Below are 61,534 nucleotides of genomic sequence, written 5' to 3' on the forward strand. Positions count from 1 at the left end.
ACATAGCCACATCTGTCTGTGGGAGCAAAACAAGGCTTTTCTTGAAAGAAAAATTAAACCACCATATACCCGGGTTTTTAATTTCTTTGCAAGATGAAATTATGTCTTCTTGATCAGATTTTGACATATTTTTCTAGGGATTTAAATTAGGTTAATAAATATGTAACCATTAAGAAGGTTAAATTCTACTCATCTTGGCTGCCGTTAAGCCAAAGTCAGGGCAGTTTTCTGTACTTGCTTCAAAACTCAAGCCCAAGACAAAGTAAAATATGTTCTCAAATATCTACTAATGCACACATGAAATATATGTGTATTTTAAAAAATAACCTAGTAGAAAGTACTTTAAATTTCACAGCCACTGCTAATGCAGGCAGCTAATCCTATTTACATTCATATTAGCCTTGGTATCTTTTTCCATAAGATTTACCTATTTGTATGCTTGCATGAGTTAAAACTGCCTTTTGCATGATATCAGTACTTTTGTAATTTAAATCTATAAAAAGGCAATTTCTTTTAAATATACTTCCTAACAGTGGGTGAAAGATGCACCAAAGTTATTTGAGAGCTGTACACCTCAGTAAACATGTGCACTGAACTCCGGGCAAGGTGCAGTATGTGGGGATTAATCTCACACTATAGGAGTGGAACGGAAAATAAAATCAAGGCTGGGAAAGAAATAGTCTTTCAAAAGGGCCAGTTTGCATTGTTATTCAAGGACACTATGTTTCAAAAATTGGTATTTAGACAAGTAAAACTTTCTCCCCTTCTGAAAGTGTTGAGGACCATGCATGTACATCATGGTGATTTTTAACAGCCAAAATAGCTTCATGATAAGCAAGTTTTACAATTTAATGTTGGTGTTGGCTGATAAACAGAATACGGTTGACCGTTTGGAGGACAGGATACATATTAAGATGTCGACTGTGACTCCCCCTGGAACATAGGAAGCCGTGTAAGCATTTGCAGTTGCCTATTTCCTTCAGATAATTCCTATGAAATGTTTACCCCCACCACCTCCGGGTGATATAAATGAGATGCAAATAGGTTAATGTGTAATCTTGCCCTACGGAAGTAGGGTCTTCCCTATATGTAGGACATATACATCAACACACTTCTTTTTTGAGAAGGCCTGGGATTTTCCTCACAAAAAACCACAGTGTGTGAACTCAGAGGGGAGGGACTTCCAGATGCATGCCCTCACTTGCGGCCACACTGAGCATGTTCTCCCAAGAGAACTAGCCCTTGGGTTTACTGCCTCTGACTCAGGCCAGGGCACATTTCCCAGGTCACAGGCTTGGGCCTAAAGGAACCTATTTCAAACTTCAATTTCATACTGAAAGTGACCTCACAAGGAAGCCAGGACAATAGTGTTCAAACTGGGCATCAGAGCAGCGGAACTGGACAGGCTTGGTACCTGGGATCTACTTAGAACTAGGCCCCGGATTCAGATGCATCTTGGGAAGGGAATGTCCTCCCATTTAATCTCTAAGCTTTGCCCTCTTCTCCTTCCTTGCGCTGTAATGTCTACACACCACCAAGAATCAAATGGAAGTGGGGCATTTTGCTTACTACCCAGATAATTACACAAAGCCTCCACCACTGGTTCATGGCCACTGCAGATCACTTGTGCACACACACACACACACACACACACACACACACAAACACATACTCCCAAAATCCAACACTCTGAAAGGAGCCATGATAAATGTTTCATGAGGGAACTTTCACAAGCCATCAGACTCAACAGAGTTTTCAAATTAACTCCCTTTCTGCCCAAGGGGATCGCTCTGAAAGAGATTTCTCCAGCTTGGAACCTCTGCAAGAAAATTCCGAATTTGAAACAGAATGCAAATAATGCATTTTGACTCCCTAATCAACAAATGGGATCAACTTGAATTGATTAAGAACCTTTGAAATTAGCTGTCTTTAATTCTCTCCATGACCTGCTGCTGGTACTCTGAAGATAGGAGGTAGATGTGTGTGTGTGTGTGTGTGTGTGTGTGTGTGTGTGTGTGTGTGTGGTTTGGTGTAGAGGTTGGGAAGTTTGTTCTCATTTTCTTTCGGAGCTTGTATAATGGTCTCTAAAAAAAAAAAAAGCACACTTTTTTTATTTTAATGGTGACACAACTCTAAGAAAGAAAGCATTCACCTGGTGCAATTATATGGCTTTTCGTGAAGTACATTTCCCACAGTTAGTTGGCTGCATGAAACCTGAACAACTTTAGTGAAAAAAAAACCATAAAATCTGAAATGAATGTATAAGTAATATGCAACTGTCTAGACAGTATAGGTCACTTGCAAAGAGAGCAGGTCGGGAAAAAATTGTCCATCAGTCAGACAACCATAACTGATTCTGATGCTAAATAACGGTAGAGATATTCAGTATTCTCTCTATGCGAAAGGCTTCGCTGAGCATTCACTCTTCCCAAGCCAATGGTCTTCTACTTATCTAGTGCTTTATGCAGCCTTTGGAAAATGCACTTGCTATTTAAACATTAAAATTAATGCCCAAAGAACAGCAGTTGAGCAAGGGGGTAACGCTGACCTGTGCGATTGGCCTTTGGTAAAGCAAAAATAGCCCTCCTAGATCAAAATAGGAGCTTTCCATACCCACAGAATCTTAAGCAGATGTAGTTATGGAAACTTTAGGAGAGCAAAGGCCCAAACACGCCCACACATACACATTTCATGGAATATTTTTATTCGCCAGTAATAACATGTAACAGCAGCTTCAGGTATTTAAATCTTGTACTCTTGGTGTTTTTGAATTATAATAACCTGTATACACAGCAAAATAAGAATCAAACGTGTGAGATAATTATCCCAGCCTTTAGCACCACAAAAAGGTGACGATTCTCTGAGCTGCCACGGAGCAGGACCATCTCTGTTGTCGCTGATGACCTCCCAAACTATGAGCTTGAACAAGGTTCACCAGTGTGCGTCCAAGGCTGGGGATGGCCACCAGTTAGCTCTCCAGGCTGACAGCCCCACCTGCTCTTTAAGAGAGGAACCCAAGGCCATGCGACCGTGAAAGGCCCGATGCCCGTGGAGGAAGTGCCCCTGCTCACCTTGCCAGCAAGAGCACTGGGGGACAGACCAGGGGCTGCCTTGCTCTGAGCTGAGCAACCACACTCTCCAAACTGGCCAGACCCTCAGGGGAGACACTGATAACAATTTTAAAAAAATACGAAGAGTAACCATCTCCATTCATTAAGAGCTTACTAAGTGTCAGGCTTGAATATGGAGGCATTGTCTCATTTAATGCTCACAAAAATCCTGCGGGGTTGCTATGATTTATTATCCTTATTTGACATTTGACGAACTTGAAGCTCAGAAAGGTCAAATAACTAGCCTGAAGCCAAACAGCTAGTTAAGTGGCTGGGGCACAAGTTTGATTTCAGTTTCCTTTAAAGCTAAGCTCACACTCAACCCCTCTAGCTGCCCCCTCCCACAAGGCACAGCAGGCACAGGGCTCAGGGCCTACGGCCCAAGAATGCTTCACTTCTTGCAATAAGCAAGATACGTACTTGACTGTTGGCATGAAGACAAATAATCCAGACTTGATTATATTTCTGTTCTCCCAAAGCAGAAGAAAAACATAATTTGAATTTATTGGAGGACAGGGCCATCAAGACAGAAGTCCTTAAGATCTACAAAACTCATATAGCAGCCCTGCACGTACTAGATCCTAGAGTTCTTTTGTAGTCTATCTTCTCAGAGGGAAGTTGAGGCTTGGGGAGTGTAAGGGATATATCCTAGGTCGTCCAGCAAGTGAACACTTAAACCTGGACCCTTGATTCTCCCATGTTACTTGTGAGCCACTTCCATACCAAACCAGGGAGTCAGAAACCCAAAGCTGCTTCTTTTTGTTCCTTCTTGTCATTCCCACTCTAAAGTAGATGAGGTGGCCATCTAAAATGGTACTTGATCAACTTTTGTTTTTTGCTGTTCAACACCTCACAAGTCCATGTCTTCATGATTTCCAAATGACGTAAATAGAAAAGCACAAGAGAGAAATACATTGAATCTAGGTGTTTCCTCCCCTGAGTTGCCACTTTTTATAATTAAATATAACCCTGTACATGAAAGGGAAGTTAAAAAAGTATAGAGGTGAAAAAGATTCATATAAGAAAATATTTAGTAGACTGGGTGCTTAAAACTGAAAAGTGAAAACAATTTCCTTTAAAGACATTCCACTGTCTGCTAGGAACACCCAGCTCAAGAGTCTGCATGTTGGTGTTAAATTTGCTGATGGTGCCCTTGCTGAGGCCTGCACTCACAGTGGTGGCCGCTGGTCCCTGCTACCCGAGACCTGTCTCTCCTTCTGACAAATAGAAAACTCCACCAGGTCTCCACCAGGTCTGCCCCATGACCATTTCATCCTCTCATCCCCTCCTTCTGGGCTGCCAGTGTTACTTATTTTTAATGCCTTTGATTCATTTCCCTCGTTTTGACCAGGCAAATAGCACACATCTGCTGCCACCAGGAGGTGTCAATAGTTAGTCCTGCTCAGTCTGTGTGCCCCAAACCCACGGTAGGGTTGATTCTGCAAGGCCTATATCTCAAGTTTCAATTTCAAAGTATTATGCTGTGTTCTTGGCATTAAAGATTCATAGGTTGAATTAAAGATTTATTTTAGGGGGTACATTATTATAAGGCAAATCACGTTCATTTCATTTTAAACATATTGGCTATTACGATTTCATCTTTTTTGCTAAAAGCTCAATTATATCAATATCACTCGAGACCCTCCAAACATTAAGCTAAAAGCCAGACTTCTCAGCAGCCAAATGCCTATTGCCCTTTAAGGATTAACTTTTTTACGAATGAATCCCATCCCTCCAATGCAGAGTTATCTCCCTAATAAAAAACTGATCGAGTTACAACTCTGCTTAAAAATCTCTCTTGGCTTCCTGTTGCTTATGGAATGAAGTTTCAACTCCCTCCTCTATCTTACGAAGCCTTCCACACGCTGAGCCCAGCTTGCCTTCTACAATTCCTGCTGCACCTCCTATTCTCCTTCACACCAGAGATCAGGCCCTGGGCACAGGAGGATCCCTTGCCCTACACCTTTCATTGAAGACCTAGGTTAAACGACACTCGGTGTCCTTCATCCTAGGGCAGAGGGCTCACTTGAGTCTGTGTGCCTCTGTCATTCAACTTACCTGGCCATATTCTAAAATATCTTTATGTCCATGTCTCCCTCCAGACTGAGTCCCCAAAGACAGGAACTGAGAATTATTCCTATTTGTGACCCAAAGGGTTCAGCAAAGTTCCAAATACACTCCATAAAGACTGTAAGTGAATGAAAAAAATGATGAGTAAATGAATGACTCCACCAGTCCAAGAACTCACACACATACAGTCAACAGTGCAAAACAACAGAATCAATAACATCAACCTTTTGATTCTTATATTTGATGTGTATAGAAAAAATTGACTATTATAAGGAATAGTGAAATAGAAGCCTAGGGACGCTTCTAATACAGGCTGTCGTGACAGTAAGTGCTCAAGAAATAATCCAGGTGGTCCAAGCCTTTGACTGAGACCAGAACTTCTGACATGGATGTGTTGGGTGGAGGGCAGGTGTTTGGGAGAGGGGGAAAAATGTCTCTCAACATTTTTAAATGGGTGACAACTACCTGGGCTTGTATGACGGCATAAAAGAAGCCATTCTAGGAAGAAAGGGCCACAGTCTTTCAGTTCTTAGGGATGAAGAAAGGGACAAGGACAAGAACAAGGACCTCTGGAGGAGGGGTAGACTGATAGAAGGAAAAATTTCTAGAAAAACTAAAACATGGCTCTCCTGACTCAGAAGCAACTGAGAAGCAATGGGAGTGGGTACTTTGCAAGGGCAAAGGCACTTTTACTTGAGGGGATTCAGATAATTCCCAAAGTTTCCTAAGTGCTGTTTTCAACTGTGAGACAAAAAGGGCAAGGATAAAACGTGTTGAAAGTGGACAGGCCCTCCTGTATCCTCATGTTCCTGAGACAGAACTTCTACTCCATGACACTGCTGGTCCCCAAAGGAGAAGGGGTGGCCTGCCTGGTTGGTGGAGCTCTGGGAGGGCCGTTCCTGGCTCCTTCGCAGGTCTGCCTGCTGCAGAGTGTCTCCGCTTGCACCTGTATCCACAGGGTAAGTAGGTCTGCCCCGGGCCTGGCATCTCCCGAGGCATCTCCTGGAGGCAGGTTGGAAAGCCATCTTTATTTCTCTAAACTAATGAGGTTCTTCCGATGGGGGGCAGTGCTCCCACTGGCAGTTGACCAAGGAAGTGTCTGCTTTACAGTGGGGCCATCCTGATACCTTGTCTTGGAGGTGGCGTGAGAAACTGCATGTGGAAACCTAATTACCAGATCACAGATTCCAGCCACATTTTCAAAGTGAGTGATGCCTGCAATGAAGATAATGTTTTGATCTTCATCTGTGTAATTCTTGTAGCTATTTCATGATGAATTCTGAACTTAAAAGGAAAGGGTTTCAATTAGCCACTTGTGAAAGCCCAACACGTCGGGTGCCAGCATTCTTTTAGCTCTGAACTGAATGATGGGTCCTTGGATCCCTGCAAGAACCCAGGGGAAGGTTTCTTTCTGCAGCTGACATTTCTGATTTAAGGAAGTCTGCCCCAACTCATCTCATTTGAAACCTCCATTTACCATTGCAGAAGAGAACCCCGAGTCCCACATAAGCTCTGGAGGTGTGAGCTAAAACCAAAGTGCCACTCGTAACCTCAGCAGCAGCGATGATACCAGAACTACCAGAATGAAACTTACTATTGGGGTGAACCATGAGCCAAACGGAGCCCGGCTGTTCATTGCACTCAACTCGAAATAAGCAAAGTTTTACTGAAGATAAATAGAAAGATGCTAAAGCATTATTCAAAAAGAACTGAACTTAAATACTGTCTCAAAAAAAAATCAATTACTGCATTGAAACAAAATCAAATCTTCAAAATACTTTCTGAATTGAACTGAAAGTTCATTCTGATCAAGTATTAAATACATACGAGATGATCATTTTTCCCACCATTGGATACTTTTTCAGCAAATTCAACCGTGATTACTGCTTCCCTCTCATTCTTTTATTTCCCTGAAATTAAATCACATTCCCTTTTGGTCACCACCTTTCACTTCTGTTTCATCTTTAATAGCATATATGCGTAAATGACCACAAAACTAGCCCAAAGATTTTATCTATGTTGGGATAATATTTCATGTTTTCTCAAAAAAGAAATTTTGAGATTCATGGTCGAAGCACATATGGTGATGGAATTTCCTCTTCTTAAGAAGCTTGAAAGAATTTTTGAAGGATGATCTTTTAATAGATTTCAAATAGATGAAACATGTCCCATTGCCATCCAGGTAGTTAGCCTGTGGGGCTTCTGGTTCTGACTTGCACACTGTTTAAACCAGACAGTGGAGTCCTATTTAAATAAGGAGCTGGAGAGTCAGACAGCTTTTTAGATGGTTGTCCATTTGCTCATTCATTCATTCAACAAATACTCAGTGCACCCCCACTCTGTGATAGGCCCAGAGTGAATCAGGGCAATTAGCACTGAATAAATAATAGACCTCCTTGGAGTTCACAGATTTGTAGAGGAAATAGAAACATCAGGGGATAAATCACCATAGGATAAGGACTCCAGAGAGGTAACCAGGAACTCTGGGAACTTTTTATGTTTTCTGATTAATGGTGGTGACCATATATTTATCCATAGATGAAGCACTTATCTCCAGATAATTTGAATTCAAGGAAATAAGCTTACGTGACTATTTAACTGCATCTTGTCATGCAGAAGGTACTTTGGAATATCACAAGGTCCTCTGAACTGTGGCAGCTCTGCAGTGTCAGCAGGCTGGGCTGTGGTTAGAAATGACATGGAATTTTAGTTGTAGCCAACCAATTGTGCACTTACTTTGGGCCAGGCACTAGTCAAAGCACTTTACTTTACCTTCAGAACTACCCTATAAGGTAGGTACTGTCGTAATCCCCATTCATAAATGATCCACCTGAAGCACAGAGAGGATGAGTAACTTGTCCGAGACACAGGTCTGTAAATGAGAGGCATGTATTTTTATTTACTCAATGGACTACAACCTAGAGGCAGGCACCTCTTGAACTTATTCCCTATTGCTGGTTTTCTCTTTCTTTCTCTCATGAAAATGATGTGCAATATTTACAAAAGTAAACAAACAATAAAACATAATTGTGCTTCAAGGGCTTTGGGGTTCTAAGTGTTAAAAATACATCTTTTTTTTTAAAAAGTCAATCATTTGAAATCTAATAGGTAAAAGTTTACAACCATAAAAACATTATGTAAAACATGTAAAAGTAATAACCTAATTTTTCTTTCAGTTAGACAAACCAATTTGAAATAAATTCAGTCAAATCCATGTCCCTAAATTCATTTAAGAAATATGGACATAAAATCATGGCAAAATTACAGGTTATTCAAGAAAAAAAATAAGGAGAACAGGACCTGCCCTCACTTTTCAAAGATGAAAGAAGAAAGATTTATTGAACTCCAGTGAAATAAAGATCTGAACATTCATTCTGCCTGAGGGGCTGTACCTTAGTCATCATGCCTCAAACTCTCACAACTAGAGACACTCCTTTGAATTAAAACATCGTCATCAGAAGGTGTCCATACCCTACATGCTTCCAAAGGGGAGGGGAAACTCCTTATATTGGCATCTTGTGATAAGTTGCTATGCTTCATTTATCAAATTAGTCAACTACAACCTTGGAAAACATTCAGCAGAAATATAAAAGAACAGGACTCAGGAAAACTAAATTTTAATTAATAATGAATCTTCATGGCTTTCATGTCCTTTTCAGAACGCATTTCTTACTGATCTGTGAGAACTCTTTATACATATTATCAAAAATCTGCTATTTTTGCCCCTTAGCATTCCTTCTGCCTCTTCTGGTAAGAGAATCACTCTGCATTATGAAAATTGCATTCCAAGAATTTTGTATGGCATTGACCTACCCCTTTCCCTACCACTAGGGTAGCACATAATTCATGCCTGGCTGGAAAAAAATCAGTGGATAACCCACTAGAATCTAGAAACAAAAGAGAAAGAAATGTTCCTCTGGCCACGGAGATTATTCAGCGATGGACCTGTGACCTAAACTGGGTCAAAATCCTCCAAAACCTTTTCTGCTGGAATGCAGAGGGTGAGGTCTTGATAATATGGGTGAATGTGGAACCACTGTTTTGGTATGTGGAACCATCATAAGATTGTATATCAATGATACTTTACTAAAAAATTTTTTAAAAATATTCTGCTGGTGCCATCCAAAAAGCAGCACTTTTCCCTCGGAAGGGTTTGGGGGTGCTGTTAATCTGGTGGGATTGGAGGGACTGGGATATAGGCACAAACACGGCTTCCTAATGAAGAGAGCTTCAGGCAACTCCCACCTGGGGCTTTCCGGTTCCAGAAGCCAGCAAATCTCCCTGTATGCTTCAGCAACTTTGAGCCAGTTCCTTTCACTTTAGGTGAAAAGCAGCCTTACAAAATCACATACTGACGGTAGTAACAGTTAATCTGTCACACATATGGCAAGTGTTTTCCCCAATGTTTGTCTTTTAATTTTGTTTAAGGTTTCTGTCCTATGAAGGTTTTTCATTTTTAAGGGGTCAATCCTTCCCCTCTTTATTTTTGTTGGTATACAACAAAAAGCCTCTTCAAAATTCTTCTCTGATCAAAGTTAATAAAGATGTATCTATTTTTTTCCAGTACTTGTATGGTTTTGTTTTTACACCTAACCTTTACTCCATAGTCAATCTGTTGTATTGTAAGGTGTGTAATAGGTAGCCCATTTTATTTCTAGGTTAACAAGTGACCCATCATTTGGTGAATAATCTGATCTTTTTTCCAATTAGTTTAATGCTACCTTTACTTTGCCCCAGTCCATATCATGCTTGGATTTTTGTCTGGGCCCTATTATATTGTATCTAGACCTCTTTCATCCTATGCCAGTTCTGCACCAACTTCAGTAAATGAATTCCTGTATCTGGCAGAAGAAAGTTCACCTTCGTTATTTTTCTTTTTCTGGCTATTTTACACATTGATACTTCCAGATGTGTTTTAGAATTTTTTTTAAATTTCATTGAAGACTTGCTAGGATTTTCTTAGGACTAGATATGTGTATAAATCTGGAGAAAAGTGGCATCTTTATTATATTAAGTTAACCCATGCAAAGAAGAGATGGATTCTTAAATTATTAAAGTTATTTTTATGTCCCTTAATAACTTTCCTTACATTGGTCCTGGGCATTTTGTGTTTTTGTTAATTTTTTGAATGAGATTGTTTACACCACTGTATTTTCTAAATACTGTTTTACTGTTATTTAGAAAAGCTATTCATTTTACATTTAGAATAGCGAACCCTCTTGGTTCTAACAATTTCTCAATATTTCTTGGGTTTTTTGCAAAACTAGCAATATTTTTGCCACCCCATTTCTATTACAAAAACACTATTTCTTATTTTCACTAATTACACTGGTGAGCCCTTACAGAACCTTATTAAAGCATGTCACCCATAATAGGACGTACTGGTCTCATTTCCAACTGTAATGGTTCTAGTGGGTTTAGGGAGTAAACAGGTATTGACTATTGATTTGAGATTATATGTATGATAAAACTGCCATACTTAAATTAAGGAAGTATTCTGTGCCAGTTTTACTATTTTCTCTCTTTTTCTTGCCTTTTATTTATTTTTTGCTGAGGTAAAAACTTACTTGTAAAATGCACAGATATTACTCACCTTAGTTTGATGAGTTTTGAGAAATGCTTCCAGCCATATAAGTCACACTCTTAACAAAAGAAGACCATTTCCATCATTCCAGAGCATTCCTTCTTATCCTTGCCAATCCCCATCCACACCCCGAGTCTGAGGCAAGCATTGCTCAGATTTCTGTCACTATAGTTTAGTTTTCTTTATTTAGATATAATTTATACACCATAAAACACACCCTTTTAAAGTATATACAGTTCAATGTATTTATTCTATTCACAAAGTTTTATAATCAACATCATTATCTTATTTCCAGAGTATTTTCATCACCCCAAAAAGGAACCATATACCCATCAGCAGTCACTCCCCGTGCTCCCTCTTCTTCCCAGCCCCTGACAGCTAGCAATCTATTTTCTGTCTCTACAGATTTGCCTATTCTGCTCACTTCATAGAAATGGAAACATACAATATGCGGCATTTTGCATCTAGATTTCAGTTAACATAATGTTTTTAAGGTCTGCCCATATTGTTTCATATACTGGTACTTTATTTCTTTCTATAGCTAAATAATATTTCATTTGATGGCTATACCACATTTTTTCCACCCACTCATCAGTTGATGGATATTAGGGTTGTTTCCACTATTTTGCTATTATGAATAATACTGCTATGAACACTCATGTACAAGGTTTTGTGTAAACATATGTTTTCAGTTTTCTTGATTCTATACCTTGGACCATACATTAGTTTTGCCTGTTATAAAACTTGATATATATGGAATAATTTCTTGGGCCTGACTTCTTTTGCTCAGCACAATGTTTTTGAGATTCATTCATGTAGGTTGTTCCTTTTTATTGCTGAGTAGTATTTAACTCTATGACTATATCACCATTTGTTTATATAGTCGTCCATGGGAGGGCATTGAGGCTGTTTTCAATTTGGGGCTGTTTGAGTAAAGCTGCTCTGAGCACTCTTGTACACATCTTATGAAACTAGGTTTTCATCTCCTTTAAGAGCTAGGAGTTGAATTGCTGGGTATCAAAATAGGTGTATGTTTAGCTTTACAAGAAAATTTCAGAGTTTTCCAAGTGCTTGTTACATTTTAAATTCCTAGCAGTGGTGTATTCAAATTCTGGTCATTCCATATTCTCCTTCACATTTGTTATTGCCAGTCTTTTAAAATTTTTGCTGTTTTATTGGGTGTGAAGTAGTATCTCATTATGGTTTTAATTAGTATTTTTGATAATGATAATGATGTAGAATGTTTCTTTGTGTACTTATTGACCATTTGCACATTTTAAAACTTGTCTTTTTAGCAATGAGTTATAAAAGTTCTTCATATGTTCTAGATACAAGTTCTTTGCCACATATATTTTTATGATTATTTCCTCTGTAGTTTGTTTTTTTCTTTTTCTTAATGGTGTGATTTGATGAGCAGGAATTTTTAATTTTGATAAAATCTGATTTATCATTGTTTTAAATTTTATGGTTATTTCTTGCAGAGTACTTTCTAAGTATTTACCCAAGGTCTTAAAAATGCCTCCTATTTTTTTCTTGGGGGAACTTTATAGTTTTAGCTTTTGCAATTAGGTCTATGATCTATCCCAAGTTAATTTTTGTATATGGTGTGAGGTAAGGATCAAGGTCCATTTTTTTCCACCTGGATATTCAGTTCTTTCAGTATTACTTGTTCAAGGTTTTCCTTTATTGAATCATTTTGGTTCTTTAGTCAAAAGTCAGTTGCCTATGTAAGTATGAATTTAGTTCTGGAATCTCTATTGTGTTTCATTGATCAGTCTATATTCTTTCACTAATCCCATAATATATTGAATACTGTACCATTATAGTAAGTCTTGAAATCAGGTAGTATGAGTTTCCAAATTTGTTCTTATTTTTTAGGTTGTTTTGACTATTTTCATTTCCACATAAATTTTATAATCTGCTTATTAATCTAGACCAAAAAAGCCAGCTAGAATTATTCCTGTGATTGTATTTCATTTAGAGATCAAGTTGAGGAGAATTGACATTTTAACATTATTGATTGCTCAAATCTGTGGACATATTACATCTCTCCATTTATTTAGGTCTAACTCAGTTCCTCTCAGCAATACATTAGGGTTTTCAGTATGGTGGTCTTGCAGAATTATATTAAATTCATTCTTGAGTATATATTTTTATGTTATTGAAATTTTTCACATCTTATTTTCCAAATTTTCACTTCCAGTAGGTAGCAATACAATTGATTTTTATATATTTACCTTATATCCTGGAACCTTGCTAACTTCACTTATTAATTTGACACTTCTTTCTGTAGTTACCTTAGGATCTTCTATGCACAGGAGGGATATCTGTGAATAAAAATAGTTTCATTTCCTCTTTTCTAATCTGTGCTTTTTAAAAAAATTTTGTTTCCTTCCCTAATTGTACTGGCTAAAATCTCCAGCACAATGTTGAATAGAAGAGGTGGAACAGTGTTTTTTATCTTGTACTCAAAATCCTAGGGAAAAGTGTTTAGTATTTCACTAAGAAGTACGGTGCTGGTGATAGGATTCTCAACAATGCCTTTATCAGGCTGAGAAAGTCTTCTTTTATTCCTAGTTTCTGAGAGATTTTTTCAAAATAATAAATAAGTACTGACTTTTGTCAGGTGTTTATTGCCTCTATAAATTGGATATATGGTTTTTCTCACTCTGTTAATGTATGAATTGCATCAGTTTTTGAATGATAAATCAATTTGCATTCCTGGAATAACCTCACATGGTCTTAGTATATTATCCTTTTTATGTATTGATGGATTTAGATATTTCTCTGCAATTATTTAATTTTGTGATTTCATTGACTTTATAGATCAAGACTCGGAGTTTATAGGTCAAAATCTTACCCTGTTTTACTATCAGGGCTATGCTGCCCTAATAAAATGAATTCAAAAATATTCCTTATCTATTTTCTGATAGATTTTGTATGATATTGGTATTATTTCTTCCTTAACTATTTGATAGGGTTCACCAATAAGGCCATCTGGGTCTGAAATTTTCTGTGTAAAAAGGTTTTTATTTTTCTAATTTATTTTATTTAACAGATAAAGGGCTATTCAAATATTCTGTTTCTACTTGTGGGTTTTTGTAGTTTGTGTTTTACAATGAATGTGTTCATCTCATCTCATCAAATTGTTGATTTATTAGCATGAAGTTGTTATAACATGTCCTTATACTTTTAATAATGTGTATAGATAATATCTTTAGTGATGATCCCTCTTTTTTCATTCTTAATAATGATAACTTGTGCTTCTTTTCTTGATCAGTCTAGCTATAAAGTTGTCAATTTCACTGAACTATTCAATTTTTAACTTGAATTGCTTTTTTTGTTAACTTTTCTTTTTTCTATTTCATTGGTTTTTTGGCTGTTATCTTTATTATTTACTTCTGCCTGCTTTGTTAATTAACTAGTCCTTCTATCGCTTTTTAAGATAGAAGCCTAGAACATTAATTTATAACCTTATTTTCAGATATATAAGCTTGCAGAGCTATGAAATTTCTTTTTAAGCACTTTTTTAAGTGCATCCCACCAATCTGACATGCTATACTTTCATTATCACTCAGTTTGTACTGTCGTCTAGTTTGTCTTATAATTTTTTATTTCAGCCAAGGGTGTTTTGGAAACTATTGCTTACTTCCAAATATTTGGAAGTTTTTGAGATATCATTTGTTACTTTTATTGGCATCTCTAGATATTATAATATTATTCTTAATTTATAGTTTTCTATGAATTAATATTTTACTGCTTCATGTCTAATCTAAGAACCTTAACACAGTATCATCTATTTTCCCTCTTCCTTTCCTTTGGATTATTGTTCTGAATTTTACTTGTGCATGTGATTAAGACCTAATACATTGCTATTGTTTCTGGTGAATTATATTTTTTAAAAATTAAGAAACAAGAAAACTTCTTTTACATTTACTCACCTATTTATTATTTCCAGAAACTGCATTCCTTTATGGAGATCATCTTTAATTTTTTTATGCAGTTCCAAGGGCACATTTTCCTTCGTGGAGATCTTCCTTTAGCATTTCTCTATCAATTCTGATAACAGATTCTCTCAACTTTTGTGTTTTGAAAATGTCTTTATTTTATTTTCATTTTTAAACACTGTACTCTTTGCTAATATAGAATTCTAGGAGATTTTTTTCTTTCAGCCTTTAAAGATGTTGTTCTTCCTCTTTCAAATTTCATTGTTAATGACAAGAAATTAGCAGTCATTTCTATCTTTCTTCCCCAAACGCAATGTTTCTTTTTCTCTTACTACTTTTATGATTTTGTCCTTGTCATTAATTTTTAGAAATTTGACTATGATATGCCCACATATGGTTTTCTTTGAATTTATCTGGGATTTGTTGAACTTCTTGTATCTGTAGATTAACACTTTACATCAAAACTTGAAAAAATTATGGTTCCAAACTCTTACCTCCCTCTTAAGACTCCAATCACAGGTATATGTGAAAATCATTTGATGTTTTAATAACTCACAGTTGACTAAATCTCTGCTTATCTTTCTAATCTTTTTTTCTCTATTTATTTTAGTTTGTCTAATTTAGTGTGCCATGTCTTCAAGCTCAACTATGTATTCTTTTGCAACAGGAAATCTGCTGCTAATCCAAATCCATTATATTTTTAAATTTCAGACATAGCATTTTCCAGTTTTAAGAGTTATCATTGGGTTCTTTTTTTTTTTTAAATGTCTATTTCTCGATTGAGGTTTCCCATCTGGTCACTTATTATGCCCATGTATTTCTTTAACTGTTTAGCCATAATTATAGCAGCTGCTTCAAATGCTAATCACATCTTTGTCATTTCTGTAATTTCTATTAATATTTTTTTGTGGTTATTGATTGCATTTTCCATTGCACTCCTAGCAATTTTTTATCACATGCTGGACATTGCAAATGCTACATTGTTGAGAGTCTGGACTTTTCTGTATTTCTTTAAATAATTTTGTGTTTAGTGCTGGCAGTCATTTAATTTGCTGTCAACTTGATACTTTAGAGCAAGGGAGATCAAACTATCCCTCCTAGATCAAATCTGGCCCCACCATCCATATAAATAAAATTGAATTGGAATGTAGCCACTGTCATTTATATGCTATCTGTAGTTGCTTTCACACACCAGCAGAACTGAATAGTTGTGACAGAGACTACATGGCCTGCAAAACCTAACATATTTCCTATCTGGGTCTTTTATTATGAAGATTTACAGTCACCCTATTCCCAAGACACAACGTCTCTGGGATCTTAATTGAATACCTTGGATGTTCAACAAGGTTTCTCCACTCTGTATAGTCATAACCCCTCTGTGTCTCAACACTGTGAAACTTCCAAGATCTTTATTTGGTCCACACACACCCTGATTGTTCTTCTCTGCCTCTTGGGTACCCCCAAAGACATTGGAGTCCCTGTGCGGATTTCTGGAGACCTTCTATATACATATATCTCTTTTCCAGTGATCTGCCTCCCACAAATTCCAATGACCTAACCAGCCCCAAATTCTAATTTCTGTCTCCTCGTATCCTAAGACCTTAGCGCTCTGTTCGGGTCCCCCCTCCAGGTGCTATGATCCAGAAAGTACTTCCAGTTAGAAAGCCAGTGCAGATGTGGGGCTCTCCTCCTGTGTCTCCTTTCTCTCGGGGGTCACAGTCCTGGACTCTCTCCTGCCCAACATCTGAAAGCAGTTGCTACATACATTGTTCAGTCTTAAAATTGTTTACAGTGCCATGACTGGTCCAGTGTCAGCACTCTGACATGGATGAAAACAAAAAAAATTTGTGTGATGTTTGAATAAAAAATGGATGTTGAATTTTATCAGGGGCCTTGTAGATAGCTTTTGGGCAGATCATATGTCATTCATCCAGTTATTTATGCTCTTTTGAAAGTTCATCCCCAAACCTCAACTTTGAGAAAATATTTACATGAAAGTAAATTCATCAGGAAAGTAAATTTCTTTGGCCTGGTTCAGCATCCAGTCAGCTATTCGCATCTGTCCCCATCTCTAGGCTTCTAGTCCTACCCAGCCTTGACTCTCAAAAGCTGAGCCTGAGAATACAGCCCTCCTCGTCCTGGTCTTTAGTCACCACAGACTGGCCCTCCGAGGCCCTCCTCCTACCTTACTCTGATTCCTCATTTTTGCAGCTTATGGAATTCAGACTTCTCACCAAGGCAAAAACTTGTTGAACTATCTTGCTTTCTGATCCCAGTCTTCTGGATTCATGTGTTCCTAAGTCTATCCAGGCCTCAGAGGAATAAACTTCTTAGGTCTACTTGGAATTTTAGTCATAGCCTCTGTTTCTTCTGATTATCCAGATAGAAAAATAAAAAGAAAGTGACAGTAATTTGGGAGAGTGACAGAAAAATTATCAACAGGTGGCTTAATTTTTCATTTCAAGTTTAACATCCCCCTGCAAAATGTATACATATACTCTTCAGTCAAAAAATGGAGAAAGGTAGCATAATGATGAAAGGCTATAAAAGAGTTATGACAATAATTTTTTAAAATAAGTATAGTAAAAGTAATGGTATAGACGCTGGTGATACTCCTCCTGTAATATCACCAACTGAGCATGTAAAGTATTCTTTACCCACTCAGTATAAAGTCCTCTAGAATCAGCTTGCTTAACAATATTTTGTCTCACTTCTCTAATTTATCTTCCCTCCTCAGAATTATTAACTTCTGATCACTTCGCCCAAGATGGCCTCTTAGTGATAAATATTTTCCACTCATGTGGCACTGAACTACTTGTCATGAATTTGTCATCTCCGGGTAATCTCTGATTCTGCATGTAATGCAGTTCCTAGTAGACCTAAGTTTTAAATGTTCAAAATTTCAAACTCATCATTCGAAGTTATGAACACAGCAAATTGTCGGGTAGGATTTAGAATTGGTGTTTGAAAATAATTTTCCTTTTTTTCAGGGATGTCTAATTTGAAGGTTGTTTTAGTCAATAGTAGTTAAGTTGGACAGTGTATATATGAGACAGATACCTACCCATTGTTTCTGGCAAAAGTCCTGAATCTGCACAATAACCAAAATGGAGACACTTCACACAGAAGTGCTCAGTGTTTTATTGGTAATGTATGTGGTGTTTTTGCTCCTGGAAAGTCATAAACCTCTGTTCTCTGGCAATGTGTTTAGACTGTATTTGCCTGAAAATAACCTTTGGTTCTTGGGGAAAGTGTTTGTGTTCTAACCTAAACATTGATCACAAGACATTGCAAATTGTAGAGATGACCCAATCTCCCTTTCATCTTGCAAGCCAAGAGATTGTGATAAGAAATTGCATGAGTTTGGTACAGAACTGCTTCTATTGGACTCTTAGGGTCCCAAACATGGTGTCATTTAAGACCAAATGACTCTGAGTTTGGGAGAAGTCCTGCAGACATCTGGGTTTGTCTTGTCCAGACAATGAGGGCTTAATGGTACGCTAATGGAGAGCAGCTCTTTCCCTGCAAGAGGAGAGGTGTTCCTATTATTGACCAGGCTGAAGCAGGAATAAAAGTTGGTCTTAAACTAAAGGAGATATTTCTTCCTCTTTCAGAAGCTAAGAAAAGTTGGGTCCAGAACCAGAGGAAAGAGCGTGATTAGAGATTACAGGAATGGGGACAAACTAGCTTAGACAAGCTGAGATAGGCCAAGGGAAAAGATGGGGCCTCAAAATAAGGTCAGGTCAGAGCCGTCGGTTGAAGAGGAGACACTTGGGGTATTAGCAGGGTGAACAACCTGTCCAGATTTACAAAAGACTGTCCCAGTTTTAAAACTGAAAGTTCCTGGGCACTCTTAGTCCTGGGCAAATTGGGATGCCTGGTCAACCTAGGTATTAATCATATGTTACTCTCTGTTTTATGGTATTGATATATCTTCAAAAACTCAGTAAAACCTGATTGGTAGTCCCAGCTCTGTCCTAGCTCTGTTTGGGGGAATAGAGGGAAGGGCATGTATCCGTGTGTGAAGAGAAAGCTGTGGCAACCTGCCCAAAATGACATTCATAACCTGGTAGGAGGCAGCCAGCTCCAACTATGAGTGTTAACCAGGACTGGTTAGGGGAACTCACAAATGGTCTTCAGAGAGCCCAGGAGAAAGATGGGAAGGTGTTAGGGATGGGATCAAGCTTCGACTTCCTGTAGAGGCTTAGAGGAGTATTTGAGTATTAAAAAGAAGTTCTGACCTTGAAGCAGGTAAACTTGAGGGCATCTGAGTTACACATATTTCTAGACATCTTACACCAGATGGAAAAACACACGCAAACTTCAAAATTGACTTTCCATTCATTTCTTTGGTACCAAATATACTAGAGACATTTTTCATTCCTAGTGTCAGGTGCTCCAGTGTAGAATTGCCTATACCTTAAGCTCTTCTTCAGTGGAAAGAGCTGGACAATAGTCTTAAGCCCCAGCTCTACCACTTCCTGGTTTTAACACCTTAGGAAAAATCCCTAAGTCTTCAAAGCAACATTTCCCCATATCTTCCAGTCTGTTAGAATTACTCAGCACAATTAAATGAGATAATTTATATCAAGCAGAACCACATTATGAAATTCATGGGCCCTTGGCACTTTCCTTTCATGGGTACCTTCCTCCATAAAAAGGAATTAAAGGACTAGTGTAATCCAGGTGGGATTCATTATTATTATTATATTAATTTTTAATTTTATTATGTGAATTTCTTAACATATTCCTATTTCATTATTATATTCATTGTTTTCTTCTGATTTTAAAAGAAATTAAAAGTAAAACATATCAATGGGCTCTAAGCACCGTGACCTCTGTGGCTCCCCCGACAGCCCTGATGTCAAGCATCCACACGGGGTGAGCACATAGTAGGTGCACCACAGTTTCTATCCTCTTTCTCTTCCAGTGCATGTCAAAAGAAAATTTTTCGAAAACTTCAAGTGGCAAATTAAAATTCAAGAAATAAAGTCAAAGGAAAATGCTCCCCAAGCCAGTGGATATCTGTAACAGCAGGTTTCACTTATAGTGAATATCACTTTACTGCTTTTAACAAACTTCAAAGAAAATGTTGTAAGGCCATTCATTCTACATGTCTGTTTCACATCAGTCACAATTATATCCCAGCTTCACTTCTCTCCCCTTGTTATACCTCATAAATTGTGTAACTAGAATGTATGTATAGTGTATGGATTACATTAGGAATTGTCAGAAGTAGCCCGATAGTAAGCGTTTGTAGTCACCCCCTCACCCCTTTCTGGCATATCTGACTTGCTCTGAAGGTATGTTAACACACTGCACCCCAGTAATGGGATGAATACACAGCTCAGGGAAAGGGACCCTACATCCTTAATATCCCTATAGAGAACCGAAATCACCATTGCCATGTTTAAACAACAGTGTTACCGTTCTATGACAAATATGTTCATTTACTTGTTGAATGGTGATACAGAAATGAAACCAAAAATCAGATTTCTAGTGAAAATGTGTGTGGTACATGGGAAAAATGTGGGTTTCCAGAGCATGCTAGTGGAGCCCCAGAAATGTCGTTCTGGCAGGAGTAAACTGCTGTTATCCTATAAGAAGTGTAACTTCTCTGGGATTCCCAACTTCGGTGTCCTCTGCTCTTTCATTCAAGGGGGAGTCCCCTGGGTGTCAGCAGCCTCCCTTCGCATAAGGAAACAACTGCAGAGATGACATGGCAACCTGGGACCTCTCTGGCAATCATTTGTAGGGGAACAGAATGCCCTCCCCCACCCCCATCTTTTGGTCCTTTCCCCTTACATTGTAAAGAATCAAGGAAGTGACTCATCAACGGCAAGCAAATTTTTCTGTTTGAAGGATGCAGTAAAAAAAAGTCATATGGTCAAAGAATACAGATTCCTTGTTCTAAATGAAAGAGCTTTAATAGATGTATATTTATCACTCCTGTTGCATTTATAAGATCATTGAAATTCAAGACTGTCTCATTTATCTAGCAGTGTTAGAGAGGGGGCTGCTTCCCACATGTGGCTTTTCTTGATAACCCAAGCTTTATACCCTTTGAAGCACCAGCACTTGTTAAAATTGAATCTTTTTTTTCTTTTGATAGAAAAATTTCTAAAATGTCACACATGTTTTCCAGCTTTTTTAAACAGACTTTCCTGAAATGTAAGTTAGCCTTTCTTGAGGGTCATCCTCTGGAGTTCTGCTAATGCATGAAAGGACTCTGACGTTAAATAGGCGTGATTCACAGGAAACGCCAATGCTGCCGCATTGACCATGAAACTATGGGCACTTATCAATCCCTGAGTGCTGCCATCTTCTCATCCGTAGAGATAGGATAAGACCTGCCATCTCTAAGAGATGCTGGGAGCATTACGTGACCTGCTGCATATTTAAAGTGTTCCGAATGGTGCTTGGGAGTATTAAGCATTTTTTTGTGGTATCATTAATATACAATCACATGAGCAACATTATGTTTACTAGACTCCCCCCATTATCAAGTCCCCACCACAAACCCCATTACAGTCACTGTCCATCAGTGTAGTAAGATGCTGTAGAGTCACTACTTGTCTTCTCTGTGCTATACTGCCTTTCCTCTGCCCCCCACTACATTATGTGTGCTAATCGTAATGCCCCTTTTTCCCCTTCTCCTTCTCTTTCCACCCACACTCCCCAGTCCCTTTCCCTTTGGTAACTGTTAATCCATTCTTGGGTTCTGTGATTCTGCTGCTGTTTTGTTCCTTCAGTTTTTACTTTGTTCTTATACTCCACAGATGAGTGAAATCATTTGGTACTTGTCTTTCTCCACCTGGCTTATTTCACTGAGCATAATACCCTCTAGCTCCACCCATGGTGTTGCAAATGGTAGGATTTGTTTTCTTCTTATGGCTGAATAATATTTCATTATGTGCATATACCTCATCTTCTTTATCCATTCATCTGCTGATGGACACTTAGGTTGCTTCCATTTCTTGGCTATTGTAAACTGTAAATAGTGCTGCAATAAACAAAGGGGTGTATATGTCTTTTTTTTTTCTTTTTGAAACTAGTATTAAGCATTTTAAAAAAGTGTAGTAAAAAGCAGTTGTATAATGAAGTAAATAAAATGAATAAGCAAAATAAAAATATACTAAAACTATAATTAATTGAAAGAGCATTGCTAGGATAGAGAGACCTTCAAAGGCTTTTTAGTAAGCCTGGTTACTTCTGCATTCTCTAAACAGCCTCAGAGCTCCTTATCGTTTCTTCATGGTTTCCTTACTTTTCTTTTTATAATCCCACTCCCTGGGGTCAGAGCCTACTGCAGATGACACCTCATCTAGTATTTTGCTTCTAACATCCTACAAGATGGGAAACCACACGAGCAAGTTGGATAGAAGTCTTTCTAAGGAATAAATGAGTTCTAAGTTCATGGCTTCAGTTTTTTCTGAGAGGGGAACCTGTATGGCCTTTAATGCATTATAGTAGTCAGGATGGGCCAGGTTTTGCTGAAGGAACAAACAACTGCAAAGTTTCAGGGGGTTTATCACACCAAAAGTGTGTTTCTCATTCATTTTATGTGTTCCCTTGGGCTGCAGGACAGCTCTCCTCAGCGTGGCTATTCAGGGACCCAGCTGACAGAGGCGCCATCTCAACTTGTGCTTCCATAGGCCCCAGGTAGAGGAAGGGGAGTGGTGAATTCCTCAGTAAGTAATCACATCACATCTTTATGCTCACATTTCATTGATGAAACACAAATAACATGGCCACACTTAACTTCTAGAGGGCAGATCATGCGATTCTATTATGGGCTGCCTGTGGTGGTGAAGGAAAACTAGGTTATCTCATATGCGGCTTTGAGTTTATATATTTTGGCTAATAATAATCCCAGTTTATGTTTACTGAGTGCTTTTACTATGTGCCATGTGCTGTGTGAGGTGCTTTACATGGGATACCTATGCTCCTCTTCATACACATGAAAAAATTAATTAAGACACAAACTAGCTAAGTCACATGTCCACAATCATAAAGATAGTAATAACATGGCTATACTGATACTCAAAGTTGGTCTATCTGGCACAGAGAAGACAAGTAATGACTCTATAGCATCTTACTACGCTGATAGACAGTGACTGAAATGGAGCGGGTGACGATTTGACAATATGGGTGAATGTTAAAACCACAATGTTGTTTATGTGAAACCTTCATAAAATTGTACATCAACGATACCTTAATAAAAAAAATTAGGGCTGTCTGACACCAAAGCCCTTGTTCTTAACCAACTTTTTCTGAATCTCAAATATATTCTAGATCATTGAGGTCAATAAATAACCTTGAAATGTATGACTTTTATTATTGTTTTACCTGTGAAATTTACCGACCAAAGATTCCTTTGTTCATTTTTTCTCCACTGCCTGTCTACAAGAGGGACTGTTTTTAGTTTAACAAATATACTCTGATCATTTATTACATGCTTAGAATGAGGGATTCCAGGGCAGTGTAAATGAACACCACAGTTCTTGACCTCTGGGATTCTATAATCCTTTAAGGGAAATATACTGAATAAAATAAAACAATTAAAAGGAGATATAAAATATTAAAAAGTTCTATAAAAATAAGGGAATTAGCAGAACAGATTATGTATTATGTGCTACAAACAGTTCTATTTGGTGTTATCAATATTGGGTTATAGGAAGAAGGATCTTTAAGGACTGGCCAGATTTGAATAACAAAGGCATGAATCCTAAAATAAGCAGAGGATTATGAAAAATGAGGAGACTGACCTTATGTAAATGGGAAATGTGCATTGGGAGGAGAAGAGAGAGCTAAACTAGCTGGAAAAAACAGAAGCAAGTTATGAATGATCTTGAATATCAGGGAAAAACCTGAGCCGTATCTCATAGGCAATGAGAAAAAGAATGTGCTATTTCTTCCTTTTCCTAAATGTTGTTAAAATGTAGAACATTTCAAGTGAAGTTGAAATTTCCTTTGCTACAAGCCCTTCCTGGACACAACCACCTCTTCTCCCAAGAAGAAATACTTTCATGATTTAATGGGTAATATTCCAGTTTTCATATTTTTCTTTCTACTGGTATGCAAGTTATGCATTCTATTTCTATCCCTTATGGCTACCCTTACATAAATAGTTACACCTTCATTAAAGTTCAGAATTAATCAATATGACTTTCCTCCTTCTAAATAATGTATGCTTTATCTCTGACCTGCTTTCCCATTTTCCATGGTTTTATTACTTGGAAATTTATTTATACCTTATTTTTAAACACTCATAAAGGAGACATTTTTAATTATTACTATTGAGGGTTTATTTAGCTTTATCAATACATTTATCCATTTTTTAAATGTTTCTTACATCTCATTTCTTTTCATAGTAATTTTCCTATTCACCAAAGTAAATCTTTACATATTATTTGACAAAGTGCTACTTGCCCAAATAGTCTTTTGATGTCTGAAATCGACTTTATTTTACTTTCACTCTGGGTTGATAATTTTTGTGTCAGCAACTTAAATGCATTATTCCTGGGCATTTATAGTTGCATCTATAACACTATAGCTGGATTCTACCAGCTATTGCTCTTTTAAGAAGTGTGCTGTCAGTCTAATTGTCATTTACATATAGGAAATTTGTTCTTTCACCTGGTTGTTTTTAAAGCTGATACCCTGCAGTTCAACTACTGTGTTTAAAAGTTGGTTTGTTTTTAATTATACTGCATGGGACCTGGCATACTTCTTTAATTTGAAGACTCATGTCTTAGATAATAGAAATTCTTGACTACAATCTCCTTGCCTCTAATTCTGTTTTTTTTTTTTCCACTTGGAACTCTTAATAAAGATAGATAGGACTTTCTCATTTGATCAATTTTCATGTTTCCTTCCTCTTTATATTTTATGTTGTACCCTGGGTGATTTCCTGTGATCTGTCTTCCAGTTCCCTTATTCTCTCATCTACCATACCTACTTTACAATCCATCTGCTATATTAGGTTTCATTTAAATTATTATAGTTTTCATTTTTAGAATTTCCCCCCAAATCTGCCCATTTTCAAATACTTTATTCTTGGTTTGTGATTACCATTCCTTTCTCCATGTCTTGAAATGTCTTAAAATATTTAATTTTAAGTAATTTTAGACTGTTATTCTATTATTCCTAGTACTTGAGTTGCAAATTCTCCCATTTGTTTCTTCTATTGGCTCCACTCTGTTGTGGTTGGCTTCCTTCTGTGTTTTTTCTCTTTTTCTTTCTGTGAACTCTTCCTCATGGAGATGAGATGGAAAGGGAGAGTCCATGAAAGTTTCATGAATAATATAGCATATGTCGCTCATAGGAGCAATGAGTAACACAGGCCTTATACCACTTGTGGCACAAATTTCCATTTCTTTTGGTTGATTCTAATTAGTCTAATGGTCCAGGAAAATTGCAAGCGTACCTGTGATTCTCTAGGCTAGGATGGCTTTTGTAGATACTAGAGCACTGAGTCAGAGGATACTAGATAAGTTTCTCAGGACCCCGGGCGCTATGCAGGTAGCCTAGTTCCTGCTCCAGAGCTTCAAAGCTTCGGCTGCTAAAGCCTCCCTCTCCTCCTGATTCACATGTTAGCATTTTTAGTTCACTTTCCTCTTATCACTGTAACTTTGAGTATTTGTTTCTGACACTTGTGGATTTTCTTTTCTTGATTTCGAGTTTGAAGCTGTATTAAAAATTGGGGAGGGGATATATTTTCACCAGCATTTATATATGTGTGAAGTGGGAGGGTTGTTTGGTTGTTGTTTGGGGGTGTTTTGTAATTGTTCTTTTTACATCAACTAAAGTGTTATTGAGCTACAGCCATGGAAAGAGAATTTTAAATTAAAAATGCAAAGGACTTGACAACTGGTTACAGGGAATTGACCTAGTTTGCACCCCAATTGCCCCCAAAAAGGAGCTTTGAGACAAGGACATGAGAACAAGTAATTAATATGGGTGTTGAAGGAAACGCATTATAGGAAGGAGAAGTTATCAGGTAAGGGAAAGTAGCCAATAAACTGTGTTAGCAATCCAATTACTATACTGGCAACTGTAACTTAGTCCCCCTGAAGAAACTGGGAGTTCAGTTATCCTACTTGAGGGGTGAGGAAGCTGTGATATTTATACAAACTTACTGTATATCCTCTTTAGAGATAATCCACCAACTTTTCTAAGCTTGCCCACATGGATGGGTTTAGTTATATATTGATGAGCAATAAATTATCCCAAAACTTAGTGGCTTAATACAACAATAAATATTATTCTCTCATATTATTTGTGAGGTCAGAAATTTTAGAGTAGCTTATCTGGTTGGTTCTGACTTGAGTTTCCATATGAGGTTGCAGTTAAGAAATCAGCAGGGCTGTAGTTATCTGTACCCTTGACTAGGGCTGTAGGTTCTGCTTCTAAGGTGACCCATTCACATGGTTGGCCAGTCAGGCTAGATTTTGACAGGAAGCCTCAATTTCTCACCACATAGACCTCTCTAAGACCACTTGAGCGTCCTTGTGAGAAGACATATGGCTTATCCCAACGTGAGTGATCCAAGAGAGAGTGCAGCCACAGTGCCTTTTATGACTTAATCTTGAGAGTCATGCTGTCATTTCCACCACACCCTGCTTGACAGAAGCAAGTCAGTCATGAAGTCTGACCCACCTTCAAGAGGGGAGGAGGGAGGAGGGTCAAAAAGTCTGTGAATAAATTTTGAAGCCATCACAGCCAGCAAAGCAGGCTTTGGCAGCCAGAAACGGTCCTCAGGCAAAGAAATGCAGATGACAGACAGGCAGGCAGGCTGAAGTGACAAGAGCAAAGGGAAATGGGAGGGGCAACAATAGTGCCCTCTACGGGAATAAATAAAGCAAAGGCCAGCCCATTGCCAAGGCAGGGGAAATAGACTTGACCCTTTAATGGGAGGAGCTGCAAAGACATTGCTTAACAGTCGATCTGCCACAGTCACTAAGAAAGAAAAACACTGCCAACTGGATTACAATATCTCATTGATTATAAGATGCATCCCAGTTTCAGAGACACAAATATAAGGAAGGACACCTTAGAATCAATAAACATAGTAGTTGCCCAAAGAATGTCAGAGTTTCACATAAACTACTGTTGCAAAAACAAGCATCTTTAACTTTTATTTTCCATCTTATAGAGATGTCATTAAATATTAAGCATAAGCAGTCATATGATGTGGAGTTTGGGCTTTACTCCTTACTGGGCCATACATATCTCAGAACTTGAACAAGCCATTTTATTTCTCTGAGCCTCAATTTTCACATCTACAAGATGGGGACAATATACAGCTTTGACTCTCTTACAGATCAATTAAAAATGAATTCAAAATAGTTTTTAAGTTAAAATATTATCAAGATGTAACATCTACATATGAATGTGTAGAAGCAGCTAAAAAACTCACAGGTAGCATGAAAGAAAATGGCCATTTGCAGCTTAGAAGCTCAAGAAAATCAAAGTTACTAATTCTTATGCTTCTAGTTAAACAGGAATGACTCCTGAATTTTGAAGAAGTATCTCTGCATAAAGAAAAAATGGGAGATGGCAGTTGGGGACTTGAGGGTAATCCTATACAAGCAGATCCTTCACGTAAATGAGTTGAAAAAAAAAAAAACCAATTGGTCATTTTCTAACTGGTACAATAAGCCCAGATACAGGAGAGCCACATACTTCATTGGCTGGAGCTCGCAAACCTGGTTATTGTTAACACATGGACCTTTCCTAATGGTGTCTGCACAAACCAAACCAGAGACAGAACTTGGGGTTTTCAGCCAGAAAAACCCTGACTGCCACTTGGGGAGCTGAAAACTGCCAGTATAAAGAAATGATACACACCTGAGCAGGTCTGATATATATTCCTTTCTGCAGAGGGCAGTGGAATGCATTCCTGGGCCATTCATCATGTTGCTAAAATTAGATCCTGCTTAGAAGGAATGATATATTACTGATTACATAATAAAGATAGCTGTATTTCTCATGAGAAACAGAAGCGAGAGATATATTTAGGCATAGGGCGAATATATCGTTGATATGAAAAATGGATTCATTAAGTATTTAATCTCTATACCATTCCTGTGAAATAAATGCACACATACATCACACATGTTTTAAAGTGACTTGATAATTAATATTGTTACACTTGAGAGAAATCCTGGCTCTCCATCGAGAAGTCATGTCATGAGTCGGAGAAGGCAGGCCGAGGCATGCCGTCCATTGAAGTCTTCACGGAGCGGCTTGGCTGCCCTTAAAAAGCCAAGTGAACCATTCCATATGCACAGAGGGTGCGTTGTGGATTTGCACTGAAATTTCACTTTATTTTGGTGAAGCCCAGAGGGAATCACTGGGGCTTTCCTCAAGTAGGTGCATCATACATCTCTAAGGGTCACGGAGTTGGCAGCTGGAAAGATCCCATAGACCAAAAGGCCTGTGTTGACTGTAAAGCCTTCCTTCCCCCCTCTTTACAAATAAACCTGCTTTCTGCACATCTCATTCTATTTCCCTTGTTCAAGCTCCTTCCCATAAAGGACAAATAGCACATTTTATAAAAGCTATAGCCACAAAGGAGGCATTTCCAGACATCCAGGTGATGATGTTCCAACCTAAAACAGACATGAGTGTGTTTGGTTGACATGAGTGTGTTTGGTTGTTTAAACAAACACAGATTTGTAGCACTTCAGGTGTCAAAGATCTTTAAAAACAAATCTGGGTAGAATGAAAGAACAAAATAATTCTAAGACTAATAGCTTTGAATAGTAGACTGGTATAACTAAAGATTATTCTAAAGAGATTATGGTTAGGAGTGAAGCACTAACAGACTAGAAGGAGGTTAAAAGCTCATTAGTTGTATGTTTATGTTGTAGGAAAAAGGCATAGGTTTTGAAGTCAGATGGACCTGAGTTCTGGTCCAGGTTCTGACATCTACTAGCTATGTGATTTTTCAGCATGTAATTTCACTCTTTTGAGCTCCTCTTCCTCATCTATAATAGAAAAATCAAAGTTCTCCAGCCACACTGTTCTGAAGGCTGACTGTATGCCCAGCACCTAGCATGATGCCTGGGGTCATCAGGGATCAACCAACATTAGTTTCCTTCCATCCTCTAGGCTCTTGAGTCTACCTGAGCATAGAATGGTAATGCCAGAAACATGTTCCCTCTCTCGATGATGAAAAATTTGTTCCCTTCTACTTTATCAGGCTAGAGGTCAAGTTAAAATTTTAAAGAGTTTACTGGAGCAGTCACAGGGAAAGTTCTTGAAATAGGATAGGCTAGTCTCTGCTACAGTTAAAAAAGAACAATGCTCTTTGACTTAACACAATAAATATTTATGCATCTTTCATACTTTCTGTCCACTGTAGGTCAGCAAGTGGCTGTACTCAATTTAGTCCCTCAGGGACTCAAAGATCCACCACCTATTGATGTCAACATGAGGCTGGTGGTTCATTGTCACAGGGGAAAAAACAACAACAAAAAATAGTGCAGTAGCTCTTAATTGTCTCCACGAGAAAGTGATATAGGAACTTCCTTTCACATTTCCAAGGGGCAGAGAAGTACAGTCAGCCCAGATGCCCGGAGGAGAGGAGATTCAGGAAGTTGAAGACCCTCTGCCAGAAGCAAAGTGATGAATTGAATGCCCCCCTCACAACCAAGTCCACGGAGGCTTCCGGGACCCCACCTGCAGCTGCTGTAGCTCTGACCCCCTGCTTCCTTCCCCGGTGAAGGCAGCTCTGCACTGTGGCCAACCGGACCAGGAGCTCATCCAATCCCATTCCTTCTTCGGGTTCCTGCGTGGGAGTGGCACTCTGAAGTTTCCATCATTAACTCATCTAAACACCGTTCTCAAGTCACGTCTGAATTGCCAAACTTTTGGACACTTCATGGCAATATGATCACAATTATTATTTTTGTCACACCTAATTTTCATCTCAGATCAAATTAAACTACCTGTAGAGCTGATGTTTATACCATTTTCGCTTCCTTCCCAGAAATGCTCAATCTGTATCTCCCTGATTTGCTCCTCATCTATGGTTGACTGATTGCATTAATGGTCCCGATTTTTCACCCCTTCCCTGTATTCAGGTCCCTTGCCATGTGACTTTTCATGGCCTCTTGCTAGAAAGGATGACCTTTCTCCACGAATTCCAAGGTCTTGTTAAGGAGCCCATATTCAAGAAGACAAATGTCAGCAGCAGGAGTGGCCAGGCTGTGATGATTCGGAGGGAGACCCCACTGTGATTCTGGCTGGTTCAACCTGTTTGAAGCAAGACTCAGCTGATGGTTTGGGGCATGGGGAACAAAGACCTGACTTCACAAAGAGGTCGGCAGGAGAGGCATCAGGTAGAGACAAGCAGGTAAAGTTTGGGCTGAGGGTCCAGAAGTGCAGCTGAAGAACCATCAGGATATCAAAGACCAGGATGAAGGAGAGGAGCACCTCTCAGCTCATTGCATACTGTACTGAAGATAGTAAACTAGTTCCAGAAATCACTGACAGGTACAGACAGGGGATCTGCACTCTCTCTGAGGTGCAGTCAGAGATGAATGAGAATCAGGTACCTCTTCCTGGCAGGCTGGGGACAGCAGGGGCTGACAGCTGCTCCCTGGTCATTCACTTTTCCCAAGAAAGGACTACTAGCTGCCTTCTAAGCCAGTGGTTTTCATCCTTGGCCATCAGATCACTTAGTACACTTTAAAAACTACTAATGCCTGGGCTCACTCCCCAAGATCTTGATTTGACTGGTCCTGGTAGGATGTATCATTATTAATAATATGCAGCCTGAGTTGAACACCACATAACCACCCTGTCTGTCCCCCAACCCTCTCTCCAAGTACACTGGTTTTTCTAATCACAGCTTAGCTAAGCACCCTGCATATAAGTTTTAAAGAAAAAATTAATATTCACACACATGTATACAAAGATAAGAACACCTTTTTTTAGAATAACTTTTTAATCTACTGATTGCACACACAGGTTATTTAGAACTGTGAGGTGACCAAATATAGGCATTGTCCATAGCCACATAACACTTTCATACCCTTTTCAGTAATGATCTGAGTCCTTCAAAACACAAGGAGTTTGCTGTAAGCCTTCAGAGTACTATAGACTAAAGAAATTCCTTCAAAATTCATTTTACAGTAGACCATAGCAACTTAAAAAAGACAAAATATTAGCGTATCAATATTTTAAATATCTGTTCTCACAGAACCCTGGAACTTGAGGGTTCTTAACACAAAGTATTATGTACTAAAGAAAAAATGAATGAGGTTGACAGGATATACCACTAACGGGGGTTCTTTTGGATCTGGGGTCAGGGCAGGCCTCGTGGAGAAGGTGTACTTGATTTCAGGCCTGAATGAAGAGAAGGCAGCAGTTAAGTGACCATTTTGGGGAAAAAATTTCCAGGCAGAGGGAATTCTGAGCAAGAAAGCTCTGGAGAGGATGCTTGCTCGATCAATGAAGAAAGGACATAGTGTGGCTACTTGGGATATGCTCGCCATAGTTTGTCATCCAAAATATTGAGCACCCTAACCACCCGAAGGGCAAAAGTGAATACCACAAAATAAACAAGGAAAAAGAACTGTATGTATTTTTAAGCACCATAAACAAACACAGCCGATGTTATACACAGTATTCTGGACATGATATTATGCTCTTTTGTATTTATAAAGAACAGAGACTGGCATGGCCCTAGTCCATTTTCTCAATGAGTGATATGAAATAATCTTTTATTGATCTCCTTTTAAATTTTGTTATCACTGTACATGATCTCAGAAGATCAAGTAGAGAACTTATTACACAAGTCAAAGAAATATATAAATATGAGAGAAAATATAATTATATGCCCAAATTAAAATGTCTGCTCATTCTGTTCACTCTAAAGCATTTGTAAGTGTAAACATTGTACATAAATGTTAAATAAATATATTAATATAATCTTCCTCTGGGACTTTTAAGACAAGAATCTCAGTAGACAAAGAGTTATAATTTCATGTTTAATTCTCTCTGGTCCACATTTTCCAGCCTCAAACAGTTACCAGAGGGAAGCTGTTTCATTGGTTGAGACAATGAGGGTGATGGCTGTAAGTTCTGGGTTGGGCAGAGAGACAGACCTAAGTTCCAGTCTTTACTTAGACATTTAGTAGCTGTCTGACTGTGGACAAGGTACATAATCTATTCAAGTCCTTGTTTCAAAATGTGCAAAATGTGATGATTCTTCCCATTTCAAATTGCTGTTGTCAGAATAAAATGAGATGATTTAGAGAATGAATGTACACAGTGGCTGTGACATTCTCATATTCATCATTGCCATCATCATCTCATCAAAAGGCATGTGTGTGTGTGCAGGGATCACAAATTCAAGGTAATACGCAGGACAAGCTCAGTATGGGATAAGACTGTGATAGCGCTGCTCCCCTCACACTGGAAGACTTGGAATGGACAACAGCCCTTTGTAGCTTTCTCATGCAACCTGCTGTGTTAGTTAAGAATGAAGAAGGGAGGAGATTAGCTATTGCCAACTGATTGTCTGTGCACTTAGCCTAGCCAGTTTGTCTTTGAATTCTTCATTAAGGTATTTGATGATAAGATTAAAAATGGTTTCTGGAGAGAATTCTTCCCGAAACAAATTGTCATCTGGAAACTCATATAGGATACCACCACTCCATACAAATAGGAAGCCAGTGACACAATAATCATTTACTTTGGGGAATTGTAAAGATGACTGTTATTCATGAGGGAAAAAGATAGTCCCCTTTAGACATACGTGCTGCACTGCTCCAGGAGTAGCTACATATTTCCTCCCTGTTCCATTCAAAACAAGGACAATGAGTGCGTTAATTAGAAATAATAGAATTTATTCCAGGTAACAACTCAGAATACATATTAAGAGATGAAGAGGACTCCTTCATCAGCAAGCATTCATCAATACCTCGTCTGCTGCTGGAGTTACACCTTCCAGAGTCCCACTGCTGTCTGTCCTTAGATCAATGTGCTCAGCAGGTTCAGGCCCTCTGTGGAGTGCCCAGTCAAATAAACCGAGCCTTACACTTCATCAGAACAATGATGGCCTCCTTCAGACACCCAGAGATCCTTGAAAATTCAGTCTTTTAACCAAAGGATGTGGATGTTTCCTTATGGGCATCATTAAAGATCTGGATGACAAACTTTGTTCCCTGCTGGACCAAAAAGATAGTAAGGTTTAAAAGACAGTCTGCCTCTTTCAGCGGCTACTACTGATTGCTAAATGATCTTATAAACACAAATTGTTGAGGATCTAACATGCTCGCAAGCACACTTAATAATCATAATAGATGGCTTCTGTAGAACGAACAGGCTGCTTAATTTTATGGAAAAGAAAAATAATAAACCCAGAGTAAGGACTTGAGTTCAAGTTCAAGATCAATTACTAAGTAGCTGACTGATGCATGGGACTGGTCATTTCACTTCTCAGAATGTATTTACTCATCTATAAAATGGGAATGATAATATTTATTTTAGGTTCCTCATAACACTGTGGTGGAAATTAAAACTGTGTGTGTGGAAGTGCTATGAAAACTGTAAAAGGAACTGCCACATAAATGGTATTATTATTATCGGTTTCTAAGAATTATTGAACACCATATCCTTAGACCATATCAGCAAGCTGACACCTGACAAATGAGAACTCATTACTGTGTCATATCCCATTGTCTCAGGCTGTTTTCACTCTCAGCTGATAGGGTGGACCTATTGTTGTGTGTTAGCATAAATCCTTGATAGAGGGCATTTCTCTAAAAGTGGAAAAGATTTCTAGCTCCTGTCCTATCCCATTTCTTTACACATACCTATATAGCCAAACACTCAAAATTCTTGAAGCAAGAAAAGAGAAGCATAGTTTTAGGTTTCCCTAGTTTGTCAAGAATTTTTATAGACCCAAATGGCTACAGCCTCAACTCCTGCAATATCTGTAGAATGATAGCAATTTATCTACCAGTTTTTGAGCACTTACTGTAGGTTATGACATAAACTCTTGATGTGGAATATTTTATCTAATCCTTACACCAGACATATGAAACATTGTTATGCTCCAAATTGAAAGATTGGAAATTGAGGTTTGGAGAAGTTAAACAACTTTCTTGAGGTTACATAGGTAGCAATAAGTAGCAGATATGGGACTAAATCCAAGTCTGTGTGGCTCCAGAGTACATAGTCTGAACACTACATTATCAAGTTTTTCTGAAAAGTTGTCCTATTGTTACCGTTAGTCTTATCTAGAATCTACCCTTGGGATAAGTTGTTCTATAGGATATGGACTTTCTTCACCATCAACTAGATATTGTCTGATGATTCATTTTTTCCATCCAACAAATATTTATCAGATACCTACTGTCTGCAGCATGGGGGAGGAAATGGTCATAAGGTATGAATGGATCTAGTCCCTTGATCTTAGAGATCTTCCTTGTACAGATAATGGATCAACTACAACTTTTTCCCTAAGATATATTTATGTGCGTTTCATTCAGCAAATCTCTTCAAATTAAAATACAAACTCATTAGGATATTGTATTTCATTTATAAAAAGATTTACCTCTAGATTCCTTCAGTTTCATTCATTCAATTAGTGAAGCGATAAACATATTTGTTAGATACCTCTTAGGAGTCAGACATTATGCTAGCCAATCTAAAGATAATATTGCATCTGTTAAAACCCTTGTTTGCTCCAGTTATTCCAGAAATACTAGGGAACACCAAATGTTAATACATGTTAATTCTCAGTTATCTGTCTTGATGGGGAAAGAAGATAGTTGGGATAAAAGGCATATGTATATATAACTTCTGAAATCTATGTATCAGTATGACTAAGGCTCTAAGAGTCTTCCCACTTTAAGATCTTTTAAACTTGTAAACAGCCCACTAATTTTGTGCTGTGGAATTAATAAACAGAATAATAGCTAAGAATTAAGGTCAAAAAAGAGGTACAGGGAAAAATGAAAAGCAGCCTGGGTAATTCAGATGCTAAGCAAATTCTTGAATACCCACATTGTTTTCATTGTGTTTGTCCTGGTTGCTGAGCACCCAGGTCAAACCAAGCTTTCTTTTTTTCTGAGTGGTGATACCAGTCTATACCATAAAGTTTATTTTCAGTTTTGTTTCTCGTTGGAAAGATCTCCTTGAAGTAAAGAGCCCTGCTATAGTTCTTCATACCTCCACAGTGAACAAAAACATTCTGGGCACACAACAGGCACTAGATGTGCTTGCTAATTAATAGATTAAGATTTTTGAGAAGGTAACAGTAGTACATGAAGAAACAGTTGTAGAGACCAAAGTCAAAAGTATTTACCTATAAGCCATTATCTTCCCATTTGTTGAAGGTAGTTTAGAATATTGTAGTTAAGAAACCAAGTTCTGTCATTTCTTATTTCTGCATATTTGGACAAATGACTTAATTTAACAGTGCTTCAGTTTATTCTCATCTATAAAAATTAAGGTAATATTGTAAAATTTTAGTGAGAATTAAATTAGTTAATACAGAGCAGCATTTATAACACTGGCATACGATATGTTAATTATTATTATTTGTGACCCTTCTCTCTAATTTTTGAGAATGCAAAACTCTTTTAAAATGTGAGAATAAGATATAGTAGATTAGTTCATTTCAAAGATTATAGTAAATTTAGTCATTATCGTCACTTAAGCTTAATTTAAATAATGAAATTCAAACTTGACTTCCTGGTAAAGAGAGCAGATTGCATACATGCACCCACTTTCACCCGCTTCCTAAAATACCAGAAAATAATACTTTAAAAGGACAAACCCACTAGGGTTTGGAGAAGTGAAGAGACAACTGCATCAAAATATCTTCAATCAGACCCTTACAAATATGGAAACTGGATTTATAAAAGCTCTGTCATTGATTACAGAACAGTGGGAAAGGATGGAGGTAAAGGAAAAAATACAACAGAACATCCAAGAGATAGGGGACAATACCAAAAGATCTGACCTATGTGTGATTATCAGGCCAGGAAGAAAAGATGAGGAGGAATAATACATAAGAGTTTTTTTAAATGAATAACAGGAATCAAATAAGAGTTCCAAGACACTCAAAGATCACCAAGCAGAATAAATGCTGTCTTCCCAAGAGAATCCCCACACCAGAGGCATATCATATTCAAACTTCTGAAAACCAAAGACAAAGAGAAAATTATGAAGGCAGCCAGTGCAAAAAGACTTCCATATATTAAAGGAATAAAAATTAAACATTAGACTCCTCATCAAAAATTAGCCAGCCAGAAGAAAATGGAATGTCTCTGCAGCTGAACAACAAAAACCTGTCAAATCAGAATCATATACCCAGCAAAAAATACCTTTCAAAGAGGAAGGAGAAACAAAGACTTTCCCAAGCCAAAAACCAAAATCAAAGCCAAAAAACGAAGCTGAGTGAATTCATTGCCAGTAGATCCATACTATAAGGAATGTCAAAGAAAGTTCTTCAGGCAAAAGAAATATAAAAGTAGACAGAAACTTGAAACTACACAAAGAAATTAAGAGAACCGGAGATGGGATAAGTAAAGGTAAAAAAAGTTCAACACTCATTTTTTATTATATTTTATCACTCTAGAAAATAAATACCTAAAGCAAAAATAGTAGTGTTGTGTATTAATAGTATATGAAAGAGTAAACACATGGCAATACTGGAGGAAGAAAAGAAGTGAGAAACTGGGGATTTAATGTTGTCTTCGTACTAGACATGAAACAGAATATTATTTGAAGGTAGGCTTTGATTAAATAATATGTATATGGTAAACCCTAAGGTAACTACCGAATACTTCTCAAAAGAGATATACATGATAATCCAATAGGTGACATAACACTGAATCATTTAAAAATGCTCAACCAATTAAAAAGAAAGGGAAGAAGAAACAAAGAACAAACAGGACAAATGGAAAACAGCTGCTTAGATGGTAGATTTTAATTCGATCCTATCAACAATCAAATTAAATGTAAACCACACTAATTAAAAGATAGATCGTTAGGTTAGATAAAAATCAAGATCTAGCTATAGGTTGTCTACAGAAATATCACTTTAAATATAAAGGCTTGGATAGGTTAAAAGTAAAAATTTGATAAGACACGTCATTCAGACACTACTGAAAAGAAAGCTGAAGTAGCTTAAGATGAGAAATATTACCAGTAATAAAGAGGCTCGTTACATAATGAAAAGGAGTTCAATTCTCCAAAAAGGCAAATGCATTAATGATTTTATGCCTATAAATTCACCAGCTTAGAGCAAATGGACAAATTCCTTGAAAAGCACATCTCACCAAGAAGAAACAGAAACATTTAAGTATCTTTATGTCTTTCTTCAAAATCGAGTTCATAATTAAAAATCTTTCAGTGAAGAAAACCCCAGGCCCGGATGGCTTTACTCACACATTGTATTCAGGGTTTAAGGAAGCAGCCAATACCAGTCTTACCAAACTCTTGCAGAAAATAGAAGGAAATATTTTTCAAGGTGTTTTGTGAGGCCAGCATAATCCTGATATAAAAACCTGACAAAAACATTACAAAAAAGAAAATTATGGAACAATATCCTACAGGAATAAATATACAAAATCCTCAATAAAATACTAAAAAATCAAGTTCAGCATTATATGAAGAGGATAAATGTCATTAATAAGTAGAGCTTAAGCCAAGATTAAGGTTGACTTTACATTATGAAATCAATAGTTATAATTCATCACATTAGCAGAATCAAAGAGAAAAAATATATCTCTATTGATATAAAAACATGTTTGATAAAATTTCACACCATTCATGAGAAAGCTATCAAAAAACTAGGAAAAGAGGGCTTTCTTTGGCAGCACATATACTAAAATTCAAACGATAACAGATTAGCATGACCCTGTGCAAGGATGATATACAAATCTGTAAAGCATTCCACTGGTCATGGGAATAGTAGTACGGTATGGAGAATATAGCTAGTGATTCTGTAGCATCTTTCTGTGTTGACAGATATTAATTGCACTAGTATGGGTAACTGTTGAACCACTGTGTTGTGTTCTTTAAACCAATATAAATTTGTGCATCAATTATACTTTTAAAAAAAATCTAAAAAACAGAAAAAGAAAAATGTCTAGGAAAAGAAAAGAATTTCATCCACCTATAATGGGCAATAGTTAATGTCACATTTAATAGTGAAATATTGAATACTTCTTGGTTCAGGAACAGGACATTCACTCTCTCTACATCTATTCAACAATATATTGGATGTCCTAGATAGTACAACAATGTAAGAAAAAAATAAAGGTGTACAATTTTAAAAGAGAGAAGATTGTTTTTTTCACAATTGATATGATTGTATATGTAAAACATCCTAAGGAATCTATCCCCAAAAAACTACTAGAACTGAAAAGTGAATTTAACAAAGTCACAGGAATCAAGGTCAAAATACAAAAAAAAATTTATTTACATTTCAATTTTTTTCTAGCAAACAGAAAACGAAATCAAAAAGCAATTCATTTACAATCACAAGAAAAACATAAACCACTCAAAAATAAATTTAAGAAAATATATGTAGGAGTTGTATTCTGAAAACTGCTACATATTGCAGAAAGATATTAAATAAAAACTTAAACCACATAACACACTTAGGGATCAGAAAAATTTAAGATTTTTTATGTGTCAATCCTCCCCAAATTGATCTACAGATTCAGAGCAATACCACTCAAAATGCAAAAGCCTCCAGGAGGCTTTTAATAGAAATTAACAAGTTGATTGTAAATATATGTGAAAATGCAAAAGAGGAAGAATAGAAAAAATAATGTTAAAAAGAACTCATTTGGAAGACATATCACCTGCTTTCAGGACTTAATATAAAACCACAATAATTAAGACACTGTGTTATTTGCATAAAGATAGATAAACAAGTCAGTGAAGCAGAATAAGGCCCTGAAATAGATCCACACATCTACAGTCAATTGCTTTTCAATAAAGGCAGGCACACACACACACAATAGGGAAAGGAAAGCTTTGCAACAAATGATGCTAGAACAATTGTATATCCATATTAAAAAAAAACCTCAACCTCAACCTCACATCATACACAAAAATTAGATTGAGGTAGAAGGCCTTTATGTAAAATTTGAAACTGTAATTATAATTTTCAATGTTTTCTAAAAGAAAACATAGGAAAATAATCTGCATAATCTTGTGGTTGGCAAAGATTTCTTTGACAGGAAATAAAAAGCAGTAGTCATAAAAATAATTATAAATTGGACATAATCCACATTTAAAACTTGTGCTCATCAAATGACATCATAAGGAAAATGAAAAGATTAAACAGCCTGTGAGAAATATTCACAAAACCTATTTCTGACAAAGTTGTACAAGAACTTCTACAACTTGATAACACAAACACAAACCAATAGCCAAAAACTGGAAGCAACTGAACATGACCATCAAACATACATTTATAAACAGTAGTACACTCACTCAATGGAACTCTGTTTGGTAATTGAAAGGAATCAATTTCTGCATGAGTTTCAAATTAATTTGAGCAAAAGATACCAGACACAAAAAAGTACCTGTTGTATGATACCATATAGAAAGTTCTAGAGCTTCCTAGAAGTCTAATTAGAGTAACTACATTATGGAGAAATGTAAGCTATGATAATAGAAATAAGAAACATGATTACTTCCTGGAAGGGAACTGCCTGCTTAGGTGTACAAGAGAACTTTCTGGAGTGATGAAATATTCCACAGTTTGACTGGGGTACAGTTATGTGGATGTGTTCCTTTGTTCAAACTCATTGAACTGTACATTTAAAGCCTGAGCATTTCATTGTATACAAATACTTTTATTTGTAAAAAGACTAATTTTTAAAAAAAATACCTTAATGGCAAGTGAAAGGAGCAAGTCACGAAAATATGATGCCATTTATATAACATTTAAAAATAGGCAAAGCAAAACAACCTATTTCTCACCACGAAATTGTTTTCTAACTAACCAATCACAAGAGCCAAGAGTAGTTGCTTCTGGGGAGGGCTGCTGGGGAGACCAATTTTTCTTCATAAAACTTAGAACTATTTGACACGTTAAAATCTGTGCACATATAATAACCACTAAAATTAAGACAAAAAATTCATGCCCATTTGCAGGTTGGTGATGTTAGCATCAAGAGAAAATTACTGACATTCATTTCAAATAGGGAATTATTTCTGATGGGTGAATCTGGCAGAAACTTTGCACCGTTAAGTCCAGGAGACTGAGTCCATTTGCTATTGGTTGTATAATCTGGGCCACCTTGTTACTAGTCAAGCATAAAAGACAGTGGGGGGAAACTCAGCCCATCAAGTGTGACAATACACTGAAAAAGTGTGCATTAAATTAGAGTATGGGAGTAGACTGTGACAGAAAGCCGATCTGTACCCCCTAATTACAAAGTCTCATTTTCACTAAACTGACACAAATGTTAAGTCAAATTAAATATCGTCTAATTAACCAGCATATACAAGATTTCAAGACCAGGGACCAGGTATTATTCAGCTGAATAAATGAATCACAAGGACTTGTAAGGTCTCCAGCAACCCAGATCTGCCATCTCAGCCAACTGCTACAAGGTTAGGCCATTTCGTTTTCACACATCTCTCCTTTCAGGGCTCTGCTTGTAATATTTACAGAAAAAGGCAATGCTGGTAAACAGTTTCACACAATGAGGTGTGAGAGTTGATAGGGTCCTATTCAAGCTCTGAACTCCCCTGATGAGCTGCCAAAAGTTGTTATGAATGGCCCAGCTGACAGGGTGATGACTGATAAAGGAAAAACAAACAGCTCGGGTAATTCATGAAAACACACAGCGCCAAGACAACTCAAAGTGGCGAGTGACAGTTAAGATAATGGAATTTTGGAAGCTGTTCTTAAGGGGGTCCTCTCTCTACAATTATTCTGCTAATAAATTCTCCCTTAATGTAGCTGGATCTTCAACTTTTCTCTATCAAAAAATATTTATTATGATCCCTGGCAGAGAAGTGCTGGCCTTGGATTTTTAAATAATGGTCAGTTTTTCATACAATTCCCTCTTCCCAGAGTCAGATGACTTAGTTGAGGCCTGTGTCTGCCATTTAAAGAAATAGAATATTCTATATCCATTTCTATTACTAGAAACATTTTGAAGCATTCTTCCCTCATTTCTTCCATTTATAAGCCATTTGCTGCAAACCTTTGATTAGAAAATAAATACTGGTTTACACACTCAACTGCTAATATTTTAAAGGATGACAATTTAAACGTGGTTGAAGTCAATTTCCAATTCACATAGCCTATTTGGGGTTTATTTCCTTAAATCAGGCACGACCAAACAAGAAAATATCAGTTTGTCAGTGTTTTGCCTTTGTACCCAATGGTTTTCCATGAAATACATTGTGGTTTCTGCAAAAATGGCCTATTTCTTGATTCATATTTTAGAGAGCAGAAACACAAAGTCATATATAAAGCATGTGTGTACATGCACATAAATACTAACGATCGTGTGAGCAGAAGATCCAGGCATAAGGGGGAAATGTTCAGAAGCTATGTATTTTAGAGCCTGGCTACCTACTGTGAGGTCTGGGTACAAGCAACTAGTTAGAAAATCAGAATCTCAGTCCTATCCCAGCCCCCAGCGGAATCCAAATTTGCATCCTAACAAGATCTCCAGGTGATTTATATGCACATGAAGGTTTTAGAGGCTCTGTAATTTAGATGACTGAGTTTTCTTTAGTATTTAAGTTTCAGAGCTGTGAAAGCTTGCAAGTATGATGATCCATGCTTCACAAAATGTTTAAAACTATGTCATCAATTATTTAAAGCTACCTCAAAGTAATTTAATGTCTTCATTCAAATTTCTTAATTTCATCTCCTCCCCCTGAAGAAGTCTCAGAGCATCCTTGAATTTACCACCTTTCTAGGAAGGTTCATCCCTTTATCAATTAACTTTCTTTTACCCCAAACTTTCATAGACTCATCCAGCACGTTTCTGAGTGGTAGGCAGGGTACAAGAGACTGAATTTAAACATTTCCACTGCTTAGTAACTACAATAGTTGGGGTGAGGATTTCATAATGTATATAGCTGCTGAATGTTGTAGACTTGAATCCAACATAACATATATAAACTATACTTAAGTAAAAAAAAATTCAGTCACTGTAGTGAATCATACGGAGGATAGAAAAATTCTGGGTCCATTTCAGGGGTATTACAGAACCCATGAGACCTATCCATGGATGGTGTGGGTTCAAGGCCCTGAGCTTAAGGATCAGATGCCCTAGAGAACCTGCTCCTACAGGAAGACCTTCCTGACCTGCCCATGCCCAGTCCAGCTGACTCAGGGGGCCTGCACTCCATGCTTGTCTCCATAAAGTGTGGTAACTGTCGTGCCGTGTTATAATTGCTCACTTGTCAGATTCAACATCAAGATGGTTGTCTCCTGCTGGGCAAGGACACTGGTTTTACTGATCTTTCTTTTTCCAACACCTGGAAACATTAAAAATGACCAATGAGGAGGGGCGGAAGATGGCGGCATGAGTAGAGCAGAGGAAATCTCCTCCCAAAACAACATATATCTATGAAAATATAACAAAGACAACCCTTCCTAGAATAAAGACCAGAGGACACAGGACAATATCCAGACCACATCCGCACCTGAGAGAACCCAGCGCCTCGCGAAGGGGGTAAGATACAAGCCCCGGCCCCGTGGGAGACGAGCGCCCCTCCCCACCAGCTACCAGCAGGAGAAGAGCAGGCAGAGCGGGAGGGAGACGGAGCCCAGGACTGCCGAACACCCAGCCGCCGCCATCCGGGCCAGAGTGCAGGGCACTCGATACTAGAATAACAGGGCAGCAAGAACAGTGAGCGGGCACTGGAGGCCGGGCGCCAGAGGACATAAGAAAAGCGCGCGACCATTTTTTTTTTTTTTTTGCTTTTTTGCTGTTTTGTTTTGGCGAGCGCTTTTTGGAAGTCTTAAAGGGATAGGGACCCCAATACTAGGGAAACAGGGCAGAAAGACCGGTGAGCAGAGGCCTGAGGCTGGCACCGGAGAATAAAGAAAAACGAGCAACCACCTTTTTTTTTAATTTAAAAATTTTTTTCTTTCTTTTTTTTTTTTTTGGTGGTCATTGTTTTGTTTTGGCAGGTGCTTTTTGGAAGTCTTAAAGGGGCAGGGCGGGTCACTTAAACCAGAGGTGGGGAATCCAGGGATCTCTGGGCGCCTTAACCCCTGGGCTGCAGGGAGCAGGGAGGCCCCTTACGGAGATAAATAGCCTCCCAGCAGCTCCTGCTCCAACGCGACTCCACCATTTTGGAGCAGCTGCCCAAGCCAGGCCACGCCCACAGCAACAGCGGAGATTAACTCCATAGCAGCCGGGCAGGAAGCAGAAACCCTGTCTGCGAGCAGCTGCGCAGCACAAGCCACTAGAGGTCGCTGTTCTCCCAGGAGACGAGGGCCACAAACCAACAACAAAGGAAGTCCTTCCAGCCGTCACTCGTCCCAGCTCTGCAGACTATTCCTATCACCATGAAAAGGCAAAGCTACAGGCAGACAAAGATCACAGAGACAACACCAGAGAAGGAGACAGACCCAACCAGTCTTCCTGAAAAAGAATTCAAAATAACAATCATAAACATGCTGACAGAGAAGCAGAGAAATATGCAAGAGAAATGGGATGAAGTCCGGAAGGAGATCACAGATGCCAGAAAGGAGATGGCAGAAATGAAACAAACTCTGGAAGGGTTTATAAGCAGAATGGATAGAATGCAAGAGGCCATTGATGAAATTGAAATCGGAGAACAGGAACGCATAGAAGCTGACAGAGAGAGAGACAAAATGATCTCCAGGAATGAAACAATATTAAGAGAACTGTGTGACCAATCCAAAAGGAACAATATCCGTATTATAGGGGTCCCAGAAGAAGAGAGAGGAAAAGAGATGGAAAGTATCTTAGAAGAAATAATTGCTGAAAACTTCCCCACACTGGGGGAGGAAATAATCGAACAGACCACGGAAATACACAGAACCCCCAACAGAAAGGATCCAAGAAGAACAACACCAAGACACATAATAATTAAAATGGCAAAGATCAAGGACAAGGAAAGAGTGTTAAAGGTAGCTAGAGAGAAAAAGGTCACCTATAAAGGGAAACCCATCAGGCTAACGTCAGATTTCTCCACAGAAACCCTACAGGCCAGAAGAGAATGGCATGATATATTTAATACAATGAAACAGAAGGGCCTTGAACCAAGGATACTGCATCCAGCACGACTATCATTCAAATATGACGGTGGGATTAAACAATTCCCAGACAAACAAAAGCTGAGGGAATTTGCTTCCACAAACCACCTCTACAGAACATCTTACAGGGACTGCTCTAGATGGGAGCACTCCTAGAAAGAGCACAGCACAAAACACCCAACATATGAAGAATCGAGGAGGAGGAACAAGAAGGGAGAGAAGAAAAGAATCTCCAGACAGTGTATATAACAGCTCAATAAGCGAGCTAAGTTAGGCAGTAAGACACTAAAGAGGCTAACCTTGAACCTTTGGTAACCACGAATTTAAAGCCTGCAATGGCAATAAGTACATATCTTTCAATAGTCACCCTAAATGTTAATGGGTTGAATGCACCAATCAAAAGACAGAGTAAGAGAATGGATAAAAAAGCAAGACCCATCTATATGCTGCTTACAAGAAACTCACCTCAAACCCAAAGACATGTACAGACTAAAAGTCAAGGGATGGAAAAACATATTTCAAGCAAACAACAGTGAGAAGAAAGCAGGGGTTACAGTACTAATATCAGACAAAATAGACTTCAAAACAAAGAAAGTAACAAGAGATAAAGAAGGACACTACATAATGATAAAGGGCTCAGTCAAACAAGAGGATATAACCATTCTAAATATATATGCACCCAACACAGGAGCACCAGCATATGTGAAACAAATACTAACAGAAATAAAGGGGGATATAGACTGCAATGCATTCATTCTAGGAGACTTCAACACACCACTCACCCCAAAGGATAGATCCACTGGGCAGAAAATAAGTAAGGACACGGAAGCACTGAACAACACAGTAGAGCAGATGGACCTAATAGACATCTATAGAACTCTACATCCAAAAGCAGCAGGATATACATTCTTCTCAAGTGCACATGGAACATTCTCCAGAATAGACCACATACTAGGCCACAAAAAGAGCCTCAGTAAATTCCAAAAGATTGAAATCCTACCAAATAACTTTTCAGACCACAAAGGCATAAAACTAGAAATAAACTGTACAAAGAAAGCAAAGAGGCTCACAAACACATGGAGGCTTAACAACACGTTCCTAAATAATCAATGGATCAATGACCAAATCAAAATGGAGATCCAGCAATATATGGAAACAAATGACAACAACAACACTAAGCCCCAACTTCTGTGGGACACAGCAAAAGCAGTCTTAAGAGGAAAGTATATAGCAATCCAAGCATATTTAAAAAAGGAAGAGCAATCCCAAATGAATGGTCTAATGTGACAATTATCGAAATTGGAAAAAGAAGAACAGATGAGGCCTAAGGTCAGCAGAAGGAGGGACATAATAAAGATCAGAGAAGAAATAAATAAAATTGAGAAGAATAAAACAATAGCAAAAATCAATAAAACCAAGAGCTGGTTCTTCGAGAAAATAAGCAAAATAGATAAGCCTCTAGCCAGACTTATTAAGAAGAAAAGAGAGTCAACACAAATCAACAGTATCAGAAACGAGAAAGGAAAAATCACGACGGAACCCACGGAAATGCAAAGAATTATTGGAGAATACTATGAAAACCTATATGCTAACAAGCTGGGAAACCTAGGAGAAATGGACAACTTCCTAGAAAAATACAACCTTCCAAGATTGACCCACGAAGAAACAGAAAATCTAAACAGACCAATTACCAGCAACGAAATTGAAGCGGTAATCAAAAAACTACCAAAGAACAAAACCCCGGGCCAGATGGATTTACCTCGGAATTTTATCAGACATACAGGGAAGACACAATACCCATTCTCCTTAAAGTTTTCCAAAAAATAGAGGTGGAGGGGATACTCCCAAACTCATTCTATGAAGCTAACATCACCCTAATACCAAAACCAGGCAAAGACCCCACCAAAAAAGAAAACTACAGACCAATATCCCTGATGAACGTCGATGCAAAAATACTCAACAAAATATTAGCAAACCGAATTCAAAAATACATCAAAAGGATCATACACCATGACCAAGTGGGATTCATCCCAGGGATGCAAGGATGGTACAACATTCGAAAGTCCATCAACATCATCCACCACATCAACAAAAAGAAAGACAAAAACCACATGATCATCTCCATAGATGCTGAAAAAGCATTTGACAAAGTTCAACATCCATTCATGTTAAAAACTCTCAGCAAAATGGGAATAGAGGGCAAGTACCTCAACATAATAAAGGCCATCTATGATAAACCCACAGCCAACATTATATTGAACAGCGAGAAGCTGAAAGCATTTCCTCTGAGATCGGGAACTAGACAGGGATGCCCACTCTCTCCACTGTTATTTAACATAGTACTGGAGGTCCTAGCCACGGCAATCAGACAAAATAAAGAAATACAAGGAATCTAGATTGGTAAAGAAGAAGTTAAACTGTCACTATTTGCAGATGACATGATACTGTACATAAGAAACCCTAAAGACTCCACCCCAAAACTACTAGAACTGATATCGGAATACAGCAAAGTTGCAGGATACAAAATCAACACACAGAAATCTGTGGCTTTCCTATATACTAACAATGAACCAACAGAAAGAGATATCAGGAAAACAACTCCATTCACAATTGCATCAAAAAAAATAAATACCTAGGAATAAACCTAACCAAAGAAGTGAAAGACTTATACTCTGAAAACTACAAGTCACTCTTAAGAGAAATTAAAGGGGACACTAACAGATGGAAACTCATCCCATGCTCGTGGCTAGGAAGAATTAATATCGTCAAAATGGCCATCCTGCCCAAAGCAATATACAGATTTGATGCAATCCCTATGAAACTACCAGCAACATTCTTCAATGAACTGGAACAAATAATTCAAAAATTCATATGGAAACACCAAAGACCCCGAATAGCCAAAGCAATCCTGAGAAAGAAGAATAAAGTAGGGGGCATCTCACTCCCCAACTTCAAGCTCTACTATAAAGCCATAGTAATCAAGACAATTTGGTACTGGCACAAGAGCAGAGCCACAGACCAATGGAACAGACTAGAGAATCCAGACATTAACCCAGACATATATGGTCAATTAATATTTGATAAAGGAGCCATGGACATACAATGGCGAAATGACAGTCTCTTCAACAGGTGGTGCTGGCAAAACTGGACAGCTACATGTAGGAGAATGAAACTGGACCATTGTCTAACCCCATATACAAAAGTAAACTCAAAATGGATGAAAGACCTGAATGTAAGCCATGAAACCATTAAACTCTTGGACGAAAACATAGGCAAAAACCTCTTAGACATAAACATGAGGGACCTCTTCTTGAACATATCTCCCCGGGCAAGGAAAACAACAGCAAAAATGAACAAGTGGAACTATATTAAGCTGAAAAGCTTCTGTACAGCAAAAGACACCATCAATAGAACAAAAAGGATCCCTACAGTATGGGAGAATATATTTGAAAATGACACATCCGATAAAGGCTTGACGTCCAGAATATATCAAGAGCTCACACGCCTCAACAAACAAAAAACAAATAACCCAATTAAAAAATGGGCAGAGGAACTGAACAGACAGTTCTCCAAAAAAGAAATACAGATGGCCAACAGACACATGAAAAGATGCTCCACATCGCTAATTATCAGAGAAATGCAAATTAAAACTACAATGAGGTATCACCTCACACCAGTAAGGATGGCTGCCATCCAAAAGACAAACAACAACAAATGTTGGCGAGGCTGTGGAGAAAGGGGAACCCTCCTACACTGCTGGTGGGAATGTAAGTTAGTTCAACCATTGTGGAAAGCAGTATGGAGGTACATCAAAATGCTCAAAACAGACTTACCATTTGACCCAGGAATTGCACTCCTAGGAATTTACCCTAAGAATGCAGCAATCAAGTATGAGAAAGATCAGTGCACCCCTATGTTTATCTCAGCACTATTTACAATAGCCAAGAATTGGAAGCAACCTAAATGTCCATCGATAGATGAATGGATAAAGAAGATGTGGTACATATACACAATGGAATACTACTCAGCCATAAGAAAAGGGAAAATCCAATCATTTGCAGCAACATGGATGGAGCTGGAGGGTATTATGCTCAGTGAAACAAGCCAAGCGGAGAAAGAGAAATACCAAATGATTTCACTTATCTGTGGAATATAAGAACAAAGGAAAAACTGAAGGAACAAAACAGCACCAGAATCACAGAACTCAAGAATGGACTAACAGGTACCAAAGGGAAAGGGACTGGGGAGGATGGGTGGGTAGGGAGGGATAAGGGGGGGAGAAGTAGGGGGGTATTAAGATTAACATGCATGGGGGGGTAGGAGAAAGGGGAGGGCTGTACAACACAGAGAAGGCAAGTAGTGATTCTACAACATTTTGCTATGCTGATGGACAGTGACTGTAAAGGGGTTTATAGGGGAGACCTGGTATAGGGGAGAGCCTAGTAAACATAATATTCGTCATGTAAGTGTAGATTAGTGATACCAAAAACAAAGCAAAACAAAACAAAACAAAACAAAAAAAAGGGCAGTTCCTGTGTGGTAACCTCCAATGAGTTCTACACAAGGGTATAAAGGGCATATAAAAGTGTAGGCAAAGGGTCTGTTTGCGTTTATACAGAAGATCAAAGCCTAATTGGGCTACCCCGAAAATGAACTAAGATACGATATGAAAGAGAACTTCCAACATCAGCACTCTCTGGAAGACTCATGCCAGAAGATGATCATCAAAAAACCCCAACAAATGTCCACGCACTGCTACAGCTGTAGATGCACTCATCCCACCAGCTCCTGGACTTGCCATGGGAATGAAGGAGATATCTAAGCTGGCCTGTGCATACAGTAAAACAACAAATTTGACTGGATCTATACTGTTGGAACTCAACCAAGAATTAGGAGAAGTGCAAATTGTAGCGCTCCAAAATCTTACAACTACAGACTATTTACTGTTAAAAGAACATAAGGGATGTGAACATTCCCCAGGAATGGGTTGTTTTAATTTGTCTGATTTCTCTCAGACTGTTCAAGTTCAGTTGGACAATATCCACCATATCATAGATAAGTTTTCACAAATGCCTAAGGTGCCTAACTGGTTTTCTTGGTTTCACTGGAGATGGCTGGCAATTACAGATATGCTTTGGTTATGTAACTATACTCCTATTATGTTAATGTGTGTGCGCAATTTAAGTAGTAGCTTAAAGCCTGTACATGCTGAAGTTACTCTACAAGAAGATATGTCAAAGAAATAATCAATCTTCCCATGTTTTCTTCCGCCTGCTACTTCTATAGCTTTTCTTCTTCCTTCCTAATTACAACCCTTAAATAGAATTCGTGCCTCATATCAAATTTACCGAATATCATAATTCTTACAAGTGTTAAAGATACCTCAAGACAAATGCTGGGCATAGAAGCCACAGGGCATAAATATGCAAAGAAGTAAAAAGCTAACCTTTTCAAACAATAAGGCTTCCCTCTCACTTACCAACTTCACATTTCCCTGTATGGCCCTGGAAGATGACTGGTTAGCCAGAGACGGGTAAGATTCCTCAAGGGAGGAACAACCTAAGACAGGCACAGTCGCAGGGGGGCCATCAGGTGAGAAATTGGGGATCAACAGAGGTGAGGCTTAGAACCTCACCCCCCATTCTGAGAGAAATCTTCTGCATACGTGGATGTTTTATTGCCCTTTTCTAGCTTGGATTAACACATAGTCTACAGGCACATACCTGATCATCTACAGTTGCTCTCTTACAACACTAAACTATGTTTTCTACCTTAATCTTGTATCTACCTACCACTTCAGCATTTTATTAAAAATAATAATAATAAAGAGAGAAATGTGGTATCCACATATAAATCAAGTATAAAAACCAAATGAGTATTCATATTTGAACTGACTGTTTAGAGTTCATAATGCATGAGCAAAACCAAAAGTTTCTGTGATGACTGCCCTTGTACTGTTCACTATGTAACTTATTCATTATGTAAGAATTTGTTCTCCATGTAAGAACTTGTTTGTTATGCCTCAGAAGATTGGAGACTGACGAAAATTAGGCTTGGGGTGGATTAATGATTGTGCATTGAGCATTGACCCCCCTATACAGAATTTTATTGTCGTTAACAACCATTTGATCAATAAATATGAGAGATGCCGTCACCAAAAAAAAAAAAAAAAAAGGACAGACTTCCAATGGTAAAATAAATAAGTAACCGGGATGTAATGTATAGCATAAGGAATATAGTCAAGATATTGTAACAGCTTGGTAGGGTGATAGCTGGAACCTAGAATTATGTATATAAATGTTTTATCACTGTGTTGTACACTTGAAACTAATGTAATGTAATACTGTGCGTCAACTACCCTTCAATAAAAAATTATTATCTAAAAAATAAAATAAAAAAAAAATGACCAATGAATGAACACATGAATGAGTGTCCAGTATAAATCACCAAATCTTTGTGAATAACTACCTATAAACCTGGTATAATCCATGCGGAACAGCACAGCCATATTTGTGGCCCCACCATGTTACCAGTGTGATATCCTTTGGCATTGTGTAGAGGCTCTAGTGGAATTACAATTCTGTAAGCCCAGACCCACATGGACCCTACCTGCCATTTCTCTAATCCATGGTCCTGACCCCTCTGTTACTGCCCTCAGCCCTCTGGGAAATGCCCTGGTCCTAAGATGGATCTAGGCTATGGGTGTAGACGGGTGGCTCAAGTTAAACCATCTGGGGTAGGAGGAATAAATATCATTTGGACATCCATTTGCCCAGCCATCAACTTGCTTCCTCTCACCATCATTTGTGAGCTGGTGAGAAGTAAGAAGACAAAGAAAATTAGTGTAATGTCCCATACCAACATGTAATTCTAGGGAGACTAAAATGTTGCATTCTGGACTCCAACTTTCCTTCCTGTCCTAACCAAAGAGGTAACATTAGAAAGGATAAAGGGTGTTTTGTAGCCCTAGATCTGAGTGGGAGTTCTACGAACATGAAATTATGACCTGGTGACTTATTTTCTCTGAGATTCAGTGTGTTAGGACAGTCTGGGCTATGCTTCAGTAGCAAAAAAAACCTCTAATCCACAGTGGGTAAATAAACTACACATTACTCACATTAAGTCCTCTGTAAACTGGGCATTTTCACCAAAGTGGCTGTCCTCCAATAGAGCATTCCAGCCTCTTTGCCAGCTCAATGCAAGGTTCCCAGTTGCCATGACAGGGGAGGAGAGAGTGTGGTGGCTCACACCCACTCTTCTATGCTCCCTCTGAAAGTGACGCATGCCATTTCCATTTACCAAAACTAGTCGTGTGCTCCCAAAGGAGTTGGGGAGCATAGTCTTTACAAAATGGGATTTGCTCAGCGCATATAGTATTGTCTCTGCTACATTCAAGGTCCTCGTCTACAAAATGAGAATAATATTTACCTTACAGAATGGCTGAGAGGATCAAATAAGAATTACATATAAAGGGCCTAACATAGCAGACACGCAAGAAGTAGAGATGGTTATTTTTACTGATGCCAATAACTCCCTATTTGTTGGGCCATTAGAAAGACTTTGTTAAGTTGTGGGACACCAGATGTTCAGGGAATGGATTACAGTGGTGTGAGTTAGTGTGTCTATTTATCAAAAGGAGAAAACTTGGCCCCCGAGTATGACACTCAAGGTGTCACGGGGAAGTGGGAACCTGCTCAGAAAGGCCTCGTCACCACTCTGAAGCAGTCAAATCCCAAAGAGACACCTTAACAAAGGTACTTTTTAATACTGTCCTGGACTTACATCAGCAGCCAACAAAACCCAGCAAATTCCACAATAGTTTACATGAATAATAAAGCTCAACTTTTTTAATGGTGGTGATGTCTATCATTTTTTTATAGTATATCCCTCTAATTTGTTTTGCTCTCGTTATACATAGCTACTATACAATAAAGTTGTCCTTTGTTTGGTTAAGTATGTCCAATTATGTTTAATTTCAGGAGTAGATGATGCATTTTGAAGTACAGAATGATGAATCTTTAACTTCTGAATGAAGGGAAGAATATAGGAAATTAGGAATATTCCACGCAACCCCACATTACATTCTTGTTTCCCTGTTTCCTGGCTGCATTTCCCATGTCATCATGTGCACTAAGCCTGTAAACTTAGTACTCACACACTCCCCCACCCAATTACATTTGTCCCATTGAACTGGGTGGGGAGCTGTGCCCAGCACTCCACAGAGACAGCTATGCATTACCTTCAGAGGCTGAGTCTCTGAGAAACTTCTTATCCACACATAAAAAAAATATACATTTTTTCAGTGACTGCAAAGAAATGAGATTGAAATACAAAATTCTTTTAGGTTCATTTTTCTCTTCCCTAAGAGTCTCATCAATGACAAAAACAGAGTTCTGTACTTTCAGCCATGGCCTTACACTAAGAAAAATTTGTTGTAAAAAATATACAAATTTTGCATTGTGTCTTTATCAGAATAATTTATCTCAGTTAGACCTTTTATTTTAATTAGTTTCTCTAAATAAAAAACAATATTCATAAAACAATAATCAAATGTACAGATTCTCCAGTTGCCTACGTAACCTAAGGATAGACGAAGCACTTCAAATATTCCTTAATTCATTTGATTTGACTTCAATCTGTTCTTAAAAATTGAAGACCAAGAGTTCAAAAGCCTTTACTGAGAAAGATAAGCCATCTTCCACCTTTCACTATAGGCTCCTGTGGATCTCATTCTACAACATTCCATTTACCCAGTTTAGGCCTCAGTGTAACAGAGTGATTGCAGAGCCATTTTGTGGTGGGGCCTTTTGAAAGCTGGTTTTTAGGGATGATTATAATCTCTTATGGTCATTCTGAACTCCCCAGAAAATTGCTGGGCTGTTACAACAGCACAGCATGTCACCCAGCTCCAAGGAAAACATGCTGGGATTATACATGCTAAAAGCAGGCACTGTTGGCTGATTCTCAGTGCTGCGTCACATTTACAACATGCGGCCAGTGACTCAAATCGCTTTTGACTTAATTTACGTGACATACTAAAAAATGACATATCATACTGAAAATCATGATATCTAAACCTGCGATAATATATAGACCCAAATAGCTGGTAGGTAATAACAATTTCAAATGTTAAAATGAATGGATAATCACTTTGTCCCATTCTGAAAGTACATCGTTCTCAGAAAAACAATAATTATAAATAATAATGGCTACTAACATATGTTTAAAACTTTCTATATATAGACATCGTTACAAGGACTTTATGTGAATTATCGCACATCCTCCTGCAACAGTCTTCTAAGGTAGGTACTATTAATATCCCCATTTTATAGACAAGAAAACCAAGGGTGGAAAAGGTGAGGTAACCTGCCAGAGGTCATACAACCGGCAAGTTACAGAGCTCCGTTAACAAATTTGCTGCATATGCCTCTTTTGAAAGGAATCTAGAAATTCCAATGGGCCTTTTGAAACTCACTCTGTGAACTAAATTATGTCAAACCTTTGTTAACACAAAGTTCACATTGGGTGATTAGAACTGGCCCTTGAGATGACATTTGTATGGCAGCTCTGATATAGGCAGTTTTGTTCAAGGAAATTTCATATACAGAGCTTATAAGAAATACAGAGCATGTACCTGGTATGCTAGGCTTGCTATATGAAGGTCATCCAGCAAATGACTCTGTTTATTTATCTCTAAAATGGAGATAATGATAGCATCCTTATTACAAAAATTGTTGTGAGGCTTCAACACAGTCATGAACTGAACCATGACCTCCCTCTTCTCCTCTCCGTATTTCCCACCCCCTGTCAAATTCCTACGCTGAAGCCCTAATCCTCAGTACCTAAGAATGTGCCTATATTTGGAGATAGGGCCTCTAAAGAGGTGACTAAGTTAAAATGAGGACCTGAGGGTGGGCCAGATCCAACCTGACTAGTGTTCTTACAAGAAAAGGAAATTTAGATACACATGCACATACACAAAGTCCACATGAGGGCACAGGGAGGAGGCCCTCTGCAAGCCGAGGAGAGAGGCCTCAGGAGACACCGAAATCTGCCGACACCTTGATCTTGGATTTCCAGCCTCCTGAAGTAGGAAAAAACAAATTTCTGTTGTTTAAGCCACCCAGTTTGTGGTACTTTATTATGGCAGTCCTGGAAAACTAATACAAACACATATAAAATGATTAACATAGTAGCTGGCAATAGTTAAGGGCTCGATAAAGGGTTGTACTATTAGTTCAGTTGTGAACACACACACACAGCTTTATTTTTGACTTAAAGGACATGCATCCTAAGGAATTAAAACATAATCTAAAAATACTGCTTTCCCACTCAATAGGTTTTCCATGCAACTTCAATTAAAAGATTGAATATAGTTCTCTTTTCAAACTAATAAGGCCTAGTTAACACTGGTTAAAAGTCAGTTACAGATATATTGCATCATATTGTGATGTTAAACTGCATGGGACTTGGAAAAGCTCCTTTCCTTCCTGCAGCTAGCAGAGCATATGTTTTAAGTCTAGGTTGGAAACTGATGCCATTTTGAAGTTATACACAAAAGCAGTTATGTAAAGAGAATGGTGCTATCAAAACACAAAACACTGAAATTTCCTTGAACGAAACTGCCTATATCAGAGCTGCCATATAAATGTCATCTCAAGGGCCAGTTCTAATCACCCAATGTGAACTTTGTGTTAACAAAGGTTTGATGACACATCTGGGCTCAGAGAATTAGGAATTAGTGACAGCTGTTTGAACATGGCAGGAGGATAGGAGTTAAGTTTCTGCATAGTTACTATTCTGGATCCGAAAATTGGTTGATGGGCTCTTCTGACACTCATCTTTAAAATTTAAGGCCTATCGGAGATTTGGCAATTGTGCATATTGGATGCATTTTAATAGTCAGCAATTCTGAATTCACTAAAAAGTCAATATTTCTCTCTATTTCTTGTGACATTCAGGCTTTGTTATTTAAGAACATAAGGAAAACATTCTATCTTGAGCTAACAAAAGCCAACAGCTGAATCACTTTTTAGGTTCTAAAATTTGAGTTACATCATAGATTCACAGATTTTCAGAGGAAGACAAGATTTTCCTCAAAAAGTCACCATGGTAGCCTTTTGGTTGCTACCAAAAAGCTAGGTTTGTAGCTCACACATATTTATCAGTGGCTGTGCAATCTCTAGGTACTGTTTAACTCCTGACAAATGCATGATGATGGAGTAGCTAGTCATGGAGTGGGTTGCCCTCTGCGCCATCCCCTAGAACATGAGAGGGGACGTAAAGGCCCACAAAGTCTTACCTCTGTTTGCTCAGACATGGACAACCAGAGCTTATGTTGTAGGGGTGAGTCAGGGCTGCCAAGCCAGCACCTCCCTTGCCTCTGTGATCCCTTTGGAGAAAACGATTCCTAATGATTAACAATTAGCATTTGCATCCAAAGTGTCAAGCCCAGTTGTTTAAAGAAAGGTGCTAAGAAGTCAACAAATCTGGTTTTAAGCCCCAAATGGGCCAATTAGCTTCACGCAGAGAAATCTCCAGCTCAATTCCAACCACAGTCCCTCACAAGGTTAGAAGGCAGAGGCAAAGACAGAGTGAAAAGGAATGACTCCAGTCAAGCTCAGCACCACTGTGGAACAGCTCCAAGAGCACGCGCTGCTCCGAGGCCCATCCCCTCCTACCCACCCCTCCTACCCCACTCCTCTTACCCAAGATAATTGTAACCTATTCATTCAAGACTGCAGTATATCACTGAGTAGGAAAGACAGAAGAGTATCTCCAGTGTTTGACAGCAGTCATTCTGTTCTAACATGCGATGCCTATAACATCTAGCGTAGTTTCATGCACAGTGATGTGCAATAAATATTTGTCTGCTGACTATGTTTTAAAATAAAAATAAGTCTGTTTCTTTAATGTAACAAACTAGGCTAATCTCTTATTAAATTGGTTCAAGTAAGTTGTCTTACTTAGTTACCTCTGGTGCTATGCTCAGAAGTCTGCCAAGTTTGCATATTTCAAAAGTTCAGTTGTTGAATCACTTTAAATTTTCATTTAAAATATACAGTAGAACAAAATAAGGATTATGTTGGTTTCTTTTCCTTTTTGTATTTTTATTTCATTTTAAAATTTCTTTTAAAAAATATGTTGGCTTATTCTTGATATGGAAAATGATCTAGAAGACTTTCAAGACCTCTTCGAACTCTGAGAAACTAAAATAGGCAAAAGAAAAAAATTAAGAAATTCAACAGGCTAGCCACTGTCAAGACTTCCCAGATCAGGAGATGCCCAGCTAGCTTATATTTATTCCAACCCTATTCATGCTTTTGTGAGGGTTTGTAAATGGCACATTGCAGTTGGTTCTCAGGCTGGCTTTGCCTGCCACCAGTGGAACTGACATACAGTGGAAAACACCCCAAGTGACTGCTTTTTTTCTGAGAGATGCAAAGAGATGAGCTTTTCTATATAACAAGGATTTCCTTGACTAATTCAGTATACCTTGCACATTTGATATAGGGACCTTCCCATTTGAAATTACATTTAGTTATCCTTATAAAAATGTTGCTTCCAGGAGAACGGAATCTCTCATTCAAGTACAGGGGTTTCTAGCACTTTATCTGAAGAAATCTCTCAAGTTCCTTTGCACTTTCATCTCCTGCATGACCCTAATAACCAGAAAGCACAAAGGTGGAAATTGAATTCAGGCAGTGTAAGTGGTAACCCTCTCCCTCCTTCCTTCTCCTCTGCAACTCCATGGAATGCTTTTTGATGTCAAAAGGAGCTCCCTAGGAGGTGAGGGCTGACTCTGGCTGCCAGCAAGCAGAAATGTTCAGCTACTTAACACTGGGCCACATGTGGCAGCTACAAAAACATCACCAGGATGTGAAACCTACTTACTTCAGTGGTTTCCCCCTTGTCCTCAAATCTTTTCAGACCTAAGGAACTGTGGAAGTACATGTACTTGGGGGTAAGAATGGTGGAAAACATCTTGTGATTTTAAGCCCTAAATTTGTATTGTATAGTTAATCTTGGAACCATGTCCTGCTATTTTTCTTCCACATTGTTCCCTGAGTCTGCAGTCTTGGGGTGCAAGAGTGCTGCATTTAACAAAAAGCCCCATGACATAGGGGATTTGGAAAGCTGGCCACTGGAATATTAGGTGTTTCACATTAATTGTAAGTCAGAAGGAAAAATATGTCTGGGTAGGTCCCCAAAGTGTCTTTCTCAGGCGAGGCACTGTATTTATTTATATCGCTCCTGAGTACAGTTCCCTTTATTCTGTGGACAAAGGGCTGTGAGCATTGCCAGATGTGATTTGGGGCCAGCTTTATGCTCCTCTTTTCCTTAGTAAGCCTCAGATTCGAGTCCTACTTTCATGCGAGTAATCAACTGTAAAATGACAGTGCTCACTTTGCAAATGATTGGTGGCTAGAAATGTCAGGTTTATATTTTCTCCTCACCGCCAACAGGATTTAGACCAGATGAATGACCTCCGTGATTCCAGCCAGCGAATCTGTGATGCTGAAATATAAAGGGAGAAAAACCCCACAGAAAACAGCCAAACTTGGCTATCCCAGCAGAAGCTATGGCATCAGACGGACCTAGATCCGAGTCCTAGTTCATTCATGAAACCCATGAGCTCATCCTCTCTGAGCCTCAGTTTCCTCACCTGTGAAAATAGAGATAACCCAGTCCCTTATGGGAATTAAATGAGATCATGCATATTGTGCATGTAGCATGGTGCCTGGCACACAGTAAATGCTCAGCAAACATGAACTCTCATTAACATTATGAATCAATGTCCAACAACAGAGCACTGACCTATACACTTTCCTCCAAAACGGACAGAGCTTAAGTCATCACAACTGGAGCACAGATGTGGGGAAGTGAGGAGAAGGCAGAAGCTTCGTCTCCACATGGATCCCAGTTTCATCCCCTCATAAAGCACTATGTGGTCCCAGATCTGGCACGTTACAAGGCAACACTGGTGCTGACGACAGCTTCCTCCCAGTCTGGCAGAAGGAAAACTTCACCCTTCTTCCAGTCTAGAACAATTTAGTCCTGCTAAATTCATTCAACAAATGTGTATCAAGCAGGTGCCAGAATTTGAGTAAAGAGGTTAAAGACAAAGCTTACAGCCCAGAGAGGAGGAGAGGAAATACATGATATAGAATATGGAGATCCAGAAGGGCTCTTTGAGGAGGTGATAGTTAAGCTGAGACCTGAAGGAAGAGACAAGAGTTCCAGGCAAAGCATAAGGACCAGAGGTTGAGAGGGAACTAGGAGAAGCAGGAAAAGTCAAACAGCAACAGCAAAACATCTCCGGATGGCTCTCCAGGCATCATCCGTCAAGGCTGCTTCCTTCCAGAAGCTTTCACATGGAGATCATTAGCTCACGCATCTGCAGGGTCCTGAGGGCACAAGCACCCAGCAACCTTCAGAACCTTCTCGGCTATTCTCTCTGTGATGAAACTGAGGTAGAGAAACCCAAATCATAAAAGGTCTCAAAAGTTTTTGCAACTGAAAAATTAGCACCAGGATAACCTTCTCCATCAAGTCAGAAAATGAGAAGAGATGGTAGGGGGTGCGAGGGTGGTTTCCATATGCCTTTCTACTGTTGCATGCATAGTCAGTCTCTACACAGCTCCTTTCCTTGGAATTCAGTCTTTTCACAGGTGCAGAAATTCTAAGCTATATGTTAATTACAGTTAGTCAATTTAGTCCTACTACTCCTTTTTACTTGGCATGGGTTAAGACTAAAAAAAAAGAAAGAAAAGATATCATCACCAGGCCACTGATTCTTCTCACTGAGCCACAGTGCATGTCTGAGTCCATCCATGAGTCGGTCCTTTGGGGTTGCCTAGACCTTCCCATGAGCATGCACATATTGAGTGCCTGCTTACTATATACACAGCACTATGAGAACAACTCTCTTCAAAGGATAGAAACAGCTTCTGTAGCATTTACAAACTAGCAGAAGGGTCAGGACATGCATGTGAAGCGTTTGTGCAACTGGCAATAGCATCGGGCCAGTCATGGGCCCGAAAAGCCAGGATCCCACTGAGAGGACTAGCCAAGGGAGCTCAGAGTTTATCTCTATCTGAAGCCGTCTAGTTCATCTACGTTCCCTTGTGCACTCTCTCTCTCTCTTCCCCAGGATGTACACTCCAGCAGAGCACAGATCTAGCAGACACCGTTTAGAGCAAAGATGATGAGTTTGACAGTGGATGTGTTTTGTCACCATCCTGGAAGCAATGCTCAGTGGCATAAAGAGGGATGTAGATTCACAACAAAGTCTGTGTGTTCTCAGCACTAGAGAGCCCTCAGACAGCAAGGCATTTTCTCTGAGCCCCAGGGCTGCCCTGCTTCCTGAGCTCTACCATTCATCTCCAAGCCAGTGGGACCCAACAAAGACTCCTCATCAGGATTTCACCCCAATGAGATTTCCTTTGAGCTAGCCCCCTTTTCCCTGGACACATTCATTCTCCTTCCTCTTCTCACCCAAAACCACTTCCCCTGAGATGCTTCAGATGTAAGGATTTCACGGCCCTGGTTCCAATCCCCTTTTGTTCTTTCCTGCTTAAAGTTTTTTGTTTTTTTTTTAATCTAGAAGTGTATTATATCCATATCCATTAGATCACACATGACTTTCCAAATACCTCTAAAGTAGACATGACAACAAATGAAAGAGTGATCCTCAATTGGATCCTAGACTGGGGGAAAATAATAACTTTTGGGGGATAGTAACATTTGAATATGAATGAAAGATTAGATAATAGTATTGTCTCGATGTTAAATTTTCTGAATTTGATCATTGTACTGTTCAAGTATTTGGAGGGAGGAGGACATGAGATCTATGAGAGCTAGATAGAAAGAAAGCAAACGTAACAAAATGTGAAATAGTGATGAATCAAGGTGAAGAATATGTACAAATTCATAACATTTCCCCTGCAAATTTTCCGTAAGTTTAAAAATTTTCAAAACAGAAAGTTAAAATACCCTTTTACTGTTTGAATAAATATTCTATTCTGGTAAGGATAAGCAAGCATGGCAGACTTTCACTTCAAGATGACAAAGTTCCAGGTTAAATTGGAGAATGAAAACAAATACTTCCGTGACATCACTGCATCCAGGAAAAGAGCTATCAACCCATCAGACATTACAGGAATTTCTGGAAGATGGGTGGACAACTAGTAAAAAATTAGGTATAGGGAATGGACTCCACACATTTAATCTTCCTTCTCTCCTCAAATCCCCTAAATTACTGCAAAGAAAGGGAAAAGAGCACAGCGCACAAGGACACAGAGAACAGATGAAGACATCACCGCACAAAAGATAGCAAAATCATTTTAAAGGGCATCAAAATAATTTTAGAATCCAGAGTGGGTAAAGTGATAATTTGGCTCCCAGGGCAAAGGAAACTACAAGATGAATTCTGCAGAGAGGAGCACGACGGGAACGGACCCCGTGGCATCTGAAGGCTCAGGAATGGAAGGAACCAGGTCTGCCGTGGAGTAGGGGTGAGGGCTGCCCTGGAGATAGGTTGGAAGTCTATGTAGGCCTCAGTCAGTCTCAGAACTCCTCCCCTCTCCTGGGCATCCAGGCAACATTCTGGGCCAGGACAAATTAAATTAGAGGCTCCAGCCTTAGAGAAGGGCTAGAGCAAGGCGTCGGGCTTGAAAATGGAGCATGCTGAATGAGGGGCTCTCTGACCCCTTCCTCTTCTCTGCTTGCCACTTGATCATCCTAAAGTGAAATTTACACACCAACAAGCTCCATGAATGTATTCAGAGCTTCCGATCTCCTTTTTGGTAACTTCATCTTAAAGATGATTTCTCAAGACCACAAGACATTGTAAGGAGATCCTCTGCCATGAAAGGGAAAGACCTAAACAAACAGGAAAAGGGGATCAGGAAGAACCTGAGATCATGCAGAGCACAAAAGAAAATGGTGTTTAAACTCAAATTATTAACATAAGCCAAGGAATATAGCCGGCCACCAGAAGCAGAGAGTGGCTAGGAACAGATCTCCCTAGAGCCTCGCAAAGAACCAGCCCTGCTGACACCTTGACTTTAGCCCTTTAAGACCCATTTTGGACTTCTGGCCTCCATAACTATAAGAGAATAAATATTTTTTGTTTAAAGCCATTAAGTGTATGGTGATTGGTTATAGCACCAACAGGAAACAGAGAACTATAGTCGTAGGTGTTGAGTATAATTTTAACTTATCAAAGCAGAGCCTAGGATATCGCTAAAAAAACTATCGTCATTTGTAAGTTAGCAGTTTTGCAAATTTCTCCCACTGCCTAGAAAAAATAAAAATATCTTCCTATGGCTCCCGAGGTCTATTGAGAAGACAATATAATGTGAGATGGCACTTTGGAGACAGGCCTACATTCAAATTTTGGCTCTCCCAGAATTTGTCAAGTTTAAAGTATGCATAAAAATATGCACACATATTTGTTGTCAGGATTTATCCCAGCAAGTTACTTAACCTCTCTGAGCCTCAGCGTCCCTCTATATAAAATAGGGATGAGGATAATAATACATCTTAACTCATTACTGAAAAGATTAAG

The 61,534-nt window shown here is 38.5% G+C and overlaps 1 long non-coding RNA gene and 1 other non-coding gene across 2 annotated transcripts; one reads left to right on the forward strand and one right to left on the reverse strand.

Moving 5' to 3' along the window:
* Positions 1-32,554: 32,554 nt before the first annotated feature.
* LOC130680933 (uncharacterized) lies at positions 32,555-60,743 on the reverse strand. The gene is made up of 3 exons (XR_008993978.1): positions 60,726-60,743; positions 35,041-35,173; positions 32,555-32,896 (listed from the first exon to the last, which is right to left on the reverse strand). It is a non-coding gene; the product is annotated as an uncharacterized LOC130680933 (long non-coding RNA).
* Positions 37,546-37,647, forward strand: LOC118910210 (U6 spliceosomal RNA). Its single transcript, XR_005023873.1, has one exon. It is a non-coding gene; the product is annotated as a U6 spliceosomal RNA (small nuclear RNA).
* Positions 60,744-61,534: the final 791 nt, after the last annotated feature.

The sequence above is a fragment of the Manis pentadactyla genome, chromosome 15, assembly GCF_030020395.1.
Source record: "Manis pentadactyla isolate mManPen7 chromosome 15, mManPen7.hap1, whole genome shotgun sequence".
NCBI classification, from domain to species: Eukaryota; Metazoa; Chordata; class Mammalia; order Pholidota; family Manidae; genus Manis; species Manis pentadactyla.